The sequence below is a fragment of the Peromyscus leucopus genome, chromosome 11, assembly GCF_004664715.2.
Source record: "Peromyscus leucopus breed LL Stock chromosome 11, UCI_PerLeu_2.1, whole genome shotgun sequence".
Lineage (NCBI taxonomy): Eukaryota > Metazoa > Chordata > Mammalia > Rodentia > Cricetidae > Peromyscus > Peromyscus leucopus.
Genome location: NC_051072.1, coordinates 51168291 through 51240379, shown reverse-complemented (window position 1 = coordinate 51240379; position 72089 = coordinate 51168291).

The following is a 72089-nucleotide window of genomic DNA, read 5'->3' as shown; positions in this document are numbered from 1 at the left end:
CTGAGCAAGGCAGTAAGCAGCACCCCTCTGTGGCCTCTGCATCAGCTGCCTCCAGGTTCCCGCCCTGTTTGACTTCCTGTTCTGAGTTCCCTCAGCAATGGACTGTAACCTGGAAGTATAAGACAAATAAACCTTTTGCTTCCCAAGTTGCTTTTGGTCATGGTGTTTCATCACAGCAATAGACCCTAACTAAGACACTTCCCAGTAGCATTCTCCCCCCCCCCCCCGCCCCCGCCCCCCCGCGCGCGCGCGCCTGTGTGTGTGTGTGTGTGTGTGTGTGTGTGTGTCTGTGTATCTGTGTGTTTGTATATTGGCCCACCCTTTGGGGACCCACCCTGCGTCCTGACATAAAGTCTCCTTTAAAAAAGAAAACTCCCCCTCCCCCTTTCTCTTTCTCTCCATTCCCAGGAGATGTGCACCCTCGCCCCTCCCCCCTCCCCCTTCCCTCTCTCTTCCCTCCACCAAATTAAACTCTTTACCGAGTGCTGCCTACATGGCGTCTCCGCCTCTCGCCCACCGTGGGGCACCTTGGCTCCAAACCCGCCAAGGTTCCCACTCTCACCGCTGTAGCGTTACTTTGGGCCACGTGACTCAGCTGTCGCCTGGCAGCCCTCTCCTACCCACCAGCAGCTGGAGAAACACCGGGACTCTGTACTGTCTAACACCATCACTTTTCCAACTCCCAACTGGAGGATCGCTGGGACTTTTCACCCTGTTGGTAAGATTCCCCCTTCCCTTCTGGCCATTTTCCACAATGAAGATTCGTTTTCTCGACTGTGGTGTCTCGCCTCTTGACCTGGTTCAAGTCCGGTACTAGGCACCACGCATCTCCGGCTTTCAGCCCTCTGGCCCCTGTTCCCATGTGATGGCATATGACGACAGCTTGTGCCCACTCACTCCAGGGCCCCATAGCCTTTGGATGATGGTCCCCTGGCTATTTTGAGTTGTCTCTGGTCCTTTCTGACCCTCTGGGACGCTAGAAGGTTAAGTTAAAAGGGAACCCCCTGTCATGGGGACCAAATGGCTGCTTGGTGCCCATTGATACACCAGGAAACTGGACCCAATATTGTCAATTGATAGATTTATTAGCCAAAATAATTCTGCAATAGGATAAGACACTTGACCTTCTTTATGTAGAACCAAAGAGCTATTATACGATCTATTTCTCTATTTCTCTATAAATCATTCAGGATTATAACCTGGCTATACTCAAAGATCAGAACTACAGGGCCTTAAAAATGGTAATAGATGCAGATCACTGCCAATGGCTTAAAAAGTATCTCTCCTTACTCAAGGTCTAGTCAGGCTTAGAAATGTAAGCCTCCTTGTCCTTGCTGAATTTATCTGTTCAGATTAGCAAGAGCTAACTTAGAGTTTTACACCTGTAGAGAACTTAAATAAATGATGGCATATGTTTGTTAAATAAGATGTTTGATAAACAAGATATATAACCGATGATGGAGTTTCTGGTCTCCCAAGAGGGTCCTTTTTTCAGGACCACACCCTGACTCACAAGCCCCTTTTCTCCTGTTTCCATTTGGCCCTGGGATCTTTCCCCTCTCACTCTTCTTTGCCTTCTCAGCCTTATGGAAGCTGCTAAGATATTGGAGACTTAGGGAATACTAGCTGATAGTCAGCCATTCCTACCTAATAGACAGGCAGTCCTCAAATGCTCAGAAATCTGCAAAAATATGACATTTAAAATGTTGATCAAAAAGCTTATTATATCAGATAGAGACTCCCAGATCCTACCAGTGACCTAAGGTCTCTGAAGAAGAATATGAGGCACCACAATGTCTCCACTTGGACGATGGCAACACTCACCTCTGGACAAGATGCTCCAATGTGATACCTGCCACCAGTACCCAGCCAGACTGTGGACAAACAGCAGGACATCAGAGAATTGACTGCACCCCTTTTGCCTAGACAAAGTAAGATCTGTCTGCCATATGTTCCTCTTCCACGGGAAAAAACTCCCATCTATGGGCCTGGTGGCCAAAGATTGATACTTCCTCCACCGATGTGGAGACCTGGGTATGGACTGTTCCCTGTCATTTTTTAACAGATTCAAAAGCTGCTTGGTCTGCACTCAGATATGATTTATCCTTCTCAGATCTCAGATTCCACTTGAGGGCCAGGCTTTGCTTCAGCTGCCTTCTCAGTTCTCCATGTAACATTCACAGGCCTCCCTCTCCTAGGGCTACTTCTAGGTCTAGACACAATTTACCTTGTTACCAGATCAGATAAACCCACAGAACAGATTTCAATGTAACTTTTTACTATTGACTGCTCTCAGTATCTCCTGGAGAATTAGATAAAAAGAAACAGCTTTAAGGTTTGTTTATATGAAGATAGGAAAGCTGTCTCACATCTGTTCACTTACATATCCTTCTTAGATCTGGCGGTGCTTGATGATTAGGGTACCAGTTTGACAGCCCCAATCCCAAGACTACAAGCACCTTGATAGCTCATTAGTAAGTTTCCTATTAAAAATACAGACAGGTACGCCTCATTCACAGACTTCATGGTACTGGACAGACTGGTTTCAGACATAACTTCGGAGGTTCAAAGTTTTAGCACTGATAAATGTAGTTTTGATAAACTGATATAGCATTGATTACAAGCAGTTCTTAGGAGTCCTTAAATTTCTATGGATTTTTAACCCTTTTGCTATGACACCAAGATATAAATCTGTTCCCGCTGTCTGACAGATACCTGCAGGCTCCTGGAAAAAGTTCTGCTGCTGTATCAAGAAATCTGGTCTGATGAAAACTAACAGTCTCCAGAGCCCATTTGGACCCCAACTATTTTCCAGCACATTCTGCAGTTTCACTCTTCCTGCCTGGGCCAAGGCCAACCCACAGGGGGTCCTCCAGATGTGCCAACCCCTGCACCAGCTCAGGGGATGCCAACTACCAGCCAAGGATGCCAACTGGGATGGATGCATCCCCACCTCCAAGAAACAACAGCTGTGATGGCTCATGTACTCCTGAAAAACACATCATCCCTCAATTCACTGCTGGTACCACCTCTCCAGGCTCAAGCAGGCACCCACCCAGCAACCAGAACCTGGTTTTCCAAGATGTCCCACTAAAGCACATATCCCCTCTTGTGTCTCACTCATTCACCTGCCTCTTCTGTACAACCAGGGCACTCTTCTGTTCCATTCTCTCTGGCAGTTAACACTCTTCCCATGGCTAGCCTTGCTCTTGAAGCCAATGATAACAATCTATTTTTTTTTTCTTCCTAGCAGCCTGCCTTCTCAGCTCCCTCAAGGAACGGATGCCTGAGATCTCCACGCCTGAGATGTCCACAATGACAGCCAACTAAGTGCTTCTTCACACCTTCTGCTGTGTGTGACTCTGACTCGCAGCTCCCCCCTCCCACTCTGCCCCCAAATCGGCGGGAAACAGTCTCAAGAATTCAGTGCCCTTGTCCCTCCACTTGCTGTCCACCACTCACCTTTTTATGATAATCAAAACGGAGGAATGTTGGCATTCTGGCCCGCCTCTTGGGGACCTGCCCTGCATCCTGACATAAAGTCATTTTTAAAAAAAGAAAACTCCCCCTCCTCCTTTCTCTTTCTCTCCATTCCCATGAGTGTGCACCCTCGCCCCTCCCCCTTTTCATCCCTTCCCTCTCTCTTCCTCCCACCAAATAAAACTCTTCACTCAGCACTGCTTGCATGGTGTCTCTGTCTCTCACCTGCTGTGGGGCACCTTGGCTCCAAATCCACCAAGGCCCTCTCCTGCCGCTGTATCATTACAGTGTGTGTGTGTGTGTGTGTGTGTGTGTGTGTGTGTGTGTGTGTGTGTGATCTACAAAGTCTACAAGTTGCTGACTAATTGTGAATTGTTTCAGGGAAACTTCCTCTGAACTCTGGACAGGGAAGGTAGTAGAGAGAAGATACAGAATTTGATTTTAGAATCCTCACCCCCTTAGATCAGAGACCCTAGATCTAGCATCATCTGTATTTGTAAACAAAGTTTTATTGGCACCCAGCTGTGATCATTTGCTTACCTCTTATCTAAGTCTATTTGTCCCTCAATGGCAGTTTGAATACTTACAGCAGGGTTCTAGGACATAAAGCCTGAACTATTTGCTGCCTGACTTTTACAGGAAGAGATTGTGGGTCCTTGCCTTGCAGAGTCTCCCAAGAACTAAGATCTTTGAGCAAAAAACAACCATAGGAATCATCTTGTCTCTTTTTACAGACAAGGGAAGAAACAGATTCTTCTATTGCCACAGCCAGTTTAATATGGTATTTTTAAAAGAAGATGGGAAACCTGAATGTAATTTGAAGAAAATCAACAGTTATTGCATGCCCTTAAGGAAAGCCAGTCTTTAAGATAGAGATTGGAAAGCTAACATTGTGACTGGGCTCTAGGCTATAAAAAAGTCGGCAGACTCTTAGCGTTTTCTATCTCCATAGAGGAAAGGTTGTTTTGTTTTTTGTTGTTTTTCCCCCAATTTGAACGGTTCGTATATTGGAATCAGGTTTCCAATGGTGATTAGGGCCTGGAGATCTTTAAAACAGCTTAGGAACAGCTGTTCCAAACGACACACGCTAAGAATGGCCGCGGTTGCCAGGCAGCACACCAATCAGTCACTGTTCCCCACCAAGCAGTTGGAAGCCAGGTAGAGGTATTGTAGGGGTACATGAAGACCCACACTCAGTACACACAGAGTATGGTCTCTTATGTAGGTTGGCTACACTCGGAATCTTCTGGAGGCTTGTGAGCTGCCTGCCAAACGTGGTAGAAGTATCTAGCAGATGAGATGGAGGGCCTCTTGGCACTTGGTGGTTCTGAAAGCAGTGATGGAGTTATTACTTTAGGCTTTAAGGAACATCTTCAGCAATAATTTCTAGCACTTGTAGATTCAAGGGAAAAATGTGCAAAATATCGATTTGTCACAGTACATGTCATGGCCTAATGCAGTCACTACTAATGGAAGTCAGCTTCAAAACTGTTGAACATTTCTTGGTAGAAGGTTTTTCTTGGTCTCAGATAATACAGGCATTGCTGTGTGCTGCATGTAGACTAAAGCATCTTATATACTGTATGTAGACTGAAGATCTTGTGCACCGCATGTATGTAGACTGAAGCATCCTGTGCACTGCATGTATGTAGACTGAAGCATCCTGTGCACCGCTTGTATATAGACTAAAGCATCCTGTGCACTGCATGTATGTGTACTGAAGCATCCTGTGCACTGCATGTATGTAGACTAAAACATCCTGTGCACTGCATGCATGTGTACTGAAGCATCCTGTGCACTGCATGTATGTAGACTGAAGTATCCTGTGCACCGCTTGTATGTAGACTGAAGCATCCTGTGCACTGCATGTAAGTAGACTAAAGCATCCTGTGCACTGTATGTATGTAGACTGAAGCATCCTGTGCACTGCATGTAGGCTGAAGCATCCTGTGCACTGTATGTATGTAGACTGAAGCATCCTGTGCACTGCATGTAGGCTGAAGCATCCTGTGCACTGCATGTAGGCTAAAGCATCTTGTGCATTGCATGTATGTAGACTAATGCATCCTGTGCACTGCATGTAGACTGAAGCATCCTGTGCACTGCATGTAGGCTGAAGCATCCTGTGCACTGTATGTAGACTAAAGCATCCCGTGCACTGCATGTATGTAGACTAAAGCATCCTGTGCACTGTATGTAGACTAAAGCATCCTGTGCACTGCATATATGTAGACTAAAGCATCCTGTGCACTGCATGTATGTAGACTGAAGCGTCCTGTGCACTGCATGTATGTAGACTGAAGCATCCTGTGCACTGCATGTAGGCTGAATCATCCTGCACATTGCAGGCTCTCCTGCCCTTCCCACAGCCCTGGCAAGGTCATTCCAGTTTGGATCTGCCGACAAGGAACAACCATGCTCAAGCTGCATACTTCTGCAAGTCCATATCATGTCTGGACAATAATGCTTGGAATTTCAATTGAGCCTTTCATCTTTGAAGTTCAATGTCCTAACTCTAATCTTTATGACTTCTTGGTGAGGTAGGAACTAGGGCACTGTTTTGATTTCAATTTTACAGGTAGAGGTGTGAGCATGTGACTGACATTCGGGTTCAAGGGTCTGTTCAGGGGCCCTGCTGAGTCAAGGCTGAGGTGAGAACAGAGATGGACATTTTGTAACTCTACGTTACAGTTTTCTTTATTCGCTCCTTTTCAACTCAAAGGCAATGTGTTGTTGTCCACACCCCCTTTTACCCCACAGGAAAGAGAATTGTGCAACGATTTTAGCTCATTCCAAATACATTTAAAGACAGAGATGGAAATCAAGTTACAAAGTCTAAATTTTCTAAAATCTTTTCTAAAGTACTTCTAATGTCTGGTCCAACTGCTGGGTTTAATTTGAAAAATATATAGAGAATATAATGATTTCTCCCTTGGCCTGGCTGGTCTTAAGGTAGCCAGTTCCTTAAGGTAACTAGTCAGCTGTCCCTGTCAGAATCCACAGGCTCATTTTGCCCTGATGATTGCCAGCCACATGGAGGCTTTAGGCAGGTCACCTCTTCTGATCCTAACCCAGCAACACTTTCAACTCAAGACTTTATATTTAAAGCATGGTGATTATTTGCAGGAGAGTGCAGTGTTGTAATGCACTTTAAAAACAAGTCTCTATAAATAATAATAAAACCCAGGCGCATGAAAGAATACATGTTAGATGAACCAGTAATATCTGCTTCCTTGAAGTATCTCATTAGCATCTATCAAGTAGTTAATGGTCTCAAAGCACTTGACAGTTAATCCATAGAACATCCTTTGTAGATAATTAAATATTCTGAGCTGAATTTCCAGGAGCGGACATACCAAGCAGCCATGAGCCTTGACCGGAAGGATGAGACAGGAAGCCGGGGTTGAAGTAAGTGATCAATAACAGCCTGTTCCTCAGAGAGATGCCTGTTCACCCAGCTCTTCAGTGTGCCCTTTCAGAGTCACGACGAAAACCCAGTCAAGAAGGAAACTTTTTCACTTTAACAAACTCATATCTGGTTCAATAAAACTGCAGTTCATTTACATAAAAATTCTTCCTTGGTTGCTGCCAGGCTTATTTGGGGAGACTGAGAAGGAAGCTACCCACTCACTGGGTAGCTTGGAGGTACAGGAACTTGGGCCCCCTCACCTCGTGCATTCTGGGGAGTCGTAGGACATTTAAGTGTGTTTGCTGGGGGTCTGACTGTTACAGAAGGACTCCTTGTTCCAGTTTCTACAGCTACAGTGCCATTTTGGAAACTCTCTGTCCTGTGGTGCAGAAGGGAAGTATTGCAAGCATCATGTTTTGAGACTTTTTTTTTAGGGTGAAATGAATGATTTCTTCTTTTTGTAAACTCATTTAACACCATTCTTTCCACTCCCTCCCAAATCTTATTTAGTATTACTTCATATTGATAATGCAGGGAGATCCGGGAGAGATTTGAACAAAGCATGTACTGAGATAAGACATAATCAATGTATGAAGAAGGCTTTAGATTAGTAACAGCAAGTGAGTATCTTCAACTTTGGAGAAAAGGTAAAAACTTACACTTTTTCTTATGTCTAGTTTTACTTGAAGTTTTTTTTTTTGTTTTTTGTTTTTTGTTTTTTGGGGGCAGGGTTTCTCTGTGTAGCCCTGGCTGTCCTAGAATTCACTCTGTGGACCAGGCTAACCTCGAACTCAGAGATCTGCCTGCCTCTGCCTCTTAAATGCTGGGATTAAAGGCGTGCGTCACCACAGCATGGTGAAAACAATACTAAATGCACGTAAATACACACACTGCTGGTGCAGGCGGGACTCAGAGGCTGGGCACGCAACGCGCATGCGTTTCACGGCTGAGCCACCTTCCCCGCCCCCTTCTCAAGGCAGGCTCTCACTGTGTAGTTTAAACTGGCCTCAAACTACAAGGCTTCCGGTCTCCACCCGCCAAGTGCTGGGATTACAGGTGAACCCCATCATGCCTGTCTCTACTTTATTGTTTTTTCTTTCAGTATGGCTAAAATGTGGCAGGAAAACAACCTTAGAGACAAAATTTTATAAAAAGATGTTAACCTGGAGACGTAAAGGTTTTCTTTAACTGTTATTTTCCGAGGGGCCAGTTTTGTTTTTTTTCCAAATTTTTATTTTTATGTCAAAGAAAGTATGTTCAGTGAGTAATTTCTGGACAAAGCCATGTCCGTGGTGATGTTAGCAAGTCCCTGTGTGTCAGCCACGGTTCCAACAGCTTTACATCACTAGACTATCCACCAAGCTCACTAATGCCATCTTCTCTTTGTAGAGGAGGAACGCGAGGCTCAGGGTAACACACAGAAGGTCAGACACTAATTTGTGGGGAAGTCAGGATCTGAACCAGGGCAACTGGGCTCCAGGCCGTTCACTAGTATTTATACCAGTCGCCCAACAACCCCTTTGATCCCAGGGTGAAGCCAATGTTGAAGGCAGGTCCCAGGATAATAGGCTATTTTCAGGATGGCATTCTCAGTGATGAAAACCAGCAGACTTGGCTTCTATTATAAACTATTTCCAACGTGAATAGTGACTTCCAGTCAGCGATGACGCTTTCACCCTGGGTCACTAAAAGGTGTGAATGACAGGGCTTAGGGTCTTTCCTTCCGGCTGACTTTGGTAACAGAAAAGGGGAAGACAGGAGAACGGCGGAGGATGATGAAGGCAGAGGAAGCAGGAACTATGGTTTCCGATGGCTTTAAGTCCTTCCTGGGCCAGATGCTTTGAAATCATCCAACTAAGTTCCTGTACTGCCTTAACATACAGGTCTACATGTAACATTTGTGGGAAAGAGGATTTCAAAGTACCGCGTGCTGCGCGTCCCTCGGATGATAACGATCGCAGCATTCGGAATGAGGGCTGACCACTGAGGGCCTCTCTGAGCTGACCTCTTAAACAGCAGACAGGTTCTTCAAAGGGAAAGAAGCACTGTGAAGCAGAGGCTGGCAAGATCTGAAGCTGAGCCCAGATGGCCTTGCTGTTAGGGCTTATCTCCCGGAGCCAGGGAGGAAGGGTGAACGGGCGGCCAGACAACATCTTCCCGTTTATTTCTGCCCTTCTGTCCTCTCTGACCCTTTGCCCCCAGAGCTGCCCGATTGCACTTCTTTTCCATCTCCTTCCTGCTCTCTCTCAGAGAGTCTGAGGCAGCCTGCTCACCAGCAGGCCACACTGACAGAAACACAGAAATATTGTAGACCCCAGCGAGGACCACTCGAGACAGACAGGGTCCTGGAGCATAACACACTAGCCATGCGCCAGTGCTAGGATTCCGTGCTAGGAGAAGCAGGGCTCTGCAGAGTCAGGCAGGGCTGAGTCTCCAACCTGGAAGAGCAGTGCATGCTTTGCAGAGGGAAGGCTACTAGGGGCGTGGCTAACTTCATTTCCGGGACCTGTTTACTTATTTATTTTATTACTTAAAAATCAACTCTAGTATTTTATCCCTTTCCTGAGATACTTATTAGTGTTATTTATAGTAGATCTTATTATTGGAGTCATCTCTTAAGACTAGCTTTTCACTTCCTCCCTCTCTTCCTGTCTCCCTCCCTCCTTCCCTCCTCTTTCCTTCTGTTCCTCTTCTATTTTGGCTAGTGGCTCTAGGCTTTTGTATACAATAAATTACTAAAGAAAAAGAAAGTAAGAATTGGAGGAAAGGTAACCGCATGCATGCATATATATTGGAAGGCAACAGATCACTTCTGGGCTGCCAGATTCTACTTTTGATGAATAAAACTGTTGGGACAAACAATTATCATTTCCTCTCATTGTTTCACATTTGAAGGGATGATGTAACTACAGAGAGTGGGAGGCGGCAGCATCCCTCCTCAGAAACGATGCCTCCAAGTGTTAAGCTAACACACCCATTTACGATGACGTATTTAAAATTTATGGATGTAAGAAAATGATCAAGTACAGTTTTAGTTCATCTCACACCCTTCAGACACTTGTTTTTGTTGGAGAGATTATCAGGAGACTTAATCTACAGCGTGAAGGGGAGCCCAGATGTCCTGCTCCTGGGAACGATTTAAAAATCATGTTCCATGCCCCAGATCTCTGCTCCCATAACATGCAAATGGGAAGTCACTGCTGGTTTGATACCATCCAATGTGGAATATGCTAGGGAGGGTGATACTTGGTGGCCAAGGCTACAAAATAATTTGGAACTATTCTCTCACTGATGGTACCTAGGCTGTACCTTGAGAATCTGGGTGGGTGTTGGTCATGGAGCAGAGGAAAAGCATGGAAGTGTGGTGGTGGCAGATCTCGGCCTGGCTTAGGCCCATCTGAACAATTAAATGCTGCCTCTGACCTTGGAAACCCTGCTTCACAGACCCCAGGTCCTTTCGTTGGTGAATTCTCTTCTATGTGGACAAACGGGAGACAGCTGTTGTTATTTGGAAATGATCTCTGGAGTCTACATCATTCCACACAACCTGGTAAATACAGTTTTCTTTATATTCCTTCCTCTTCAATGATTCTAAGTGCTCCTGTACTATCCTCACCCGGCACCGGGGAATAATGTCCGGCCTCACGGGGTGCCATTTGGTGTGAGCCTGAAGTCAAGAAATAACAGCATTCCCCATACCAGCCTGGCTGCTCCCTCACCCTGGATGGAAGGAGAGCAGCCAAGGACAGTGTCTGGCTAGTGGGAGGGAGGCAGGAAGTTTGCACAGGAGCCAGGTGTCAGAGGATGGTCCGCATCAGGGTAGACAGACTCCATCTACAGAGGCCAACCAGAGACAGATGTTACCACTGCTGCCTGCTCCAGCTGTGAGCCAGGATGTGAGGATTACTACTTAGATGTTGCTGTGCCCCTTCCAGGTCATAGCTGACATCCTGAACGCCAGTCCCTCGGAACGCAGGTGCAGATATAATTAGTTGAGATGAGCTCACACCCTTGATGCTGGTTTCTAGCTGCGCACAGCCATGCTCTTCATTCCCTTTTCTTCTAGATGCTTTGCTGATATGGCTGTAACCTGCCTCCAGACCAGAAGGATGCTCTAGGAATTAGTATGAAAGCGCACACCTCTCTTTCTGCTGTCCATTTAGAAGCGCCCCCTTGCTCACGCAGCTGTGGCGACAAGCACTTTTGACTGGGCGAGGGTTACTCAGGCCACAGGGAGAGCATTAGAAAGAGATGATGTTCCCTTGATAGTAGGTCATGGGAGAATATTCTAGGCCACGGCGTGATTAACTAGAATGAAATTCTCGTGAGTCTAGTAGAGACTCAAATGGATGGGAAGAAAGGGCCACGCCTCGAGTTGCGCTAATTGGACTTCGCCCAGATGCAAAAGCTTGTAAACTTCAAACAGCAAGGCAAACATGTGTTGACTTCCTGAACAAGCTGATGGGAAGAATCTTTGCCACCCGTGTTCTCCAGAGTGGCACCCGAGGCAGTAAGGTGGGCATTTTACAGCTGCAGTGCCCCACCGGCCAAAGTCAAGTTTCCTCAGCAAGTTTTCTTCCCCTCCTGAGCTCAGTGCCTGAGACAGGGGCATAGCTGAGAGCCGAGGTGGGGGAGGGGAGGCAGGGGAGGAGAAGGATGGGCTGGAACGTGCCTTGGTAAAACAAGAGGCAGGCTTTTTATATGTCCAGGGGTTCCTGCGAGGATGTTGTTCCCTCCTTCTCTGAGGTTAGTGTGTTTAATTATTAAACACAGAGGCTTCATCCACATTTGGGCTCCTTGGAGACAACCAGCAATTATCTCAGATTCTGTTCCCACTACCATCCCTCCCCAACTTCAAAGGGAACTCATTACCAGGCCCCAAATTCTTCAAATTACTTTCCCATCATCTCAAATGATGTTTATAAGTCGTTCATAATGAGAGTCTAATCTACCGTCAGATTACTAAAGAAGCTCTCAGAAGATGGACTGCGATAAAATTATCCCAACTTGGGCTGATTATCTTTGGATCATTCCTCCCAACAAGATCTTACTCAGTGGTTTGTTAAAATTTTAGGGGATATTTTATGTACATATATTTACAAGAATAATTTATACAGACTTCTCCCTGGCTCTTATTTGCGAATTACCATCCAAATGAGGCTTCTCAAAATGAGCTATTTTATGTCTTGCAGATGAATAATTAAAAATGTATATTAAACTGGAGTGAATGTGATGAGCCTGTCTTTGAGGTTGCCAGTAAAATATAGTCGCCTTTGTTTTATGGAAGATTGTATTTCATATAAGGAAGATCAAGACATCCCAGAGCCCTCGAGGCTTTATTAATAGCTTAGTTCATTAATGTGAGCAAGCCAAGGTTTGTCCTTGACATCAACAACAACAACCAAAAAAAAAAGAAAAAAAAGAAAGAAAGAAAGAAAGGAAAAAGGAGAGACATAGTTACACATTTTATGTTTGTTACTTAAGATTTTTTCCATCACTATTTACATGATTACTTGATAAAAATGTAAGTAGTAAACCAGGTAGAGTTGGTGGCAAGAATTTCCTGGAAATCATCTTTATAAAGATTTAAAAACTCTCATGCACACGTCAGGCTGCGCCTTTATTGTCTACTGTTTCCCCTCAGCTGCCTGCCCTTGCAAGCAGGCTCTCCTCTTTGGGCGGGCGGGCGGGCGAGGTGGGCTGTCTGCCCCTCGCTGTGTCCTTATAGATTGCAGAGGGAGAAGAGAGGATGCGGTGTAGGGGTGTGTGCCTGAGAGCGTCTACCTTTAAGCATTTGCAGGGGCAGACAGCTACTGAGCTCCAACAGCAATCCCAATGCAAAGAGATCGTGAGCAGGAGGACAGGCCAACTTTGCACCAGCAGCATGAACAGGGGGACTCCACCACAACCTGATCAAGCAGCATCTGCCACACGTGTCAAAGAACGAGGCAGGTAAAGTTGACAGAGAGATGGAACACGGGATAGGAAGGATAGCTCTGCTGTTTGCAGATTCCGTAACAAGGGACCTTCGGATTATGACCTGGTCCTTGCTGCCCCTGCTTTATTTTCCTTTTCCCATTTTTGTTCTAAGTCTGTGCAAAGTCACTTAGGGACACGAATCAGGAGAGGTCATATGTCACTCAGCTGCGGGAGAAGCGAGCTTTTTCAGAAAGGTGTGAAGGATGTTGCGACATCTGTCATGTTCTTGTTCACGTCTGCCTATCTTTCCTTCCCTGCCTGGGATCGGATGCCATAAAAACGGAAACTTTGACATGTGATCACATTAGTTTTTATCTCTGAACTCTTGGCACCAGAGACCAAATCACTGAATAGAGATAAGGCTTAATCGTCTATTCCCCAGGAGGAAGTAAAGAGACTTGTAACAGGAGAGAGGGCGATACAGGTAAGAGGGAGGGAAACGGGGAGGGCTCTTCTCATTCCTTCCTGTTCTTGGGGTTTTCAGGTTAGAGGAAGTCTGCAGTGTCCTGGCCACTTATTAAAACAAAGGGCACTGTACACAAATAAGTGAGGGTCAGACAGACAGAATGGACTAGGAAGTTGTGGGGAGCAGATGAAGACCTGTGTGATGTATTATTGACATGAGCCCGGCCACGTCAGGGACCCCAATGCCCCAGACCCATGGGAATGGCCAGGCCTTCTCTGGGTCAGGTTCAGGGATGAAAAAGCCTTCCCCTTAGTGGAGGAGTACATTATTAATGTCATCTCTCTGATTAGCCCTGATGATTGAAAGACTCTGGACCAAACCCCAAAAGGACCAAAACAGTGGAGCAAATAGGGTTGTGTACTGCTTTAGTTCCCAAGAGCAGGTCTGTAGGGAGCTGGAACGGTCGTTTCACCAGAAGTCACTAGTGGATGCCTATATGCAGAAATTTGGAAGAAGAATTTGGTGCGTGGTCAAATTCAATACAGATACCAAGAATTTGATTGCTATGAGCGTGCTGGTCCAAGGACTGAGTAAAATTGCTAAGTAGTTGTCTATTGTTGATTCCTTGGTGAAATTTGAGTGCGCCTACTGTAATCTTCGAGATTCTTCTATCATTTATAGTAAGCCCCTTTGAGACTCTTCAGGGTCTGCCACCTTACTCATTGTCTTACCGTGGAACGTAGGACCACAACCTATTTACCTTTTCCCAGAAGCCCATCCCTGGTGTTTGTTTTACCCGTCGCCACAGGGTTTGGGGAGTGGGTCTTGGCCTTATCTGTTTCCTTTGTTCCTTGAGAGACAAACGTCCATCCTTTGTCATTGACTGGCTTTGAAACAGATGGCCACAGAGTTTGTAATTGTGGGAAAATGAAAACACTCTGAAGTATAAAGTCGCTGGATTACCACTCCCAAAATGTGCTGTCTCCTAAGTTCTCATACGTTCTTTGTGTCTTCTTTTCTCCATACAGTAATTCTGTGGGCCTCCAGGGTAAGGTTCCCATCGTGTCTCCGAGCATCCCGTTCCCCGTGATCTCGGCTTGGTCCTTTAACTAGCTCTTCTGCATCCTCCTGCAGGGCGCTGGCACACAGGTACATCAGGCACAGCAGTTACCTATGACTGCCAAAGCTGATAGGATGATTGTGTTAGCATATGTTGAGTGTGCGATACAGCTCCAGGGAGCAGGAGCACTTACTGAAACACCGAGTGCAGGAGCTGGACAGGTAGCTCAGTGGTTAAGAGCACATATTATCCTGGCAGGGGACCTGGGTTCTATGTCTGGCATCCACACCAGGCAGCTCACAGCTGCTTGTAGCCCCAGTTCCTGGAGGTCTGATATCCCTCTGACCTCTTCATACATAGACATATACATGTACCCACAAGCAAACAAAAACAAAGAAATGCCTATTTTGCTATGGTGTTGTGTTTCCCAGGGACGTGAACACAGAGCCACATGGACTGAGATGGAAGGGCTGCCACGTTTCTGGGTGTCGAACCTCTCAGCCGTCTTGGAATGCCTATGCTTTGTTACTCAGTACATTCAATGTGCTTTCCTCTCTTCTAATGAGCTCCTTCCTAGAGGCTCCTCAGTCGTCTGATGAGAATGACCAGACTCCACAGCCTCCAACGGTGGGTAAAACGTGGGATTGTTCCCAGGAGGATGTTTGACCCTCAAGAGACTTGCATCAAGCTCAAGCTGCCAGTTCAGCTTCAGAGAAAGCTGATCCCTAAAAGGGATGGAGGAAAGTCAGGCTAAGCCGAGGTCCCAGCTCAGCCACCCATGCTGGTTCCCGGGTTTGAACCAGTTATTATCTACTTATTGGCCCTTTGCTTTGCAATTGATTTCTGAGCGTAAGGCTCCCCAGGAGAAATTGCATAACTGAGGTTTTGTGTCTTGATTGTCTGCAAGGGCCTCTAGTATGAACCACGTGTTTCTGATGCCAGGGACCCTTGGATGGTTGCTGACTGCTGCCTTTGGTCTCTGCCACGTCACAGACACGACTCTCCAAAGGCATTGCCCCCATACTTTAACAGTAATTTATCAATTTCTAGGTACTTTTATGTACATTCAGAATTTGGTGGGATCTAAATGAGTGAGATTTCCTGACTTTTGACTTTTACATTGAGTTGGTATATGGTAAATCTTAATGAGCCGTTTTTGTTTTGTTTTTGTAATTATAAAAGTATAATGTAAGCTATTAGTATCTTGAAAAAAAATTTCCTCTGCAATGAAACCAAACTGCAGATGATGTATGTCATGAATGTGTTAGTCAAAGATAAGAACCAATTTGAAGAAAGTGAAACATTTACTCTGTCAGCTGTTAACTAGGTGTTTGAGTTTGAAAGCCCAGTTATCAGTGATGCGCAGGGCCAGGTGCCATGAGTCTCTTCGTTACTATATTTTCTCCTAGCTCCTTTTCTACCCGGTTCACCCACTGCCTTTCATTACCCATCCTGTCTTGATTACAGGTCTCCAAGTCTTCAGACAGCTCAGCGATCCAGTGACGTCATTTCCGGGGGTGGCAGGAGGTGTTCATAGCTGGTTCCTTTGCAGTTAACTGTGGAGTCCGGCCTGGAGCGAGTTGATTGATGAGTCAGTGCTTGGAAAGTACTCAGAGATCCTCACGTGAAACGTAAGATCTGAGTGCATGGGCTATTGCTACCCTTTATTTGTCTTTTGTCAAGCTTCTGGTGCCATGACAATGTTCGCTAAGTAAATAATAAGCGGAATGAAGTACACTTCCTTCTCCATTTTAATAATGTACTATTCATACTTTTTTTTTTCTGGAACAAAGAATCATTGTAGGAAGTTGCTCTGCCAATATTAGTCTGATATCTTATTGCAGGCAGAAAAAAGAGATAAAATGGCACAGCACAGGAAAACTGATAAAAAAAAAAAGTCTCCTTTCAAAACAAAAGCCAATAAAGCACCAGCACGAACTATGAAAAGCCAAGATCCAGTTTAATGCCATTAAAGGAACGTGAATGTATGTACTCAGCTCTCCCAGTACTCTCCTTGGTTATAACATACTGAGAGGCCCAGAGGAAAATCATAATTACAGTTTCCTGAGCAATTCTCTGTTGTTTTTGGAAGTCCATTGTTCTCTGGTGCGATCCGGGCCTGAGGAGAGGCTGACAGAGATATTTAGCAGAGAGAAGGACCGTTGCCAACCATTTCCAGTGGGAATTGAGCTACCAAATATTTTTCTCAAATTATAGAAAATTGCCATTTGTAGAGTCCACACTGTATTTAACGTCTTAATTTAGGATTAGACATCTGTAACTTATTGTTAGGACATCCGGAGGGTTTGCAAAACTCTGCAAGATGAATATATCTCTCAGTTTTGTCCCATAGCATCTCTGAAGAAAATTGCTTTGGTCCCATGCATGAAGAGTCGCTGATGGCCAAAAGAACCACTCTGTAATTTTACAGTTGAGAGGCTGAGGTCCTCCCCAGTGCAGTGTTGACATCTTTTCACCCAAATCCGCCACCACTTGACCAAGGACCCTGACAGTGGTTACCCTGCAGGCTGCTGCCCATAATTCCAACTGGCTGGCTCCAGTAGACCCGAGAACAACCTCCTCTCTCACTCCTCAGCTTGGCTGAAGACTAGAGCCGTCTAGGAACACAAGCTTTAGAAGCCACGATCGATTCCTGCTGTTCCTCTCTCCCCCGCTATTAACACACAGGTGCATGGATGAATTGATCTTACAGTATGGATATAAGGATCATGACTAATACAGTCAAAAGGCTTAGGGTTTTTCAAAGGCTCGAGGGGAGTATGAAGAAATGAGGATCTTTCTTTCCTTTTGTAATCTGTGTAGGTGCGTTTCAGCTCTCTTTCTTTTTGCGTAGGCCAAAGATGGCTTCCAAGAAAAGACTACATTGATGCTGAACCTTGAAGAATGGTAAAGATGATCCAGGACTAAGATCCAAGAGGCTAAGAGAACGGTGTGGGCAAAACAGGGCAGTGAGAGTTGATGGCCTTGCATTCCCCAGAAGTCCAGGGGAGCTAGAAAAAAAAGTCTAGAAAAACCACTTGACAAGGTGTTGGCGTTGGTGACACTCTTTCTGCGAAGCCTTTTCTGATGTGCACCGTGGACACAATGCTGTCTCTCTATACCTTCTGGAATGCTCTGCCTCTATCCCAGGGTAGCTCCTCGTGCAGGACGTGGAATCACGTTCTTCTTGATGCCTTTTCTCTGTCATTGTTTTTCAAGTCCTTAAACTTCGTTGCGTATTTTTTACTTCGGAATGGTTTTATGTGAGACGTCATAGCGGACTAGGCATCAGTCTCTTCTGAGGGTTATAGTTTTGCTACAGTGGGAAAGTTGGGTTTCTGGAGAAAATACAGTCTTGCAATATTCCTTTATCTGTCTCCATTCTTTTTCTTTCTTTCTTTTATTTTATTTTTTAAATGTGCATTGGTGTAAATGTAACCAACCATCTTATTAAATAAGAAACCAATGCAAAGAAGAAAGCCAAGAGGTCAGAGCTAAGAGCTAAAAACCTTACCCTTCCTCTCGCGGTGGTCCTACCTCTCTGAAAGAGACCTACTTCCTGTGTGTCTGTCTCTATAAAGACTTTCTGTTCTGCCTTCTCATTGGTTGTAAACCCAACCACATGACCGCCTCATCACTGACTATCTATACAGACCTCCAGGTCTTCTATGGTTGTATTGAGATTAAAGGCATGTGTCTCCATGCTGGATGTATCCTTGAACACACAGAGATCTACCTAGCTCTGCCTGCCAAGTGCTGGGATTAAAGGCATGCACTACTACCTCCCAGCTTTCCTATGGCTTGCTAATAGCTCTGACCCCCAGGCAACTTTATTTATTAACATACAAATAAAATTACATTTCAGTACAAATAAAATATCACCATACATTGGTGTTTTGCCTCATGTATATCTGTGTGAGGTTGTCAGATCCCCTGGAACTGGAGTTACAGGCAGTTGTGAGCTGCCATGTGGGTACTGGGAATTGAACCTGGGTCCTCTGCAGGAGCAGCCAGTGCTCCTAACCACTGAGCCATCTGTCCAGCCCCAGTTGTCTCCATTCTTAAGTTGCAGATTATGAACCTAAATTTTTTAACATAATTTTTTTATTGATTCATTGAGAATTTCACATCACGTACCCAATCTCACTCATTTCCCAGGCCCTCCATATCTGCCCTTCACCCTTATAGTATCCCCCCACAAAGGAAAACTAAAAAAGAAATGAGATAAAAATAAAGAGTAGGGCTGGAGAGATGGCTCAGAGGTTAAGAGCACTGACTGCTCTTCTTGGGGTCCTGAGTTCAATTCCCAGCAACCACATGGTGACTCACAACCACCTGTAATGAGATCTGGTGCCCTCTTCTGGTACGTAGGCTATATGCAGGCAGAACACTATATACATAATAAAATAAATAAATCTTTTTTAAAAAAAGTAAAAAAAATGAAAAATTCAAATAAGAATATTAATTTTAAAAAAGCAAACAAAAATGAACCAAGCAACCAAACTAACAAAAATAAATAAAATAATAAAATAAAATAAAACACCCACTCCACTCCTCCATCTTTCCTGCCTCTCCATGGCCTCTTCATTTGTCTTGTAGTGTTGGGAGCTGCTGTGTATCATGCATTATACCCTTTTGTCCAAGCATCTTTACTTGCAAATGTTCGTTGTGTAGTGTGTCGTTGGTTAGGTTCAAGGCCTCCGGCTCCTGGTATACCATCTATACTGGACCCTCACTGCAACACCTTGGATGTCTTGCTGTTGCCCGGAGTCATGACAATCATGTGGCTATGGGTCCACAGGACCCGTCCCTTCACGCCCTCTAACAGGTCATAGATGGGGTAGATGTTAGGGAGTGCCCACTCAAAGTCCTGGTTGTGGGTTTGGGTGGTAGCTGGGTTGTTCTGATCCAGTTGTTGGGACCACTCCCTTCAGGTGAGGGGTGGAGCCAGATGTCTCCTGCCCATGGTGAGGAGTGGGGCCAGCTTCTCCAAATGTGTGTGTGCATGTGTACGTGTGCACGTGTGTGTGTGTGTGTGTGTGTGTGTGTGTGTGTGTGTGTGTGTGTGAGCTCTCCTATTAGGATTGGAATCATCCAGGTCTGTTAGCTGTGGGCCAGTGAGCTCAGCATGGCCCTTGTGTTTCAACACATAGTTCAGCAGCACATGGTTCACGTGGTCCCCTGTGGTAACACATGCAATGGACATCAACACAGACCCTAGCTGCGGCAGGACCACAAACCCAGACACGGCCATCGACAGCAGCTTGGGCCTGGCTGTTACCATGGCCCTGGGTAGCAGTGCAGGCCTCTCAGATTGGCATGGGCCCAGCAGCAGCATGGTCCCCAGACTCCAACACGGCCCCAGGTGGCAGCCCAGATCCTGGACAGTCCCATAGCCTTTGATGGTAACAGGAGCCACAGACCTCAACATAGACTCTGCCATAGGGCCACAGACACAGATTCGGCCCTCGGCTGCAGCTTGGGCCCAGATGTCAACATGGCCCTCGGCTGCAGCGCAGGCCACTGTGATCTGTATGGTCCTGGTGGCAGCATGACTCTCGGGCACCAACATGTCCTCGGGGAACATCTGCACAGCCGTTGATGGTAACAGGAGCCACTGACATTGATGCAGACCTTGGCTGCGGTAGGGTAATGGACCTAGACATGGTCCTCAGCAGCAGCTTGGGCCTGGTTGATACCGTAGTCACCAGTGGTAGTGCAGGCCACTCAGATCGGCATGGCATGGGCTGTGGCACTTCTCTTGGTCCCCAACAAGGTTACAGAGTCTGGGTGTCCTTGTGGCTTTTGGTGGTGACATGGGCCATAGACATCAACACAAACCCCGGCTGTGGTAGACCCATGGACCCAGACATGGTCCTCGGCAGCAGTCTGGGGCCCAGATGTCACTGTGAACCCAGGAGGCAGCATAATCCACTCAGATTGGCATTGCTCTGGCTCCACGGCAGCCTTTGGACACCAACATGGGCCCCAGAACCTTAACACAGACCTTAACACAGACCCTGACTGCGATGCAGCCATGACCCGAACCCAGACACGACACTCAAAAAACCTTTTTCTTAAATGATGACTTCAAATATTTTGATTATCTTCAAAGACCTCAGAATAGCCCAGATGACTGTTCTAAAGGCACCAAGCAAACGAATAAGAAATGTAGGTGCATTTTATAATTGTACTATAAAAATAAGGCATGCACTTGGTATTATAGAAGGAACAGAATAAAGTACCAAGTGAGGTGGTACTTTTTGGATTCACCTGAAAGAAGATAGCTGCTGAATTGCTAAAAGAACTTCTTTGTAAAAGAGCAGTGTCTGTTAGGTGACTTGCCAATGTAAGGCATGATGGAGCAAACAGCACAAGCATAAGCAGAATCCTTATATTTGGCTTACACAAAGATTATATTGGAAGGAACCCTGAATTTGGAGCCAGAGAAAAATGGTGCCTCACTCTAGAAATTGTTACACATCTCCAGGAAAGTCTTAGATCTTCAGGTTCTTATCTGCACCCTCAAAACCATCCTGCTCGTTTGGTTTGCCTTGCAGAGCTGTGAGGATTGGTAGGGTACTGTAGATGTGAGGTAGTAACTGCAGAGTCCTCCCTCCTCCTCCTCCTCCTCCTCCTCCTCCTCCTCCTCCTCCTTCTTCCTCCTCTTCTCCCTCTTCTTCCTTCTCCTCTTCCTCCTCCTCTTCTTCCTCTTCCTCCTCTTCCTCCTTCTTATTAGAAGGGTGCAAGAAGCCAGTTGTTCTTGTGAATGCTCCACAGTATTTTTTGCTCTTCAGTTGAGTGACAGGTGGCAGACCCTAGGACCCTTGGTTTGATGCTCAATCCATCGATTGTACTCTACTGCTGCTTTCTAATCTGACAAGGAAAACAGTTCAGACCAGGGTAGAGGAATGTAAGGTTGTAAAAGTCTGTCCTTGGCAGAATGTGTGATACCCTCTGGAGTTTAAAACCCCATGGCATAGAGTTGGTCTCAGGTTGTTCTGTTGTACTGCTTCCTGACAGTGCCTGGAAGTATCCAAGGACTGATTGTGGCCTTTGAGTGCAGACAGGACAGGGCAGTATTGTTCCCAGCACATTCTCTGCTCTCTGCATATGTTGAAAGACCCACCCGGTCCCTTCTCTGTGAGAGGGGGAAGGGAATGTTCACCAACCCTATTCCCACCCTCGGCATTTCTATGAAATGCTAACTTGATAGAAAATTTGTCACTCCTTGGTGGCCCTTTGTCTTCGTTCATGACAGCTTTATTATCTTTGATCTTCAAAGCCCAGAGAGTAGAGGGTGGTGTTTGATTTCATACACCAGGTACAATCCACTTTGATTATCGTCTTGGAATTGGCCCTACATTCAAGGATGAGGGACCGTTGTCCCAGATCACCTTGTATCTTGGACAGACCAAGTGTGTCTGTAACCTAGTTATTCAGTGTTTGTCAGGAAGGTGCCGTGTTTTGCTGAGCTGTGATTTTCTGATACACTCCATTTAAAATTAGTTGTGTGTGTGTGTGTGTGTGTGGTAGATTTATACTTCTGACAGGGACATAGCTATAAAATGTAAGATGTATCATCAGCCAGGGCTGGAACACATGCTCTATCATTTGCTCTGCTGAAATTGGTCCTATATAAATCCCCCTCTTTGCATAATGATCTGAAAATGGGAGAACTGGAAGAACAATGTCAAGTGGGAGTCAGCCGCAGCATTGAAAAGTCTCGAGAGTCAACATGTTTTTCTAGATTTCAAATCTGCTTCCCTAAAATTTGGCTGTGTTGCTGGGGTCCTGTCTAGCGCATCATTCAGTTTATAAAATAGTCAGGCCATTGTGGAATTAAAACTTGACAAAACAAACAGGCAGAGAAGCGCCGAACAATGTAGCCACACATTTGTTCAAGTGCACAAGAGTGCACGCACACACCCCTCTATCCATTTTATTTGGTACTTGAAAGGCAGTGGGGGACGTAGGAGAGCTGGGCCTTAGCGGCCTTTTACAGTACACCAATACTTTCAGGTTTATCTTGTGCTCCTCTGAGGATCCGTAAAGACTAGGCCTGTCTCCCTGAAAACAATGAGTGCTATCCAACTGTGAGGGGCTCATGAATTACCCATGGATTTAGGATTAAGAATCAATATGTGGGAGACATAGATAAGAGAATGTATAGTTATGTTGGAATAGTGTGCTCTCTCTCTCTCTCAGAGACACGGAGAGCTGTGGGTCCCCAGAAGAGGTGATGCCTCACTTTTCACTCAGGAGAGGACCCTACATTCTCACCAAGAGTCTAACAAGGTGCCTTGACAGCTGATCCTCAAAAATGGCAACATGTTTGCTGTCTGGTCCATGTTTTTATGGTGGGAATAGGTAAGGCAGAAAAGGAATGTTCTAGCCAGCAAGAAGAATGCTGGATTTGAGATTAGGAATTTAGGGTTTTGTAGTTCCTGGCTCATCGATTTTAGTTGTGTAAAGTGTACATTTGTTAACCTTTCCAGGCTCCTTGACTGAATCTATAAAGTCAAAATGGTGATACCTAAGCTCTGGACTGTAGCTCAGTGGAGATGGGGTGTGAGCCAGACCCTGGGTTCTGTACCCAACACCAAAGAAGAGGGAAAATGCCATATCTGGTACTTCAACCTCATGGCCAGGGAGGGGACCTCATGCTGGGAGGGAATGGGGGTAATGTTACAAAACAATACAGCTTTTCACAAGTCATCTTGTTCTAGAAACACAACACATTGTTATTACTGTATCTACCTGCTACACTGCCATTTTAGAAACTGACTAATGTGATTAAAAGTAGGCCACCGGTTTTGTCTAGAGCATCACGTGGTTCCTGGGAGGTGAGGGGACAATTATGGCCAGAACAAAACAACCCCATGGCACCAATCTGTGACCTCAGTTTTGGAGACGAATCCAGTATAGTACACCTCCTCCAAAATCTTCAATGGATTGGCCAGAGCCAAATTTATAAATTCAGAGATGGTGATAAGGAAGAAACTATAAACCGGCAGTTTGATTATTGACATGGATTTATTGGCTTTACTCAGATATAGGTTAAAAAACAACCCAGGAGGTTCCTTTGTGGACACATTCCCAGTACCTAAACCACACATTTCCTCTCTCTTGGCTTCTTGCACTCCAGTTGAGAAGCAGATGAGGCTTAGTTGACAGCCAGGCAGGGAGCAAGGTGGTGGGTGTGGGAATAAGGGCACTGGTGTCGGGAGCGAAAGTACTGGGTTTCAGTCTTGAATCCTTGCTTCACCTAAGCGGCTCTGGGACAGTGAACTGTCTACTCAACCAGTGCCTCCGCTTCTTCATTAGGTAGACAGGACAGTTCTAAGAGCTCCTGGCAAACTCAAAGGACCCAGCCATAGTAGATCCTGTTTTCAATCACCTTTTCCTAAAGGTACCTGTTTGCTAGTGAAGGAGCAAAGAGGAGGAAAGACACCATATTGCATTTCTACAGACTGTCTGCCTCGCTTGTGTCCTCGTTCAGCACATGTCAGAGTGCTTGGCTGCCTGGGGATGACTGGGAAGGGTATGCCTAGAAGTAACTCATCAAAACAGATCCAAGAGTTCTGCAGAAGGAAAGGCAATCTTCAGTGGTGATTTTTTTTCCCCACCTTATACTTAGCAAAAGGAATTTTGCTAAAACTATGCTAGGTTTCTCCAGAAGCATTCATACATATCCCATCTTCTGCAAGGATGAATACCCATCTCTCTCTCTCTCTCTCTCTCTCCATTTTTTCTTGCCCCGCCCCCAGGCTTCTTCCTGCCCAATATTCGCTGCTGCATTTTCTGTTCCGATATGGCAGCTGCCCACGCAGATGGATCCCAGTGGGTCAAAAGAGGCATTGTATCCATAGGAACCAGAAAAGAGCCAGGCAGTCTTGGCTTCCTAAGCCTTGTGTTCGCCATGGGGCCAGACTGGCTAATGAAGGCATTTTGTCCCAGTTATGACACTTAGGAACAGACAAGGCAGAAGCTGTCAGCTTTCATTCAGACACTGGCATGTAGAAGGATGCCCAGCAGGAGCCGTTAGGGTCCCTCACCCTCTTCTAACCAGCTCCCAGAATCCTGCCTCGTGCTCCAGTCCACAGGCAGGCTGGATACATTAAGCAAACTAGAAACTGAATCCTTGAGAATGCGCTTTGTTTTTCATTCAATGAACATGTACTAAATACCAGGTACTCCGCTAAGTCCTAAAGGAACGCCAGACAAAGAAGACACGGCTTCTACTTTTAGCAAGTGAATAGTGTAGTAGAAAAGACAGAGATAGATAAAAATGATAATAACATGTGATACTATTTGAAGTAGAGAGTTCTCCCTAAGTTCAGCAAAGTGTAAAAGGAATCTTGATCTGAGTTGCACAAGATGCCTCAGATTCTCCTACCTGGAGAAGACAAGATGGGCATTTCAGGCAGAGGTACGGGCAAGAGGCAAGCTGGGGAAGCACGAGGGAGTCAAGAGCATGTGGGTGTCAGTTGAAAAGTAGGGGTGAATGGTTGGGATGGCCGGACTGTAGAGAGGCCAGAGAATAATACAAGGGGGCTAGAGGCACAAAGGAATCAAGGTAGAGTTTAAAGCAGCTTACAGCGGGAAACCACAAACCTGCAGGACGTCCACCTCATGAGGCTCTGCCCGTGATTTATAATGTCATATTTGTGGTTGGGATGGGTGCTCTGGGGCATAGGGAAAGTAGGCTGATGAGTGAGGACGGGGAAACGAAGGGATGCAGGGGGTTCCTGTCAGACGGCAGGTGAGAAGCTGCAAGCCAGAAGCCCTTGAGTAGACAAAGTGGGTGGAGACAGCCAGACTAAAACGCAGCTTGGTGAAGCACGGAGCTGATAGCAGTCCATATTCGGGATGGGCAGATGGTGGGTGGGATGGACAAGGGGACTCACCTGATGGACAAGCAGAGATCGGGAGCGGGTGTTATGACTCGGGTCTGGACTGTTCCCAAAGGTTCGTGGGTTGGAGGCTTGGTCCCAAGGGCGACACTCCAGAAGCGGTGAAACCTTTTCAGAGATGGCATTGAGTAGGAGATCTTCAGGTCTTTGGGAATGCATCCTTGAAAGGGAATGTGAGATTCTAATCCTTTCCTTGTTGTTTTTTGTTTCTTGGCAATGAGTGGCTTTGATCTGCCTTGTGTCGCTGCTGTAATGTACTGGCTGCCTTGCCACAGTCCAAACAATGGGACCAACTTACCATGGCCTCAGGCCCTCAAAACAGTGATGAAAAGGCCAATCTTCGCCTCCCTTTTTTTCTTTTTGTATGTTCTCTCTCTCTCTCTCTCTCTCTCTCTCTCTCTCTCTCTCTCTCTCTGCATGTATGTGTGTGTGCATGCATACCTGTGTGTATGGAGGCTAGAGGTCAATGTTGAGTATCTTTTCCGATTGTTCTCTAGTTTATTTTTTGAGACAGGGTCTCTCACTGAAACTAGAGCTTGCTGATTGGGCTGGACTGGCGGTCAAACATGGCCCAGGAATCCCCTTGTCTATATCCCCTAGTGTTGGGATTACAGGTGTGGGGGCATAACCAGCTTTTTACAGTGGGTTCAGGGATCCAAGTCAAGTCCTCACTTGACCAACTAAGCTGTCGTCCCACGTCCTCCTCTCTTGATAAGTTGATTGTCTCCAGTGTTTCGCTACAGTGACAGAAAGCTGACGAACCCTGTGGGTAGCCAACCCATCTGGGGACCTAGAAGAAGGGAGGTTGTGAGGGATATGACCCTCCACCCCATCCCTCAGCACAGTGGTTCTTAGCTGGTGTTGGATCCAATGGCTTTGACTCGGGAAGGATAAAGAGGCTGAGTTGAGCAGGCCTGACTAACGTTTAAGGTATTCGAAGATACCTCTGGAGTCCTCCCATAGCCTCCCCATCCCTAGACTAAAACCATTTCAACTTCTTTAATCTTCCTTCAAGAGCTTTTAACAATGTGCTCTCTGCGTTCTCTCCCGTTTCTCTCCCACACCCTCTTAAAATGCAAAGCCCCGGGCTAAAAACAAATCATGAATCTTTCTCAAGTAATACTTGTAATTATATATTTTATGCATGCTGGGCACACTTTATTAAAGATTACTTTAATTCCCACATTTGACTCTTTATAGTTATTAAATACCTGCCTTTTCCTGAGAAACATTGTAAAATTTGAAACTCATGAATTTTCATCCGCCCGCTCAGTATTTCCTCGCCACGATGTATTTACCAGCCCGTCGTCAGTGATCAAAATCTTCCCTCAGCAGTCCCTGGAGTGAGAGTCCTCCTTGTGTGACTCTTGGTGCAGCGCCGTTGTTAGGGGAAAGTTCCAGACCCCGATTACATTAAGGAAGTAATTGCTTTGGCGAAATATCATGTCACGTTTTGACAACCACAGCTTGTCAGGAGCATACAGGAGGGACTTTGAGGAGATCCAAACAGACTTTGCCTCAGAGGAAGGGCAGTTCTGGAGTCTTAGAGAATCTCTGTCAACCCAGGGGGTTAACGGGGCCTGGGAAACTGTAGGCACTGGAGGACTTTGCAGTCGGCAGGCACAGTCTCAGAATTTACCTCAGATTTCTGACTATGTGGCCCGTCGAGTACGTGGAAAAGGCATGGAGACCTTAGCAAGCCCTGGGGTTGCACTCAAAGGCATTCATGGAGGCATCACCGACCCATAGAACCCTCAGTAACTAACTGGTCTTGCAGGTTAGAGATTGAAGAGTCTCTCTCTCTCTCTCTGGCCAACTTCAGTCCTTCAAGAAAAGCAAGAAAAGCGCTGCCGTGTCTCAGAGCCTTCCAGGATCAGAGAAAGGGCCACACCTGGCTGCAGCGATCTCCTTCTCTGAGTCTTGCTATCTCCCAGGCTGTGTCTGCTGAGCAGGGCCGGGCTCCCGTGCATCAAGTCCTGGAATTCTCAGGCTCCCTGACACCTCTCTCTTCCTTGTTGTGAATCCTTCAAAGTCTGCCACTCTTGTTCCCCTCTCCTGTTTCTTAAGTGGGGTCTCCCAACTAATTGGTGGCCCTGAGATAATTGCTGAACATTGTCCTGAGGGTGATAAATAAGTAGTATCACTGAAGACTTGTGGAGAGGCACTCCCTCACCAGCTACAGCGGGTCTCTTAGCTCCAATTCTGCTGGGGAGATGGAATTGCAGTCAGGACTCTGAAATATCTTTGCAGTCAAGGGGTGGAGAAACTCCAGTCCCCTTAGTTCACTTCTGTCATTAAGGGTTTGGGCCCCAAATACCCTAACTATGTTGGGAATCTGCTTGGATCTACCAAGTACTTCGGTTTTCGGAAACTTTAGCTGGAAGTCACTCTCAATAATGAGTGCCCGACACAATGCACTCAGGACTGTATGTGGGTGGACTATTTTAAAATAGGAAGGTACTAAAGAGAAAGTCAGAATTGGCCATTCATCTGCCATCTTTACAAGAGGGTTATTTTAAGCTATTTAAAAGTCTAGTAAATGAGACAAGGAGTGGTGGCTAGGTCTATTACTTCAAGAGATGCACTAGTAAAGTAAATAATGCTAGTTGTGGAAACAGGTAAGCCTTGGATCTCAGTGACTGGACAGAACAAACATTAATTTCTTGCCACATTACAAGGCAGCGAGGATGGGTGGGGCGGGCGGGGAGTTGGGCAGTGTTCATGGCGGTGGGAGAAGCGTGTCTCTGTTCCATGTCGTCATTCAGGGACCAACGCTCCCTTATGTTGGGTTTGTTCCCTCCCTGTCTCCAGAGTCCTTTCCATTTAACTGACAGATAAAGTAAGGGTCTCATGTGGGAAATCTTTATGGATCAGGTCTGGAAGAGACAGGCAACACCTGGAACATATTCTGTGGGTTAGAAGCACTTCAGGTAATTATAAGGAAGGCTGGCAAATGCGGTCCAGCTGCATGTCCTGGAAGAAGACAAGAACACGGGTGTCGGTGGTGAGCAGAGTTTGGATGTTTGGGTCATGCATTTGGTTCCAAACGTAGCACTAATTACTCATGAGATTTAGCAGGCGACCTCATGAAGTAATAAGCTGCTTGTCACTGGAATGTCGGTTGGAGAACAAATTCCTGCCATTTCTGCTTTGCAGTTCTATAATTACAGTTCCCCAAAAAGTGTAGCTGTTCTGCTTCCACTTTCCCTGTGGTACAAAATGCTTGGTTCATATTACTGTTACCCCTTCTGGGAATGGTCTTATTTCTCTCTCTCTCTCTCTCTCTCTCTCTCTCTCTCTCTCTCTCTCTCTCTCTCTCTCTCTGTCTGCCTCTGCCTCTGTCTGTCTGTCTGTCTCTCAGTGATAGCAAGCTGGAGTACAGATGCTGAGGTGTCCTAAGTGGCCCACAGGCAGAGTCTGAGGAGGCTGCTCTCTGGAGTTTTGGGTTGGGAGGATGAGCATGGCCTTTTGCTGGTGCGCATGACTCTGAGGACAAGGTGTTCTCATGGAGTCATTTGCATGAGTTCAGCAACAGTAAGAAGGAGCAGAATTACTGTCACCCGTAATATTCTAGGACCCTAATCTTGTAACATCCCAGGGGCCATCAGAGCTATGGCGCCAGACTCTTTGGTTCTGTATATGAAGAGGAGCAGACAAGTCACACAAAGGCTTTGTTCTTTACATAACCCAGCCAGTAATGGCATCTTATCAGACAAACCTGGATCCTTGCTCCAGGCTACTCTGGCCACTAACCACACATGCCAGAACTTCTGTCTTGCTTCTGTTCTTCAAATGGCCCTGTCTACATCCATGGACAAGATGCCTTGTTGGAATCTTCCAGATGAGGGCCAGTGAGAGGCAGGAGGCAGCGGATCAGGTTCTGCTCTTGGCTCTGTGTGGTTTGGGGTCTGTAGATGGGCCTTCGGTTTCTCCCATGGGAGTTGAGGAATTTAGATTAGACAAGTAGTTTTCACGGTCCTGAGAGGGAGGCCCAGCCCCTTCTGGAGGCCCTTTAGGAAGGGTACTGGAAAACAAGAGTGCTCAGCTTTGTTATTCATGGATTCCTGGAACGTGTGTGTGTGTGTGTGTGTGTGTGTGTGTGTGCCCCTGTCCATCCATGTCTGTGCGTGTGAGAGACAGAGGCTGACCCTGGGTGTCTTTCCCAATCACTTTTCCCCTTCCTTTTCCCCATTGTTCTATTCTCTGTCAGTTTCACATCTGTACTTACAATGTATGTAATGAATTTAAGTAGCTTTGACCCTCAGCACCCCTCCCTCACTCTTCTCATCCCCCAAATACCTTCTGCCCAACAAGTTCCTCCCTACTTTCTTAAAAAGCTGTGAACCTGGAGACTGCTTACCTGGCTAGACTGGCTGGTAAGTGAGTCACAGGGATCCTCCTGTCTCTGCCTCCCCTGTACTAGAATTTTTTTTTCTAATGTGGGTTCCGGGTATTGGACTCGGGCCATCCTGTTTGTACAGTCTAGCTCTCCTTAGCTCCCTTGCTGACTTTTCTAGAGGGTTCTTTGTCTTAAAATGGCTTTAAAACCATCAGAGGGAATAATCTCCAGTCTCTGAGCCTCTTTCCTTTAAATGTTCATGTGCTTTTAAAATGTGTGTTGTGTGATATTTTGATTGCATTCTGATGCTCCCAAGACTGATAATAAAGTTTGTTTTGAATCAGAGGGTGGAGCTAGCTACTAGCTGACCAAAATTAACTACAGAGGTTTTGGAGGACTGAAGACAGACAGACACAGGAAGTAGTAGGGCGGGGCTGAAAGAGGGTCTTGGCCCTTTTGGATGGAGGAACAGAGAGAGGAAGTCACTGGTCCTTCCTCTGCGGCTTCTCCGATCACTCAGGTTCTTACCCCAATATCTGACTCCCGAGTTTTTATTGGTAAAGAATAATTAGATAAATGCATCAAATGTGCTTTATGGATTTCATTCTTCAGGTACTTCATATCGGGGCCCAATGAAAGAAGACACGAAGCTGTGAACACCACACTGCCATGAAGGGTCACCATGACCTGGTGGTGGAGCCCAGTGTTGGTAAAGTCAAGTCACTGTGGAAAAGCGGGAGGGTGTTTGATAGGGCCGCCCGCGTGAGTCAAGGTTTTCACGGCTGAGAGAACCACTTCAAAGGAGGAAGCTGTGTTTTGGATCCGTGGTGACTCAGAGCTTCATGGGGAAGGGTGTGGCCGAGCACAGCCGCTAACCTCCCAAGAGAAGATGAGGCTCTGATCGCAGGCATTCCCCTCCTTCACTCAGCTGTCTCTGGAAACACCTGCAAACCCAATCAGAGTGTGCTTTGTGCCTTTCCTAGATGACTCCCGGTCTCATCAAGTGGACAGCAAGACTAGTCGTCACAGGGACATCGCAGGTGCCAACCCGCAGTGTGTCAGAGGGGGACAATGGTTGGAGGCCAGGGCCATAAGGACGGAGGCTCCCAATCCAACACAACGTATTCTCATGAGAAGAGGCGGGACGAATGCAGATGTGCGTGGTGTGATTCCGCCGGGAGATCCAGTGAGAGGGTGGTCGTCTATGAGCAAAGGAGAGACCCTCCGAAGGAACCCACAGTATCTCAGCCTTGGACTTTCAGCCTCAGAGCCATGAGCAGAGGGCTTTCTGTTGTTCGAGCCACTCAGCCTGTCATGTTTTGCTATCTCAGTCTTAGGAAATGACTTCAGAAAGTTGTGTGTACATCTGCGAAATCGCCGGGGTTGGTAGGGAGTGTGGCACGGTGGAGTAAGCAGAGTTTGACTTAAAAAGGGAGGGCTCTCCCGCCAGCTGCTGGTTGCCACGCGGGACTCCTGGCTCGGGGCTGCCAGATGTTCTGAATTTTAAAGCGAAGCCAGGTCTTTTTGCTTTTACAATGTGAAATCTCCCTTCTTGTGATTCAACATGGACAACCAAAATGGAGGGCAGAGTTTGGCCTGCAGATCACAGGCCTGTGACCCCCATGATGGAGGGAACGGTTCAGCACTAGCCTCAAGAAGAAAGATAAAACTAGAGAGGGAATACTGAGAGACAGAAATGAAGTCAGCAGCCAGGACACCCGGCCAGCTTTCAGGGTCTATCTTACTGCTCAGTGTAAAGCCACAACTCCATTACCACCATACCAGGGGTTGAACTAGTGTCTTCCAATGCGGGAGACTGGAGATTTCAAGTTGGAGTACCATCTCCCAGGATGCTAGAGATTACAGCTACTTTCTACCTGGCCATTCCCTGCCACTGGTAACTGTGTGTTCTTTTCTGAAGCTGTAAAGAAAGAAATAGAATGTAACTAATGATTTCAGTACAAAGAAGCGGGTAGAATACTCCCATGTCTTAGAAAAGCTGTTCAAACTGGAAAGAAAAGAAACAGGAGACACAGATCCAAATGAATGTCATTAAAAATATTGGCAGCAAAGGGGAGAAGCTTTCCTTTTCCATTAGCAGGTCTTCCTATGTGAAGCCATGTTCCTTTGTTCTTTCCTGGGGGATGTTGGCTGCTGGGTTTCTTGGCTCCTTTGTCAGAACGTCAAGGACACTGTGGAACTCCATGATAGATATGAACTAATAGTAATAATTACTGAGCATTTACCATATACCAGGTGATTCACACACGCGGCCATTTCTGCTATAACAGAGAATAACACTTTCCAGGAAATTTCACAGTCTGCAAAACTCAGTATAAAATATATACATGTAACAGGACTTAGGGGGGAAACGGGACCAAGGTAGACGATTTAAAGCCCATGCAATTCTGATTAACCAAAACAATCATGGCTACCTGGGGGATTGCTTGGACCAGCTTGGCAGCAGCCGAGTTGCTAAGAATTTGCCATGGGGGTATTAAAATACGCAAAAGCAGCAGAGATGAAAAGCTGGTAACTCCTTAATTAGGCCCTGGCAGGGGCTCCATAGGGCCATGGGACTGGAGCCATAAGTGGGCAGGCTGTTGTTAAGGTGAGCAGAGGGAGCTGGCTAGCCCGACTCCCCCTCCCCAGCTGCAAAGCCATGTGTCTGGGAGTGCACCTACCTGACGAGGCTGCCTTGGCTGCAGGTGCTCACAGCACAACTATAAAGTTCTTGCTGCTGCTGTAGGAAGACACCCTGAGCCCTTTCCCTGCTCTGGAAGTTTATGGTTCTACTCCCCCTATTTCAGAAGTCTGCCCCCCACACCCCCACCAGTGTGCCTGGAAGATGAGTAAGCTCCCCAGACCCAGGTAAGAAAGCAGGTGTGGTTCTGCCTGCTCGTCATCCCAGACAAACCGACCCTGTGTTTGTTTGTTGTTTGTTTTTTGAGATGGATGGTGTCCTGAGGAAGAACATCTGGTGTTAACTTCTGGCCTCCACATGTGTATACACATATTCACATACACACACACACACACACAGAGAGAGAGAGAGAGAGAGAGAGAGAGAGAGAGAGAGAGAGAGAGAGAGAGAACCCACCTGTCTTGCGGAAACCAGTGAAATGTCCACATTCTTTTCCATCATTTCTCCTTGACCCATCACTGATAGGCTAAGTGGCTGAGTGGCAGTCCACATACTCATAAAGTGTCACCTTGCATCATTTCATTGAATTTTCTTAGCTCTAGGAGGCACGAGAGCGGTGGCTTTCCCATCACCATGCATCAAAATTCCCGGGAGGACTTGTTAAAACAGATCTTGAGTTTTTGAATCAGTAGGCTTGCGGTGGAACCCAGGGATTTACAGGGCCAAGATGTTCTCACATTCTTCTCATGTTTGGGAGAGGGACACATTTTGAGGACTCTTGTACAAGAAAGTGAGGACTGGCAAGATTTCATGACTTACTCAAGATTGCTGCAGGACTGGACCCAAGCTTCAGCTTGTGCCTAATGAAGCCTATGCATGAGAAAGCCCTTGATGACCTGTCACACCCAGGAATGTGCTAGGGTTGGTTTTGATAGCTGTCTGTACATAGTTAGTTGGTAGGTATGGTGGTTCAGACAATGTTTGCAGCAACTGTACCTTCTCCTGATGCTGAGAGTCCTGGGATTCCATACCTGTATTTAGGGTAGCTCTGTGCCCTCCTCTTTTATAAGACATCTCCCTTGATGGGTTGGTTTCATTTGCTATTTAGGAACCTAAGCCTGTTGTAGGTTAGAGTTGTACACCTAGTTTATACTTTTCTTACTACAATAGCTGGCAGGCACACACCCCAGCTTTCCAGTCACTTAGTACTCATGGCCTCCTCTACCATGGTCTGAGGATCTGTGTCTCCTACAGGACCATAAAATTCATATATTGAGAGCTTACTCTCTAAGGTGATGCTCTGGACTTGGTGACTTCAGAATGTGATTAAGTCATGAGGATGGAGTCCTTATGAATGGGATTATGACCCTTATAGATAGGACCAAGGGAGCTTTTTCCATCATGTGAGGACATGGGTAAGTGCCATTTCTGAGGCAGGGAGTGGCCCTCACCTTGCACCTAAATCTGCTGGTGCCTTGGTCTTACATTTCCTAGTCTGTAGACCCGAGAAACTAATGTGTGTTGTTTATAAACCGCCCAGTTCTTGACATTTTTGTTATGGCAGCTTGAATGGACTAAGATGTCTCCACAAGTGGCCACAGCATCCTCAAAGACTCTGTGAGAGGCACCAAGATGGGAGTCCACCCGGGACCTGCTTATCCTCCTGCTTTATGTGGCTTGCTTCAGGGGGACATGAGAGGAAGGTTCCAGGAACAGTGATCTTGGGGCACTGCTATGCTGGCCAGCATCGAGTTCTTCTCAGGGGACGTATCATACTAATCATCTTTCTGTCAACCTCCAGCTTCATCCACACCACCCAGGAGTATTAAAGTTGTAGCTGAATAGAGTGACAGGTTGGGTCCTGCTCCTGTACAGATATCGGACACCCCAGTAATTACGTTCAGACCTTAGTGTGGTACAGTGGAGGTGTGGTACAATAATAGAACAGAACATTGTCCATTCTCATCATGAAAACAAAAACTGAGAGCTGTTTAATTGCATTAGGGTTGTGAGGCTGTAAATAAAATCAAGCATGGAAGAAACTTGTAATGCTTCCAAATAATTCTAGTATTTCCCCATTCTGACACTGAGCTTGGGAGCCAGGCAAAGCCTGGGTCGTATCCTGGCTCTGTCATTGGTTGTGTGATGCTGGGGAGGTTGTTTCCACCTGAGCCTCTATTTTGTCTTCCATAAAACGGGGTCACAGTACCTCCCCAGGTTCTTGGGAGAACATGGACACCAATAACGCCGAAGTGTTCCAGACACTCATGTGCCCCCACAGCATAGACTGGTTGGGTCTGGTTTCCCTGGGTATCCTGATGGCCTTCAGAGGCTCCTACGGAATGTGTTCTTCTCAGTCTTGCCTTTGTTTCAAAAGATCCAGAAGCCAGACAGACGTCTCCTCTGAGAAAGACAGAGGGGAGGCCTGTGGTGTCGCAGGAGCCTGGGTCACAGTAGCCTGTAGTTTCCCTCACTTCTTACTGACATGCGTAGGAGACATTAAAGAACAGGACAGCTCTGACAAATGACTCCCAAACTCCAGAATTGTGAAGGAACCGACAGCAATTCTGAGACAGATGGAGAGAACTAAGAATAACCAGAGTAGTTTGGGGCTTACATCACACTCTCACTTTCCATTTTTTTTTTTTTTTTTTTTTTTAAGACAGGTCTCTCTATGAAGTCATGGTTGTCCTTGAGCTTGCTCTGTAAAACCAGGCTGGTCTCAAACTCACAGAGATCCAACTGCCTTTGCCTCTGGGTGCTGGGATGAAAGGCCACACCCGGCTTTCTTCTCTGATTCTGGGAGCCTGTGCCCGTGTCAAACAGAGAACTTCTGAAGGCCATGGCGGGAAGCAGGCTGCCTGTTTCTCCCCCAGTACTTGACCTTCTGCCTAAGTCTCCACTCAGGCTGCTATCCTGTTATTTAAGCCAAGACCCCAGATCTCAAAGAAATAACCGGAAAACCGGTGGGTGCTAGTAATGATGCAAGACCTGTGGATGTCTGAGTTATTCTCTGTAGGTGGGCCTTGTGACTGGTCTCTAGCCAAGAATATGGTGACAGTGACAGCCACTTTATGATTATGTCACATTACCCAAGACTCTCTCTCCTAGGGGACTGCAATGGGAGGTTCTCTGTGGTCTTGAAGTAAGCTGTGTGGTGAGTGGACCTGAGGCTCTATCCAAAGAACCCACTGGATATTGAGAACCTCACTTCTCCAGCTCCAAGGGGCTGAATGCTGCCATGCTACATGGGAGTCCTGCTGATGTCTACCTGCAGCCTACGATATACTGAGCAGAGGGACAAGCTCAGCTGTCCTCAGACTTCTGAGTCATGGAAGTGTGTCTCTGTGAGCGGTTACATTCCAGGTGATTTTTCTAGGCAATAAAACAAAGTGAATGCTGTGGGTTCGAGTCCCTGTGCCGGGGAATAAATAAGAACCTAGCAAAACATCCTGGGACTCAGAGCGAGGAGGTTGGTTCTCTGAAGACAGAAACCAGATAGTGGAGGTCAGAGAGAGGTGCAGCTCCAGGAAGACAGGGGTGAAGTCTGTGGGGAGTGGAACTGTCTGTCCCTGAAGAGATATGGGAACCCTGAGGTGACTGTAAATCTGCCAGAGAGTCAACATCTACATGTGACCAAATGGTGTGAGGGGAGAGGGCCAGAGGGAGGCTGACATTTCCCAGGAAACACCCTCCCACAAACAACTAACAAAACAAACCTTCATCATCTTAACAAGAGACTGGGAAGAAAGAAGCCTTCTTGCCAGGCGGTGGCGGCGCACGCCTTTAATCCCAGCACTAGGGAGGCAGAGGCAGGAGGATCTCTGTAAGTTCGAGGCCAGCCTGGTCTACAGAGTGAGATCCAGGAAAGGCCCAAAGCTACACAGAGAAACCCTGTCTCGAAAAAACCAAAAAAAAAAAAAAAAAAAAAAAAAAAAAAAAAAAAAAAGCCTTCTTAGTGAAAACTCTGAGCTCGGTGTCTATAGAGTAATGTGTGAACAATGGGATTCCATTAAAAATCTGAGTATAGATTTGTCTGGAATTTGACCACATCTGAGCAACTGAGAAGAACCCATGTAAGAGAAGCCAGGATACTTGTGAAGAGAACAGCAATGAAGGGGACTTTGCCTTATCATCAGATATAACACATCAGGAACGGGTGGGCAGACAGGCTGACACCCCAAGAGAAGTCCAGAGCGACACCCAAAACTCTGGATATGTGTATCCTTGTGCGTTTATTTTGGAATATGAGAAGAATTTTCATCCAACTGGAGAGAAAAAGCAGGATAGTCTAAAATTACACTGGGCAAAATGATCAGCCACTGGGGGAAACCCCTAACCTGCCACAGAAAACACACACAGTATTCTGACCAATTTAGTGTTAATTATAAAAGATGAAATATATGGGTTATATAGAGTGCAGAGGAGTAATTTTGGTGTCTGTGAGTAGAATGGCATGTAGACAGGCTAGCCTTGGACTCAGAGATCTGCCTGCCTCTGCCTCCCAAGTGCTGGGACGAAAGGTGTGCGCCACCACGCCCAGCCTTTTAAAGAAGTGTTTCTAACGCACTAGTCAGCTTTCCATCGTTATGACAAAACGTCTGAGAAAATCAGCCTTTAGAAGGAAGGATTTATTTTTGACACACAGTTTCTGAGAGATCAATCCATGATCTCTTGGTTCCATTGCTTTGGGCTGTGGTGAGACACACATCATAGCAGACAGAGTGTGTCGGAGCAGAGCAGCTCACTTCACAGTGGCCAGGGAGGAAGAGAGTGGGGAGGAAGGGATGAAGTTCCAGCATCCCTTCCAAGGGTGTGCGCCCCTTCCCGGACCTCCTTCCTTCTAGTGGGCTCCATCTCCTAAAGATCGTACCGCCTTCTGACAATGCCACAGGCTGGTGACCAGCCGGTCAGCACACAGTCATTGGGAGGAAGCTTTATGATGCACACCATGACACCAAGTAAGAGACCAAAGCCAAGATTCACAAAGTATGCAGGGTTGTTAGAGTTGGTCACCCAAGCAGCAGGGATCTTCTGTGAAGAAAAAAACAAAATCACAAACAGCTTGAAAAACGAATGGAGAAAAAAAAAATGTGCCATGTGAAAGAAATACCAGGAATTGTTAGCCTGGGGTGTTTACAAATCAATTAGAAAAAAATATATAATAGACTAAAAAAAATGAAGCAATTGAAGAGACAGGCAGCCACAAAATGCACCACCCCATGTTTTCCTTCGCTCTGTGTACTTTTTGTACTTTTTGATTCCAGAAATTGCGATTTCTCAGGCTTCCAGGAACAGTGATCTTGGGACACTGCAATGCTGGCCAGCATCGAGTTCTTCTCAGGGTTCGTATCATACTAATCATCTTTCTGTCAACCTCCAGCTTCATCCACACCACCCAGGAATTTCCAGGAAAAATGATCAGATCTCTTTATATTAGACAGTATCACTAAATGGAGATTTTTGCACCTCTCCGCCCGCTCACTCTAAAGAATGCGTCGATTACTAAAGCCTGCTTCATTAAAAGAATTATACATCCGGATGGCCGTGGCTTTCTCTTTTTGTGATTAGGAAGGCAATTGGTTCTTCTTAGAAAAACATTCACAGTGTTTGAAAAGATATGTAAAAACTACAGCAAAAATACCCTGATCTGCCCTTCAAAGATCACCTGTATTTATTTCCTTTGTGTGAGAATGGGCACAAATTAACACACACACACTCCTGGGAGCTCGTGTATTAATTTATATCGCTACAAAAATGAGTTCATATACTTTTCCCAGTGTAACAATACATCATGAATATCTTTCCACGTTAATACATGCAGGTCTGCGTCATCATTTAAACGGTTACATATTTTCTCAAAGTGAATGTATTATAATTAATTTAACCAGTCTTCTACTGATCAAAACTTAGAATTTTTCTTTTACCATTATAAAGTGCTCTGTAATTGATTCCTTATGCATAGTTCTGGCCATGCATCTGGTTCTTTCCTAAGAATAAGTTCCTAGAACTGAGATGATTAGTCAGTTGTCCTAAGGGAAGAAAGAGCCAGGCAAGATGAGCTGATGCAATAGCAGCTGCAGTACTCAGAGACAAGATACTGAGTTATCAGTCACCATCACCCAAGCCCCGCTCCAGAGAAGGTTTAAATAGCATGGCTTCCAGACCCCACAGCAGTGGAGTTGCAGAGGAGAGAGAGCGCTGTCCCCCATGCTCTAAGCCAAACCAGGCGGGATGGTGACAATCCAGAGCAGCTGTAGCCCTAGTATGTATGGACTTGTTTGTGGGTCCCTGTGAGAATTCCACGGGGAATCCCAGGAGCAAGGAGCAGGGAGATTTTCAGGTGGCTGTAGAGACGTGTTAGGATCGCTTGAGTCATGGCTCTCCATGATTCTATCGACAGCCAGTGGCAGGTGAGGCCTGGAGAAATTCAGGTGATAATTGCATATGGGGATAAACAAAATCCGTACGCCTAATGCCTAAAAAAAAAATCCTAATTATACACTATGCTTTAAAGCACATACAGCAGCCTTGCCCTTCTACGGTTTCATATTCAAAGGACTGCATCTTGGGGCTGTTTTATAGTCTAGGGATAGTGTTTTCCTTCTCAACTGCTGTACCCACATAGCCAGGGCAATGCTCTTGAATTCTCTGGATAGCCATTGTTAGCTCAGCCATATATGATGTAGATTTAAAATTCTTCCACCTCTTTACTTAAAGTTGGCTGCATTGTTGGTTTTCTCAAACACTGCCTTAAAGTGATTGATGATTATATAGAGACTATGTCTGTTATCTTTATTCCCACTTCTTACATAGTTAAAATAAACCAGAGAATGAACAAGAAAAAATGATTTAAAAAAAAAAAAAAACAAAACAGGAATGGGATGGGTACCGTACCCACCTCTGTTCTGTGGAAACAAGTCCAATCTACTCAGGAGTTATGCAGAGGCCCCTTGTTTCCAGCCCTCCGCCTAGTTTGAATATGAGCTGTGCTTTGGCAGAACCAGCCAGGAGAATTTTGTAAGCCTATTTTTGGTTGGTTGGGGGCTAGGGTTGGGGGTGGGGGATGGGATGGGACCCTGTTCTGGCTAGGCATATGAAGAGGCAGTCTATGGGGGCTGGAGAGATGGCTCAGAGGTTAAGAGCACTGACTGCTCTTCCAGAGGACCTGAGTTCAATTCCCAGCAACCACATGGTGGCTCACAATCATCTGTAATGAGATCTGGCACCCTCTTCTGTATACATAATAAATAAATAATCTTAAAAAAAAAAAAAAAGATGTCTTAGTTTAAAAAAAAAAGAGGCGGTCTAGTGAGGAGAGCTTAGATTTTCCCATAGAAATGACCACTTCCATAGAAATGACCACTTCCTCTGAGAAGTCACGTCTCTCCTGTCTTCCTCCACCCTGGAGTGGGGAGGAGAGATCTGAAAACACAGGACCATGCAGGGATGCTAAAGTGACCATCTAGCAAACAAGGCAAGCCTCAGTCTGAGTGCATTGGGGGAAATGTTAATGCTTATCTCCATAATTACTGCTAAATGAAGAAGAAGAAAGAAAAAATTCTTACTTTTTTAAAAAAGCCACACTCAGTGTGTTTTTTGTTTGTTTGTTTGTTTCTGTTACTTCTAACCAAAAGCATTCCTACATGATAAAGCAAGGAGAATATGATCTCCTGGGAGCACAACCCTGGAGGCCGTTTGCCTGGGCTTAAATCTAAACTTTTCTACTAGCTATTTTTGTAACTGATGGAGTGAGCTTCTCATGCCTCTGTTTCTCTATCTATAAAATGGAAGCGGAAGTAGCATCTACTTCCTGGTTTTCTCAAAATGATATCACTCCTTTCCCGCAGGGTCAGTGTACAGGTGGACAGACTTGGAAGTCATGCCTAGATAATTCTTGATAGGCAAATCTGAAAGAGTCTGCAAATATTTGAGCCAATTTTGATTGAAAATGGTTTTCAGACCTTTTCTAGACTCTCTCTCATTATGGCCAAATGTGAAATTGTTTGTCTCCAAGATAGCCTAGTTTAAGTGTTCATGATTTTCCACTCACATGAAGTAAAAGAGTAGACTTCACTCATGCCATAGGTTTATTTGGCTCCAAGGAGCAGACGGCTCTGCTTTATACTTAACGTTCTGAGCAAGATGGCCTTTCTTTACGTGACCATCTTTTTTTCTCCACATGTCATGCCTCCCTGAGGCATGTTCTTTCTCCTCTTGTCCGTATTTCTCTTGGTGTTCTCACCTTCCCATCTCCAAACAGAAGGGCCCATTATGTTCTGCTTGCCCCATTCAAAGGCTTTTCTAGCCCAAACTTCGGAACCATGATTCAACATAGATTCTCCTTCCATATGTTACCTTGATCTGATGTTTTGTTGCAGCAAAAGACAATCAATTAATGCATTCCACCCCCATCCCTCTGAAAAAGTTTGCAACTGATGGAATTTGCATTTCGGCCTCTTTTCTCTTCTCGGTTTACCTTTGGAAGTAAGTTGATCAGCCAACAATTAGTTAATTCTCATGAGTGTCGGGAGAAACACATTCCTGCCATTGCTCTCCTGGTCTCTGTAGGCTTCACACCAGGGTGTGAGGTCACCCAGCGCTCTGTACCCTACAGGGCGGCTTACGGTGCAGGAGGCAACAGTCTGGGTCAGAGTTGAGCTGAAAACTCAGAGGACTTCAGACAGTGCTGATGGGTTCCCTAGAACCAATGCAACCTGACTTCAAGGATGCCGTGTTTATTGTCAAGCAGCCCCCACGACAGTGGGAGTGTCACAAAAAGGGGTCATTTCAGTATTCTAGCCAAGCCTCTGTCTTGACTCAGAGGAGCAGGCAGGTGAGAACACGGAAGTATGCCGAGGCCAGCTCCTCCAGGCTGCTGATCACAATTTGGATGTCATTTGCCTTAGGGAGTAACAGGGATTTATTAAGCCCCCCCCCCACAGGGAGCATGACACTGGATTAAGAACTCAGATTATGTCTAGGCTCCAACTGTGGAATTTAACATTATGCTTTTGCTCGAGGTAACGAAACATTCGTGGTAACATCATTCTATTTAGATCCATGACCCCTTTCTACTTTCTAATTCCCTGAAGCTCTGATGAGGATTAAGGAAAAATCATTCTGGTAAGCTAATAGCAGACATTTTATCCTCCAGCAAGATGAATTATAGAAGAATAATTTAAATATAGAGAAATACATCAGTATGAAATTCAGAAATATGAAACCAGACAGATATAGACAGACCCTCAGAATGTGAGAATCAGAAGTTAATTCAGTGGTAACTTTTGACCAGTGACTTCCCAACTAGAACATGGGCTGACATCTTGACTAGAGGGCTTGCCTGCCAAAACCTAGACCCCTGTATTCAGAATAATAATTCAGTAGGTCTGGGCCCCACCCCAGAACTAAGAACCGAATTGGATTGGGACCAAGAATTTGCACTGCCAACGTGTTCCCATGTGATGCTAATGATATTGGTGTGGGTACCACATCCGGAAAACCACTGACTTGAAGGACTCTGGTACTTTATAGGTAAGGAAAGCAGAGTGGAAAAACTGGAGGACTGTCTAAGGCAGCAGTGAGAAAATGGAAGCCCTGTGGTTGAATTTGGTTCCTTTGAAGTCAGGATCAGTCTTCTTTCCATTCCGCCACTCATGACAAAAAGTGAGTGCACTCACGACAATTCGGTTGCTTTGGAGCAAAAAGACACCCAAACCCCCCAAATCTCTGGCTTCTTACTCTGAGGCTATTGACATTGAGAAGTCATGTAACTTCTCTCGCTTTAGTTTCTGTGAAATGATAATAATAATGATGATGATGATAATAATCATAATAACCTAATCCTACATCATAGAATAGTTGTATTTTCATATAAGTATTATAGATGTATGGGTATATATCATTCATATATATGTAAAGCTTTTAAATTGTGCTTTATAACATGCTATTATTAAATATTATTTCAAACTATTTCATTGACATTTTATATTAATAAAATTTCATCCTGTTTGTCAGACTGGTTGACACAAGGATAATCTCAGTGACCAAGAGAGAAACATTTCAGAGTGTGACTAATCCTACAGTGAGAGAAGCAAGCATCTTTAAGAGAAGGTGGACTTCTCTAAATTACCTCTTCCGACGTCCTAGGCAAAGGGATGGAGAAGCCATAGAGGGATTAGACTGGGTGTCCACGCTGTAGTGGCTGACTAGCCACGACACCAGTTCTAGCACTCAGTTGAATTCCATGCTTCTTTACCATTCCCAATACTTTTAAACCTTTCTTCCTCATGATGCTATGGACTGGATTGTGGCTTGTGCATGCTGGGTAAGTGCTCTTCTGCTGTAGTATCCGAATGCTCTTAGTTTATGCCCAGTTCCTAATCGCTAGGAATTTAGCTAACTATGTAGGTGACAGAATACCACTGCCTTGGTATCTTTTCCATCTCTTCTGATGCTGTTCGCTGCTGTCGTGTCTTCATGGGGCAAGGGGAAAGACCTCATTAAGTTTCACAGATACTCAGAGTATGTGAATGTACCCCTGCCTGCCATCTACAGCTTCTCCCCCAAAATATTCCCTGTCACGTGATGAGTCAAAGCCACTGGAAGCAAATTATTGTTCACCTTGGAAATCGGGACTCCTTCAAAGGATCTGCATTCCAATTTGGACAGCAAAAGGTTAATGGTGCATAGAAAATCTATGCCACAAATCTAAGCATAATTATGTATGAACATGAGGCTTTTATTGCTGTCAAAATTAATCACTTTTCAACTTCCAGCTGTTAAAACCCTTCTGGCATCTCTCCAAGCAATTCCCCTACAGTTACTTTTTCTCCAATTAAACTCTGGACAGTTCACAGGCTCCTGTTACATAAGCAGCAATTTAAAAATGGACTTCTTGGGTCGTCCGTTTCCCTCCCACTTTCCCCTCCTCCCTTCTCTGTCTTTCCCGTCTTTGCTTAAAACCGTAAGGTGACAAAAATATGAAGTTTGCTTTTCACTCCTTTGGCTCAGCTCTTGATCTTAAAAGCAGATCTAGAAAGCAGGCTGTGTGAGATTAAAGTATCCGCGTTTATTCCAGAGCACTCTAGGTGCGTGAAGTGACCAGCGGTCAGTTTTGTTAGTCATTTCCCTAGGCTGTCCTCTGAGGTGTGTAATTGGTATGTGGCTACTCTCTCTAACCCTGCCTGCTCTTCTCCCCCTAACCCCATAAACTTCACAGGAAATGCAGTTTACAAATCTTCCCCACTGGGCTTAGTCTGCATGTGCAACACCATTTAGCTCTGGAATGATTGTTAAACACACACACACACACACACACACACACACACACACACACGCACACGCACACGCACACGCACGCACGCACGCGCGCACACACACCCCGGACTGGATCTTACTATATTGCTTAGGCTGTGCTTGAACTTGTACGACCCAAGGGATCCTTCCCTAGTTCTTTAGCTAGATACACGGTTTGTCAGGTGAGGATGCTCTCAGAAGGAGGAACCTTCTAATGTGTCTGAAGCCTCCCAGTTGCCAAGAAGATCGTGTGGTTTCTCTCTTCCGTTCTAGAAAAGGGGATGAGAAATGAGTTGCGTCTTGAAGCCCAGATGCCCAGGGGGCATGTTGTTCTGAGTATGAATCCTCGATGAGATTCACAAATTGCTGCAGCATGTTATGTATTTGGGCTTATGAATGGAAATCAGCCCACATCTTTGCACTTGCTTGGCATGGACTGAGTGCCTGCATGTGTATAGCATGTTGGGTGTACTGACTTATTTTGTGGGAAGAACAGTCGTTATATCCTCTCTCAGTGCTCTATGGAGACAGATGAGGAATTATTATCCTTATTTATTTATTTAGTTAAAATTTTTTGGGTTTTTGAGACAGGGTTTCTCTCTTCCTATCCTGGAACTCACTACATAGACCCGGCTGGCCTCGAACTCACAGAGATCTGCCTGCCTCTGTCTCCTGAGTGCTGGGATGAAAGGCGTGCGCCGCCACACCTGGTTGGGGGTGTGGCATTTGAATCCTTCCCTTCCTCTGCTATGACACGGGAGCACAGGTGCCTCCACCCCTGAGTCGGCGAGGTCAGCTCCATTTCCCTGAGCTGTCACTCTAGTGTGGCCTGCTCTCCTGAGTCTGGTATGCGAAGCATCTTCCCTGGCCACGCCTGTGACTTTTGCAGCCTCAGCCTCATCACCTCCGCTGCACGTTGCCGCTTAAGTACGTGTGCAAGTGCTCTAGTGAGCAGACGCCGGTAGTTTGCAGTCTCTGCAACGTCCGCTATCATTCCCTACTTCTCACGCACAATTCATGTTCTTCCAGACGCACATTCCTTCCTGAGCCCCTCTGCCTGTCAGTGGCTTATGGCAGAAGATCTGAACCTGGGCACGGGGGAATGAAGATATCTTTGAGGAAGAGAGAAGGGATATTACCTATGAAAAACAGGATATCCAACAATCACCTGTATTCTGTGTTGTCCTAAATAGGCAGTTTTTGTGCCACTGTGTGTTTATGTGGTTGGGAGGAGAGTCAGCCTTCACAGGGAATCTGTGTTCCATGTCATCATTCAGACTCTAACTGGTTTGTCATTGAAGCCCTAAACCAGAGATAACTTGGGATACTAAACAAGATTCCTTGTGTCTCTGGTCAGAAGACGGGCTAAGTCCTGTGAATTGAATACAGTGTAGTCCCCATGACTGGTTTCCAGGCTACCTTGCCACCAACAGCCTGCCGATCTCATCCCATTCATCCTGAAGAAATGGCCCAAGGCCTTAGGACACAGAACGGGCAGGTTCACGAGTCTCCCTCAGATTCCCTGGCAGCGGCTTGCTTTACAGTGAGAAGATGTCTACCAGTCTCCCTCTCCTTTGTCCTAAACTGGCTTCTTAGTTTCTCGTGTGACTGAGCTGGTTTTCTCAGTCAGCGTAATCTGGACAAATCTTCCCCAGTCCGAAACTGATGGCTTAGAGCGGACAGAGTCAAGATTAAAAATGGTTCTGACTTTGACAACCAAAGGTCAAGAACCTTCCAGCGGGAAGCTGAAAACAAGATTGAGAGACAGACCCAAGGTCACGTTCGGGTCAAAGCCAGGAAGGACTGAGGTTAAAGGCTCTTACCTTTCTAGCAGGCACTTAATACGCCTCCTAATTGCAGGACATTCCTTGAACATCGCCCCACACATAATTCCTGTTAATTGCCTTATGTAACATATGCATGAATATTACTTTTCAATGTAAGTAACCCTGTGTATTTCCTGTATTTGTTTTCCTTAGTTCCGTACTCTGTGGGTGGTTTGGCTCGATTTGGTGTTCCCTAGACCTTTCAATTCTGATTTTTAACTCCAAACATCTCACCAAATTCTACACAGTGTAAATTAAAAACAAATAGATATGCAATCAACAAGTTGGAGAGAAAGAAGTTTTGTTTGGAGCTAGAATCACTTTGCAGTTGGCAAAATACAGTTACACTGATTTATATCGCTCCTGTTCCATCTGCTCTCTGGTTTAAAATGTCCTGGATTGCCTCAGACTTTGTATATGCAACATTTTCCATTTACAAAAATGTCCTGCATCATCCTTTTTTTTTTTTTTTTTTTTTTTTTTTTTTAAGAGCTTTTGAAAACTGACACTGGTTAGTCTGGCATTTCCAAAGCCCAGTTTTATGTGATATGATTCTTGATCTTAAAGGTGCAAGGTAAAGCCTAACCAGACCATCGAGGGGAGACTTCAAGGACCAAAACGTCTGTGCTGTGCACTCAGTGCAAGTTCTACCGACAAACAAGAGAACTTGGAGCAGCTGGCCTTTGCAGCAGAGCTCACACATTATCCAGAAAATTCCTTCTGAGCCTACGTCTTTCTACCACCGCCTCCTGGTTATGCTTTAATGCAAGCTGCCTACATGCCTTCATGGAACTGCTAATTACTTTGGAGCCATGGAAGCCTGGATGTTTATAAACGTTTTTTTCTTTCTTCGTTACTTTGTTACAAAAGGGGGGGCGTAGGAACGAGGGAAAATGGATGGTTACAGGAAAATAGCGAGCAGGCAACAGAGGTCTCTGGGATTCCCTGAGGCAGGGGGCGGTTGTGGCCGGATTGGAGGTGAGACGTTGGGAACTCTGTGGAGGACCTGGCACTTCTGCCTGTTTGTTCGCCAGCTGTTGGCCTTGTCCCCTTTTGTTGACAGTATTGCAAGGGCAGGGAGTCGGAGAGGGGGCTCATCAATTCCAGCTCGGCTGCCGCATTTTCGAGGGATGAATAGGATTGTTTGGAAGGCCAATTTGCAGGCCCTTTTCATGGTAATAAGCATTGTTTAGAAGACAACTGAAAGTTCTTGGTCTCCGGACGTGAGTAGGAATTTCTGTCTCGCCCCTTCTTCTGAGCACAGCACTATTATTTAGTTTACATTTTATCCTGCAAAACTGTCTTCTGTTGAATATGATAATGCCTTATATTTGAATGCTATTTTCTAGTCATTCCCCACCCACCCACCCTGCCACATTTCGTGGAAGTTATTTCACTCAAAACTCTGGTGAGCAGACACTAGTGGAATGCATCATTATGTTATCGATGCAGGTGTGGAAATTAAGAGAAGGGCAATTTATACGGGACACAACTCAAGGGGATGGAAATGAAGGCCCAGAGCCAGAGTCTCCTGACTCTGAGTGCTGTATTTAATGACACTTACTACCTACTGATGTCCTTCACAAAGAAAGGATTGTCTGCGATCCAGGCAGAAGGCATGTGGCTGTAAATAGCACCTGTCAGTTTAAGATGCTCCTGTGTTCTGGCCTGGTAGATTTTCTGGGCAAGCCTCCTAGAAAGGAGCCTGCCCGTGTCTTGTTGGAGAAGTCTCAGCCATCTGCCATCAGCTCTTGTCCCAGAAGGACTCCACTGTTTCCAAGCTGCTTGAAGCCATGCTTAAGATGTCTGCAAGTGCATGGCTACCTTCTAGCCATACACACACCCTGGCTGGGTATAGAAAGACCATCCAGTTATTACTATTGTCTCCTTGTCGGCCTAGCCCTCAATGAGGAGTTCAGAGGTGGCTATTACTCCCAGATAGCAGCCCAGCTCTGTTTTAGGGGCTTTCGGTATTTCTGGATTACTGGCTGACTTTGTGAACGATTCAGAGACAGAGGTTTGATTGGCCAGGGTGGGGGGATGTGAAGAACCTGAGTTTTGCTGTCTGTATAGGGATTATACTTTCTCTGCTTTTGACTACAGTGTCGAGTTCAATATCAGCTGCTACAGCCTCGAAGGAATGCAAGCGTTCTTGATAGTGCAGAGTCAAAGCTATCAGCATTTGATTTTGAGATGTTCCTAACTTTGTTTTTTCCCTCCTGGTCAATTGCCAAAATTTAATAAGAATGCCCTAGAACATACACTCTTTCTTTTCAATTGTGACTGGTTGATACTGATTTTCTACTTTTCAGCTAGAATAACTTAGGAGACAAACCTCTGGGCATATCTGTGAGAGCTTTTTCTAGATGGGACTAATTAATGTGGAAACACCTACTTTTATGTGGGCAGCACCATCCATGGGGAAGAGAGCGGAGGATTAGCATTCACCTCTCTCTGTTTCCTGACTCCGGATGCCGTGTGACTCACGTTGCCAGCAGGGTGGAGTAGGATGGTGTGAAATTTTGTGATGCTCCTCAAAATGATACACATTTGAAAACTTAAGAATTACTTAGAGAACTTTTCATTTAGAATTTTCAAAGCACAGTTGGTCTCAGGTAACTTAACCTGTTGAAACTGAAATCAGATGAAAAAGGAAACAACCATAGTATAAAGGGTTGAGGCAATGGGAAGCGACAGGTCCTGAGGACTCTACCCTCATGAATGGAATTAATGTCTTTATTTGGATAACCAACTGATTTCTGTCCTATTTCTAGAAGGAAAGGTACATTTCCGCAGGGAAGTTTTAGGTTTATAAGTCTTTCACCTAGAGTCCTTTTGATAAGAAAGGAAATAATCAGGAAGAGGCAAGGACCCTTAATGTCACACCATGTCATCATATCAAGTCAGTGTCTCTAAAAACTCAGCTCTTGTCCTTTCCTCATCGTTTACCGACTGGTGGTCCTGTGACCCTCCAAGGTCAGGAAAGCCACACAGGACAGCCAGGCCTGGCCTTGCTGTTGCTGGGGATATTCTGTGGGTGTTGATGACGCTCACTCTGAATTGCTTACATTGAGCCCAAGGCACAGTAGAAATGATGTATACAACTTTGAGGCCAGGGCTTCTGCCAGGCAGAGGCAGTATGCAGTAAGATACACAAAGGCTGGAAGCCTCTGCTTCTGTACCACTCCAGCTGGAAAGGGAATCAGCCACACATTCCAGCTCCGCTTGGGTAGCACCAAAACATGCGAGCTGTAATCATCTAGGTATGCTCTCTACAATTGAAATAATGCCGGGGTGCTGGTGCCACATGCCTCATGGGCTTCCAATGAGCATTTTTCCCAAGGACCAATTATTGGAAAATTCGATCTCTCTCCTCTTCTCATTTCTCACCCATCCAAGGAAAGGTTGTCGCATGCCAGGATGTCTGACTGTTACAATAAGTCCGTAAGCCATTCAAACACAGGTGTTGGAAGAGGTCAGCCCTTGAACCCTGGATTAAATACTTAAAGTTTTATGGATGTTGTTTTTCATGTTAATGCCTGTTTTAGTTAGGGTTTCTAGTACTGCGACAAAACACCATGACCAAGAAGCAAGTCGGGGAGGAAAAGGTTTATTCGGTTTACACTTCCACATTGCTGTTCATCACTGAGGAAGTCAGGACAGGAACTCAAACAGGACAGGATTCCAGTGGCAGGAGCTGGTACAGAGGCCATGAACGGGTGATGCTTACTGGCTTGCTCAGCCTGCTTTCTTATAGAACCCAGGACCAGCAGCCCAGGGATGGCACCACCCACCATTGATCACTAATTGAGAAAATGCCTTACATCTGGATCTCATGGAGGCGTTTCTTCAGCGGAGGCTCCTTCCTCTCTGATGACTCTAGCTTGTGTCAAGTTGACACACAAAACCAGCCAGTACAGTGCCTAAGAGTTTGATGGGACCCTAGAGCAAGAGGAACACATATCCCAGTTTACTCAAGATGTTTTCTTGCAAAAGTGCTCGGATTGGGCCAAAAGTCACATAAGCCCTTTGCCTTAAAGGTTATCCAGTCGGTCTTTCACTTTGGTTCATATTTAATGTACAAACCCAGCGTTCTGCTTTTGTCTCCCTCTGGACAAGTGGCCTCTGGTTTGCTGTTTAACGTCCACAGCTATTGGAAGCTCACTGCTTTTCAAGGAATTGCTCATGAGCTCACGGTTCTGCAGTGAAGGCTTCCTTCCTTCTCCAGCTTACTCTTCCATTCTAGTTCCTTCTACTGGGATAATAAAAGAGCATCTTTCCTGTCTCTTTTGACGCATCTGTGAACTCATTTCTGCTACTTTAATCCAGTGGTTCTCAACCTGTGGGTTGCAACCCCTTTGAGGGCCGCATATCAGACATCCTGCGTATCAGATATTTATTACATTACAATTCATAACAGTAGCAAAATTGCCATTATGAAGTAGCCACATAATAATAATTTTATGGTGTGTGTGTGGGGGTGGTCACCACAACATGAGGAACTGTATTAAAGGGTCACAGCACTAGGGAGGTTGAGAACCACTGCTTTAATTCATTCTTTTAACATCTGAAATTTCCAGACACTTGATCTGATTTTGGACTAAAGTACTTTAAAGACAAGAGGAGGAATTGTGCTGAGCTTTCTCACAGACCTCCTAGAGTAGAGCTGTGCCCATGTATTTGGAGATAAGGCCAGCATCCTGTGATGAGGCTGTCTTTAGATCTCTGATTGTTTCATCAGTGCAGGTGAATGACTTAAGAAAGAACATCTTTATGGGCAGGAAATGAGCATTTCATGAAGAAAAGAGACTCCCCTGATGGACCATTCTAAGCTAAGGGTAGAAGCAGGATCCACGGGACTTTCAAAAATGGTTGTAACAATGATAGATGTTGGCTTTTATGTTACCATGTTCGTTCAGCCTAGTATTTGGCTTCCTGCTGCTGTTGCATAGAAGACCCTCATTTTTAGCTTCTATCGAAGAGATACAATCATCTAATGATGTTTTCTCTTTATTTGGGGCTGTAAATCATCTCAGAGCTGTTTCTCTCCCCATCTTCTGTATATTGATGCATTTCTGAGCGGCGCTACCTTTCCTAAGGCCGTCCATTTGGTTGGCTGTGAACCAGTCTTTTGATTATGTTCCATCTGGATTCTTGGTTTGCCCACAGATAGATTTTGAGGCTGGGTGGTGCAGAAGGGAAACTTGCCTGTGATGCCTGGTTTTCTGACTGAATAGATGGAGCTGGGAATATTGACAACCTCAGCACACGCTGCTGGTAGACGTTTCATAATTTGTTTTGTTGCTTACGCAGCTTCAGTGTGAGAGTCATGCTCTTTAAATGCAAAGCATCATGGTTAATTCATTCTATGTCCTTCTCATGGCTTCTTGGCACCCATGCTATAGGGGAAGTGGGCAGGACGTGGTTGGTGGCCTAGGGCAGTGTGGAGACCAAGTGGCTGGTGTTTTACTTCCCCAACAGAGCCTTTGTCTTGGTTCTTGTCTGGGTGGATGGTGGGGATGGGCCAGGGCCCATCCTGCTCATTGTTGGGTGTGACCTTGTCTGCTCTGCTTCAGCGCTCCATGCTGAAGTCACCTCTGGCCATCTTGGAGTCAGTGGGCCTCCTGTCCGCATTTTGGCAATTGCAATTTTGTTTTTGTGTTGGGTTTTGAGTTTCATTCCTTAGGGTATGTCATCCTACATCTGTTTGGTGTGACAGTGGGTGCCTCTGCACAAAGATGTGCTAATCTGGAAGCTCTTCACACTGTTATTGGTTAGTTCAACAGTTCACCCTACACCCGGAACCCAGCCTGCATGTGTGCTAATGGCATGTCCAGCGTCAGAATCACTCTCCACAGCTCAACCTCTGTGTGTCAATTGCCAGATCTGTCCAACGGCATCGTGTGTGTGTGTGTGTGTGTGTGTGTGTGTGTGTGTGTGTGTATCCAGTAGGCTTGTAAGCTTCTTGAAGTCTCATCACATCTGCGTTGGGTCAGCTACTCTGTCTTGTTAGGCTTTGATTTCTTGATTTAGAAGAATGAGTCTATATGTGATGTTCACCTAGTGGTCTGCCGAGTGACTCAATGGATAACATACCAACAGCATTGAGTTTGATGCATGCTAGGGGTTTAACACTTATTGATGGCATAAATAGGCCAATACGTATAATATTATATTGCAAATGCAAGACTTTTTCTTATGCTAAACTTTACTAAATTTGCAAGACACACAGTACTAGTTGCTCTATTCTAGAGATTTTTCTGAGTGTTGCCAGAAAGTTTAGGGGCCAGGAGGGAACAATCAAATGTAATGGCCGTGAGTGAAAACCACAGACACTGAGCAGCTTAATGTGCACGGACAAGTTTAGTAGACTCTTCAGAAAGGCATCAATCACGGGACGATGGCAGCTTTGGGCGGAGTAGTGAAGAGACGCTTGACTAGGAGCCAGAGCATAAAAGAGAAAGACTTTTAGAATTAGTTTTCCACAGGTGGAGCCGGAGTGATGGTCAGCACACATAGGAAAGGTGTGCTAGGAGATTTACTTATTGCAGTATTGGAGCTTTTCTTTTCTTTTTGTGATGCGGGGGTAGTGGTGGTTTTATGGACTTAGCTTATTTGGACTGGGGTACTAACAGTGTCAGCTCCTGGGATGGTGCTGTTATTGCTTTCCATACACAATCCTGTTCTCCATCTGGGTGTAGCGTGGCTGCTTGGGGCTCCCAGAGTGAATATTGAAACCACCACTGATTATGTTCCTTCTCAGGTAACATTTTCTGCTGTAAAACATCCTTGCCGAATCACGTCTAGATACACCAAAGTGTAGCGTGGTCATCGTGATAATTCTGACATACAATACTGGCGCCTTAACTTCTGCCTTGGTTTCTGCGGTACCAGAGATTCAAAATGAGTTAGGATGACAAACGTTTATCGAAGGCAATGTAGAACCACCATACGTACGGGGTCGCAGCCTCTAGTTGTCCTCAGGAGACAGAGCATGCAGAAATGGACAGAGTGCTGGGCGGCTGTCAGGATCCAGTCCTAATGCCGCAGGAGGGGAAAGCCAACAGGCTTGGGTCCAGCATATAACCACTGTGGGCTTAATCTCTTCATTGAAGGAGCCTAGGAGCCTTCAGGCTGCAGGCTTTTCAGTTCTAGGATGTCTTCTGGCTGAAGGGAAATAAGCTGTAATTATCAGATTTCTGGATCAGCTGGCTTGACTTTGAACAATGAAGCTCCCGGTGGTTGGGTGTCTAGGCCAGTGGCTGAGCTTACCCTCTCCATGTCTCAGTGTCTAGCTATAAGATGGTCTTGGTGCTAACTGTCCTGGATCAGTTTAGATGTGCAGTGTGGATTTTGATTCAGTGGCTGAACAGACGTACCGGGAGATGCAGGCTCTTTCTGACAACGTCATCATATATATTTCCATCTTTACATTTATCATCTCATCTTAAAGGATAGCTGGGGTCCCTTCAGATAGTACGGCTCTACCTACCAATAGCCGGAGGCACAAGGGGGGAGTGGGAGGGGCCAGCAGGGTTCACAGAGGAGGAAGGGTATTAGGATCTGTGTTCCAGGTCTACTTTCTCTTCTCTGAAAATAACAATGCATTTGCAAAAGCTCCAGATGATACCCCCTTTATATCATCTACCAGAATGAGGCCACAGACCTCCCTCACCTGCACAGGAAATTGACAAACATCTTCCAGCTCTATTGATAGGGTATAAGAAGGAGTGATTTGGAGTCAACCAGCAAACAGGCTTCCTTCCTGCCCATGGCCATCAAAGAACGCGACCAAGGAAGAACATTTGTTCTGATTGAGTGCTTAACTCCTGGGTCAGAGTCAGACTTAGAGGCGGCCCTGGATAACGGTGGGCTATCGTTCCCTGAGAGGCTATTCTTGTGCCTGACTGGACTCTCCCAGAGTTTCCCCCTCTGTGGTGTGCGAGTTCAGGGCCTTTGGTGTTTGGCGTTAGAGAACTGACTTTTCACCCTTACAGTAGTGCATGGCTCCCTGGTGTGAGCTCTGCTTGTGCTAGCTTCAGTGTGGGCTTCAGGGTTACTGACACCTTAAACCGTGAGAGAAGACTGGGTAGCCTAGTATTTTAGTAGTTACTTCCCTTGCTGCTACACCAAAATACCCGGCAAAAGTGATTGAAGGAAGGAAGGGAGGAAGGAGAGAAGGAAGGAGGGACGGAAGGAGGGATGGAAGGAAGGAGTAATTTTGGCTTATTGTCCCAAGGGATTCTGCCCATCATGGCAGGGAAGTGTGGTAGGAACCCGAGGTGGCTGGTCATGTTACATCTGCAGGCGGGAAGCAGAGCGTGATGAAGGCTGACGCTCAGCATCCTCTTTCCTTTTTCTCCATCTATGACATCACCCCATGGGATGGTGCGGAGTGTGAGGAACCCAATCCAGATCATCCACTTCAGTTAACCCAGTCTAGACACTCCCTCAGAGGTATGTCCATCTCCCAGGTGATCACAGATTTCGTCGAGCTGATGATCAATCAATACTAACCATCACAATGAGTAAGGAAGGCAGAGATTGTCCTGGGCAAGGTGCTTTGCTTCCCTCAGCCCCTTAGGAACAAAACTCCAGGTACTTCCTGTTGCGTGGGTCCATCCTGTGCCCATGTCCCCCAGGCCCCTCCCCCACTCCTTCCTTTGTGGTGTCTGGGTCTGTCTTAGCACTTCGTGCCAGAGGGTGGTGTAGGACTCTGCGGAGGCTGTCATGGGATGTCTGACCTATAAGAGAACTCCAGATCTTAGTGTCCCCTTGGAAGGACAGATTCTGAAGTTGTCCAGAAGCCTGGAGGGAAAGCAATCAGATGCTGTGATTGACAGGGCTGTGGGAAGGCAGAAGCCACGAGGTAAACAAATAAGTTGTGGGAAAATCTGTAGGACCTGAGCACCGGTGGCGTGACAGCATCCTGGGGACAGCCCCTCTTGTATACCGGACAAGAAGACCAGCTCCCTGGAGCTACCTCACTCCAGTGGCTGCTGTTCTTCTCCGGTACCCTGGGCATCCTCCACCTGGAGACTGTCTACTGCCTTCCTTCCTTCTCCTGTAAGTGCCCCGTTCTGGGAGGGCATGGCATGCAAAGGTCTCTCTCGCTGGTCCTCCTAACTGTGGAGCCTCACTCAAAGAAAAGAGGAGCTTTTTAGGCATCGCAGGGAGCTGTTCTGTTCCTAATTAGAGTAAGAGAGGGAGGCTGACAAAGCGCAGCCTCCGCGGTGGCGGGCGCAGCTTCCCCACCCCCCCAGCTGTGCCTCAGGAATGGCCACCCTCACGGCCGGCAGAAGAGTACCCCCACCTCCCTCCACATGCCTTTTAGGACAAGGTGGGGTTTTGTCTTGTGCAGGCTCAGTGCCCCAGTACCTGGTGCTGGAGCTCCCTGCCCCCACTGGTCAGAGAGCCCCCAGTCTGTTCTGCCGTCAGACGCCAGCTCCCTTTACGTAATAGTCCCTTGGCGGTTGTGGGCAAAGTTGAGTTATTTGGTTGATTCCTACCTATGACACAGGAACAGTCGGCTTGGCTGTACCCTCTGGCCTGTGCTGCTCTGTCTTGTTGGGCTTTAAGGATTCACAAAGCTTTGGTGACGGTCCCCCAGATGTCATTCCTAAGTAGCACCTTGCTTACCATGTGTAGATCTCCAAAGACTTCAACGGAAGTGGAACCGGGACCTGAGGCATTGGTCACTGCCACGTTGGTGGGTTGTGATCAGGGGAGGCTGCCCTTCGGTGGCCCCCAGGCTGTAGTTTCTTACACCGTTTGTAAGCTCTTTCTCTTTGCAGCCCCCTCCCCCCCCCCCACCCCCACCAGAAGTGGCTGTGTTCGTTTGATTGGAATGATCTCTTGGCGTCTGGCAGCTGGAACAGGAGTCAACCCAGTTGAAAAGGCCCGTCTCCCCAGCGTCTTGGCACAGCTGATTTCCCGGTATGGAACGGTTAAGCCACTTTTCAACGTCATTTCCAGACACATGTCTCCTTTATTTACTAACTCGAGGGTTCTGCCGTTTCTTATGTCGCCCCCCATTCCTCCGTTCCTTACGGTTGACCGTGTCTGCCCTTTTCCTTTAGCTTGACTTTTCCATGGACAACAGACTCGACGGTCCTCGCTGTGCTAGGGAGAGAATGCGGACCCTCTGTGTGTATCCTGGAGGGGACGCCCAGCCAGTGTCTTTGCCTCCTACTCCCTCTGGCCATTTAAACATTGCAGTCTGTGGGTGGGTGGGACATGGGACATGGGGTGTGAGGGCTGGTTTATGCCCAACATCTGGAGTTAAAAACCTAAACACATTTCCTACAGAAACAGTATTATGCATGCATGAAGGGCAGAAAGTCTACTTACTATACCCTCCCAGAGTCCAACACTACAGTTGAGTTGTAGTAGAGACGTCGGACTCTAGCTGTACAGGAACCTCCCGGGGTATGCTGTTCAAGCCCCAGGAGGACCCTTTCTCAAGAAATTTCAATGGCACTAGTCTAAACAAGAGTCCTGAAAAACACGTCCCTGGGATTGTCCTTTGGACATGACAGGGTAGCCGCACACGTGAACTCACAGCGTGTGTGTCAGCTTGGGCAAGCTGTGTGAGCTCAAGCCAGACCAAATGCCGGCATGGCGGGAGGAGGTAGACGGGAAGTCCCACCCAGAGCTGAGGATCTGATGGCCACCGATGGCTGCTGGGAGGGGTGGAGTTCATTTTCTTTAAGAGTGCTGCCCCGGATAGGTCAACCGTGTCCCAGTGGAGGCTCGCACATCCGTGAATGTGTGCACAGCATGAATTGCGCTTCATGATGAACAACAACAACAACAAAAAGGACACAAAGTTGGGTGTGAATGGGAAGAGGGGTGGATCTGGGAGGAGCCGGGGAGGGATGAATACGGTCAGACTCATTGTATGGAATTCTCAAAGGACTAGTTCAAAACAAAAAGGGAAAAAAATGTTTTCTTGGCAATTTTCTGGTGCAGCCAGGGTGGGCTCTGTGACCCTGAGGAAGGCTTAGGACCAGGGAAAGGAGACCGAATGTCCAGGTGTAGGACTAAAGGATGCTCTCTGTTGGCCTCTTTGGGGGTCACAGTGCAACACAGTCAAGTTGGGGTTCGGTGTGGGGAGATGAGGTCTTAGGCGTGTTTGCGGAGACAGACTTCCAGGGCAGGACCCGTCCACACTGTGGGGATTTCCCCTCTCCTCTCTTGTTACCCATCCCTCTTTGGAGCTCCTACAAAGCTAAGCTTTTTATTCTATTCTTTTTATTTTATTCTTTCTTTCCTCATTTCTAGTACTGCTTCATTTCCTCTGATGTCTTTTCATTTTCCTTCTCTTCTGCTTCCTCTTACCTCTGCCCTGGGCCCTTCACCTCCTCTTCCTGTGTGCTCTGACTCACTCTGCCCTGGGCCCTTCACTTCCTCTTCCTGTGTGCTCTGACTCACTCTGCCCTGGGCCCTTCACTTCCTCTTCCTGTGTGCTCTGACCCACGCTGCTCACAGCTTCCCCTTCCCTGTTCCAGGCCTTCCCCCCTGCTTCCCTCTTGCCCAGTCTCCACTGTCTCTTCCCCCGTCCCTCCCTCCAGCACACCCGTCATTTATTATTCGAAGCTGCTTACGGTGTGTGAGAGAAACACGAGGTACAAGGAACCCCACTCTAAGAGTTTATAGGGGAGAGTTAAGAGGGGGTGTGGAATCGGCCTACTGGAAGCAGAAGGTGTGGGAGAAGGGGAAACAGGTGGAATCTGCTTTTATGCCCCCCACTCCCCCTTCCGCACCTGAGCATGCGCTTAAGGGTCACACTACGCATGCGCATGTGGTCACACAATGAGAAAATTAAGCGATCATGCGGCGTATGGATTATGTAGGACGTAAGGCCATGGGATGACTAAGCATCTTGCCTGGCTGCTGGACAGTGCATGTGAGGTCATGCAGCTGGGGGAGTGCCTAGGAATTCTATCATCCCCCTGCCCCAGTCAGTCAGGTGCCCCAGCTGAGGCCAGGTCTCTCAGGCTTCTTCCCACAGCAATGGGCCACGCATGGCTCTGCTCCTCCAGACAGCAGATGGATTTCCTAGGCTAGGAGGGCTGGTGGAGGTGACTCAAGAATAGGAAGGACAAACTGTGAAGGACAGGAGGATTAAATAGCCACTCTTACTCCACCCACACCCCTACTTTGGGGACTAAAGGTAAGCTTGTAAAGGTTTTCGAACCCTGAGTCATGGCGGCCCGGGGAGGCGAGACCCCACCTTCTCATCCCTTCTCTCTCAGGAGAGATTACTAGGCAATTCCTTGCTGGTTCCTGCCCCTTGAGTTTTCTGCAGGCTGAGTAGTTCAGCTTTTCCCTTCAGCCCCCTCCAGAGCTACTGGTACTTCTGTTGTTAGTGATGTATCACACACACACACACACACACACACACACACACACACACACACACACACGCTAATGGGCCCCAACCTACAGAACTGGGTCAGCTTTCTCTTTTCTTCTGCAAGAAAGATCAGAGGAAGGAGAAAAACAAAATAAACAAATACCTCACCTACAAACAGAGCCCAGAAACATCAAGTTCGAACTATTTAAATATGTTTCCTTCTGGCAAGGCTCTGTCCAGACTGGTGGGAAATATAACATCCTTAGCCTGGGAGAGCCTCCTGGGAGAGGAATGAGGTATGTCTTCCCGGCTCTGCTCCTGGATCCACAACTAGCTGCTGTCATCCAAGGGTCTTGGCCTGTCCTCATGTGCTCTCTCTCCACCTGCCTACCAGGAACATGGGTTATAGTGGAGGGAACAGGAGACGGTCGAATGTATTTGTATGTTTTCCATTGATATACCAAAATATCAGAGGCCAGGCAACTTACACAGTGAAGCGTTTATTTGGCTTATTGTTCTGGACTGTGAGCACGGTGTCTGAATTAGGGTTCTCTTGCTATGAAGAGACACCGTGACCGTGGCAACTCTTATATAAAGGAAAGCATTTAATTGGGGGTGACTTAGAGTTCTGAGATTTAGTCCATTATTGTCATGGTGGAGAATATGATGACATGCAGGCAGACATGATGCTGAGAGGTCTACATCTGGATCTTCAGGTGGCAGGAAGAGAGAGTGACTCTGGGCTTGAGCATCTGAAACCTCAAACCTCACTCCCAGTGACAGCTTCCTCCAACAAAGCCACACCTCCTGTATGAACCTTTGAAGGACAAACTACATTCAAGCCACAGTAGGAGCACAGCTTGGGTGTGCATGGGTTGAGACTGGTTTCAGGCCCCACCTCTCAGAGCTTCCTAAAGTCTTAGGTTGGCATCCACAGGAGTCATAGGGGGTGAGATTGCCCACTACAAACCCTCAACGGTGAGGGCTGGGAACGTGGAGCCAGAGAGCATTCCCTGAGCCGGTCTCCTCATGGAGGATATAAAGGAGAAAATGGAGTGAATGAACGTTGGGCTTTCAGGGAGGTGGCCAGTAAGGGGTGAGCATATTTGGACAGATGGTTGCACAGACCCTGGGAAAGAGAGTCATGTTAACAACAGTGACAGCAACAACAACAATAGCAATAACAGCAACAACAATAACAACAGAAACAATAATAATAACAACAGCAACAACAACAGCAATAGCAATAACAGTATTCGGGAGGCTTTGGCGGGTTTGAGCCAAGGTGCCCGAGGCGGTAGGTGGCCAAGGAGGGACGTCATGCAGACACAGCATCCACGTGGAAAGTTTTATTATTAAAGGGGGAGGGGAGAGGGAATAGAGGGAAGGAGAGAGGTAGGAGAGAGAAAGAGAGGGAAAGAGGGAGAGAGAGAAAGAGAGAGAGAGAGGGAAAGCAGAGGTGTGTACTACCTCATGGCAAGAAAGGGAAGAAGGAAGGAGAGGGGAGGGGTTTTTTTCTTAAAGGGGACTTTACGTAAAATGACGTGATCAGGACACTGGGTGGGTCCCCCAGAGGCCGTTCTGAATGCTAACAGTAACAACAGCAGCAGCAGCAGCAATAACAATAACAGCAGCATCAACATGTTTTGTTGTTCTATGATGCAGTCTTCAACTCATCTTCCTAGACTGTACCTTATCTGAGCCCAAGGATAAGTACTGAGAGCTTAACAAGGTACCCAGCCTCCTAACAGGAATTCAGTGGGCTAAGAAGCTTGTCTAGAGTTCTCACGTCTGGCAAATTGCAGAGCTCAGGTCCTGGATCATCCTGCGTAAATGTCACACGATACTGGGTCTGCATTACATGTCGATCTGGCTGCTGTGTGGTGAGATGCACACAGGGTTCTTTAACTGCTGCCACAGAGGTTGAAGTGAATTGCTCCATGCTCACTTAGGAGGGAGAAGAGAGCCCAGACCATCCACTGTTCAGGCTTGGAGCATCTCTGGAGCTGACAGCCATGAGGCCTGGACCCTTTAGGGAGCAGCCAGAAGAGCTCGGCGCTCATTCCAAGGGGATCTAGAGTTCAGTTTGGCCGGGAATACAGGATACAGGAGGGTTTGTGAGGGGCAAGTGTGGATGTGACAGGACACTCTCTGTGGCATTTGGCAGGTGTGGCTTAGCCCATGGTGTGTCTTTGTGGTCAATATGGCAATCATTAAGAATAACATCCAGCTGGGAGTGCCCACCATGGACTAGGGGAGAAGATCTGGAATTTCAAACATGGCAGTGAGGAACTGAGGAGAGATTAGGAAATCAAGACTCTCTCAGAAGACAGAGTCATCTCTGCCCTTGCCATGCAGATCAGATGATCATGGAGCTGTAGGGGTGATCCCGAATTGTTTACCAGTGAACCCTCCTCTTCTGGATATAGATGTAACAGTCTTATTAAATAAGAAACACAGAGCCAAATGCAGAGTTAAAAGCCTAAGAGGTCAGAGCAGTAGCTAAGAGCTGATACTAAAAACCTTTTCTTCCTTTCTTTTTTTTTCTTTCTTTCGAGACAGGGTTTCTCTGTGTAGCTTTGCACCTTTCCTAGATCTCACTCTGTAGACCAGGCTGGCCTTGAACTCACAAAGATCCACCTGCCTCTGCCTCCCGAAGGCTGGGATTAAAGGTGTGTGCCGCCGCCCGGCTAAAAACCCTTTCTTACCCTTCACTGCCGCTGCCGTCCTTTCCCTCAGAAAGAGACCTACTTCCTGTGTATCTGTCTTTTTATTGACTTTCTGTTCTGCCTTCTCATTGGTTGTAAACCCAACCACATGACCTCCTTGTCACTGCCTGTCTATACAGACCTCCAGGTCTCTATGGTTGGCATTGAGATTAAAGGCATGTGTCTCCATGCTGGCTGTATCCTTGAACACACAGAGATTTGCCTGTCATGTGATCGGGATTAAAGGCGTGTGCCACCACCACGCCCGGCTTCTGCAAAGACTTGCTATTAGCTCTGACCCCCAGGCAACTTTATTTATTAACATACAAATAAAATCACATTTCAGCACGAATACCACCCATCCTATTTCTCCAAGGTGGCTGCAGTATTCTCCCCCACCCAGCATGGTGTTTTCCCCCACTGTCTCTGTAATCGTCAGCCCAAGGAATGGTGGTAGACATGTACCTCTGTGTCTTGGCAATTTGTAACTGCCAAAATTGATAGCGATACTATGTAACTCCCAAGACTGGACCAGGTGCATTCTGCCTTGTCCACTGGAACATTAATGCTGAGCTCATCACATAAGCCTCCATCTGCCCTGAAAGCACCATGCTGGGAGAAAGCCCAAAGTAGCCCGTGGAATCACCACAGGGAGGCCCCAGACTGCAGGAAGAGAAAGTGTCTTGCCCATCCCCAGCAGCGAGTTTTCCCACCTGCTGATTCTAACTGCTAACTGTGAGAGACCATGCTATTGCTCTCACGGGACTGTGTTCCACAGGCCCACATGGCAGAGGCATGGTCCCAGCCTGGAGGTACTGGGAGGCGGTGGAAACTTTCAGAAGTGAGGCCTTGTGGTAGGCTTGAGAACATTAGGGAAGTCTCCTCAAAGGGGATTGTGGAACTCCAGTCTCTTCTCTCTTTTCTCATGTCTTGTCTGTGAGGTGAGCATCTTTGCTGTCCTCAGCTCCCACGGTGTTATTCTGCCCAGGACCAAAGCAAAGGGTCCTATTGGTCATGGACGGAAACATCTGAGATCAGAAGCCAAAATCAACCGTTCCTCTTCATAAGGTGTTTATCTTGGGTGTTTTGTTACAGTGATATAAAGCTAATGCAATCTGTAAGCCAGAACCACCCTGCTGAGTCCCTCCCCAAATTCCCGGTCTAAACAAAGCATGAAAAATGATTAACTGGTTGCTGTGCCTTAAAGGCACTACCAGCCGGGCTGGCTTGTTATGGAGACATGAACTGGAGTCATGGGGAACCAACCCGTTCTCATGCAGCAGCAAGCTGTGCTTAGATCACAGGCCCCAAGTGTGAGCAGCTGGGATGAATCTGGATGAGTGACTCAGACCCGGGGCTCATGCTCAGAGAAAGCCCCACCCGGTTTGCACAGCATGGCATCTGAAGGTCGAGTGAAGGCTGGAAGCACAGTTCTCAAGGCACAGTTAGCTGACATTCAGAAAGTCCCCCATCGGGAGAGCGGGTGTCCCAGCGGGCACTAGACTATATTAATACACAGGAATCCAAGCGCAGTCGGTCCATGTAGCAGGCTGGTATGCAGAACAGACCCTGAGTGTCATAGCGGTTCTCAGGAGAGATGGGCAGCATCGAAGGAGGAAAGCCTGAGCCCCGGGCACAGGGCCTGGTGTGTGAGCCTCGCCCATCAGATACCAGGTAGCCATTGTAAAAGTATTATAGACTTCTTCCTTAAGAGACATTATTATTACCTTGGCCACAGAGCTGTGGTTCTGGAAAGACTTGAGATTAATCCTTGATCAAAGTCTGCTGTTCATACCCAGGGTCTGAACCCCTAACACTAATAGTTCAGAGCTGAGCACTTACAACCGACGCTCCTAGACTAACTGAGGCAGGCAAATGGGTATCCTTAATATTTCCAATTTCCAAATTAAACCCAGTGTGCTGGTCAGGGAGTTCCAGAGGAACAGGACTGTTACAACAAACACAAAGACTTATTTGGTTGGCTTCCACGGTAAGGAACGGGCAGCCTGACATTGTGTGTGCCAGAGAGGCAGGGATCCCAGGAGCCGTTTAACCCATGAAGCTGGATGCCTCGGCGGTCCCAGTCTGGTTCTGAAGGCCTGGATGATTCCTGGAGAGCCACGGGTCTCTGGTTCACGGTGGAAGACTGAAGATATGAGCTTTGATGTCAGCAGGGATAACAAGGGGATCCGTGCACTTACTAGCAAAGGTGGGCAGGTAGGACTGCTTGCACTGGAGACATCTTTATATCTGAGCCAGGGCTGGAACAAGTGCCACCCTCTCTGCAGGAGAGGCTCCTAACCTCATCTGAACCTTCTGGAAATGCACTCACAGTCCCACCGAGGGGTATGTAGTCAGAAGATTTCCTGTGTTCTGGCCTGCAGGCAGTCTGGACAAATCTCTCTCACTCTCATCCCCCAAGTAAGCACACAGAGGCTTATATTAATTATAACTGCTTGGCCATTAGTTTAGGCTTAGTATTGACTAGCTCTTACACTTAAACTCAGCCCATTTCTGATAATCTATATGTCACTACATTTTCTGTGGATTTACCTGTGTGCCATTACATGCTGCTCCCTGGACGACAGGCTGGCGTCCCCTGACTCAGCCTTCCTCTTCCCAGAATTCCCCTTGTCTGCTTATCCCTCCTATACTTCCTGCCTGGTTACTGGCCAATTAGCAGTTTATTAAACCAGTGTACAAAAGCATTATCCCACAGCAGTGTGTCTCTTAGTTTACTACAGATCCAATAACGTTGACAATCAAAACTGACCCTCACACCCAGAAAACCCAGTTGACATTTAAAAACTCTCGAAATTAAGAAGTGTCCAGGCCAGAACTATAGTCTGGACTTTCAGTTCCACACTAGTTCGTAGAGGAATGAACTCATCTTCTCTAAGATGAGAGACCTCTTAGGGTACCTCAGCAAACCCCCATCCCCAGACCAGAGCAGAATTGAATCTGAGGGTGATGTCAGGCCAGGGGTCCTAAAAGTGTTGAGCAGAGGTGACAGAGTCTTAGGGAACTAACAGGTGACACTCCCTTCTCCAAAGCAGAAACCAGAGCCCTCCGTGGTGGGACCAGTCACTACAGCTAACCTGGAAGGATAGCCTCCTGGTGGTGGGGTCTTGGGGCACCACTTTACTCTTTGATTTGAAATAAATGCCACATTTATGTGCGCTGGAATGGTTTTGTTGGAGGGTTAATGTGGGCGTAGGCATGTTTTCCCAGAGGCTCGCTGCTTTCCCGGGTAGGGATTTGCCTGCACACTAGAGCCTGGTTTGAGAGCTGCCCATATGTGAAACATGCTCCATCTCCCCCCCCCCCCCTAACAGTGCTAACATGTGGGCATGTAAGACATGGTCGCTGAGCAAAAATCCCTAGTCTTGCTAGGACTACGAGTCCGTGCCACAAGCATGGTGGAGCTGGATGTCGCCAGATATTGGCTGAAGCCCTAAAGCTGAAGACAGTAGACAGTAAATGTCTTCATGTTCCAATGCACCGGTACCCATCTGGGAGATGCTAAGGAGAACCTGTGTCCTTTCCCCTCCCATGCAGATTCACGGAAAGAGGAAGTTGCAGAGTGATAATCTGAAGGTTTCAGGAAACTGCACTGTGTGTTTGCCCTCCCTTCCTGTGGCATCCAGTCACTTCTGGTGAAGGAGAGCTGAGAATCTACTCATCAGAACTGGCCTCAAGTATGGCCCTGCCTACCTTCCACACTGTGGAAAGGACCTCTCTGGAACTCTCCCAGCATGCTCTTCTCCGTGGAGCAAGGAACCTGTGGAGTTAGGGCACAATGTCCTCCTGGGGCCTTTGCCTTCCTTTTCCCTATCCTGTTGCAAGTGTCCAGGTTTCCCAGAATGCCCAGGTTTCCACCAAAGCCTGCTCAGACCTGTTCTGAAGTCAGCACACAAAGAGTGGACTGTGTCAGCACCCGAGAGTGGTCACCAGGGCAGCAGTTTGGGGTAGATGGAATGCATAGATCTTGAATGTGCAGCCTGGGCGGCTACATCATGAGCTCAGAGTTCCTTTGGTATGGGATGGAGTTGGGGATGAAAACAAGCAGAATAGCTTTATCAGCCTGGACCAGGGACCGGAAATTGGGGGACTGTCTCAGATTAGAGTTCTGAGGAGGCTAGGATTTGAAAATCATACTGACACTCTAGGCCAGTGGTTCTCAACCTTCCTAATGCTACGACCCTTTAATACAGTCCCTCATGTTGGAGTGACCACCCCCCCCAGCCATAAAATTATTTTTGTTACTACTTCATAACTGCAATTTTGCTACTGTTAGGAGTCCTAATATAAATATCTGATATGCGACCCCCGTGAAAGGGGTCACGACACACAGGTTGAGAACCATGTGGCATTCTCAGCATATTGAGGACAGGAGCAGCATCTGAGTACCTCCAACAAAGAGAAGACTCCTAGTCAGGAGATGGCTTCTCTGGCTTCAAGCAAAACCCCCAAGCACTCCTAGTCCCCTCTGTCCTCCCCTTTTCTGACCTGGGAGGAATGGATGGAGGAGGAGGAGGAGGAGCCATGGCTTGCTCCATCTGACCCATCAGAATCAGGACCAGGCACAGGAAGCAGGAAGCTTTAAGGTGGAGAGAGAATTTTGTTTAGGCTGACACTTTAAAGGTTTTTTTTCCCCAAATTTCCTTATTATTGTTATTGTGTTTGGGGTGCATGCCCCCAATGTGTGGAGGTCAAAGGGCAACTTCGTAGATCCTCTTTTCTCCTCTATTTTTACAAGGCTCTAGGAAGTAAATTCAGGCCCTAAGGCTTGTAGCAAACACCCAATCCCCACCCAACCATCTTGTCAGCCCTTGAATAATACTTTTTAATATCAGGAAGGCGCCTCTTGACTTCCAAAACGAAATGTGCACTCGCAGGAGCATCCCGGAAAGCTATGGAATACATAGGGGCTACCAGGGGCGTTCTCCCAGAGCTTGTGGGGAGAGGGTAAACTGATTTCTTTTGGTTCCCAACACATTCACTCACTGGTTACACTGTCAAAGGTGGTGCTCAAATATAAGCTAGGACCAAACTAACTCCCCGCTTCCTTGGTTTTAAATCAGCCAGAGCACCTTTTGCAAAGAAACGGTGAGTTGATTTGATGATTGGGCCAGGGGTGTGAGTCGTTCATCTGCTCATCTGTTCTCGGTAAGGGTGAGGAGCTGGGAAGATGGCGGACAGTGAAGAAGCACATGAAGACGTGTTCGTCAGACATGCCTCCCTCCCTTTCTCTCCCAGGCTATGAATCCATTAACTTGGCTCCAGAGGAGAACCATGGAAACTCTCTGGCGTACGAGTGAACCCCGCAGCACGGTCTCCTGAGCCTTGGCACCATGGTCCCCTGTTGGTGGCTCCTGCACCGTGCTCACAGCTCTTCTTTCTGATGGTGAGTCCTGCCTCTTTGGCCATCTCTCCCATGAAACTCTCTGCTCACGTTTGTCTATTGGAAAGGGCCAAGGCTTCTGGCTCAGCCTGTTCCTTCCATTCCTATGTCCAGGGATGATGACCTCACCATGTTTGGTCAATTAACATGCTGTTCCCAAATCAGCATATATGGATGATGGATGTGTTGTTTGCTCTAGCATGACGGTAGTGTGGCCAAAGATCACCTCTGGCACCAGCTTTTCTTTTGTTCTGAACATATTATTTCTCATCTCAAGTTGGAGAACAATGGGATCATTGATCCAACGAAAGAATAAGGATAAACTTTCCAGACTACGGCTCACTGAGTGCCAACCTGAAAGCCAGTGAATCTCCTCTTTGGTGTATCTCCTCTTTGGTGGTGTTGCGTCTTTGGGCACGAGCATGGTGAAGAGGGAACGTGCCTCTCGTTTCTTTGCTATTTATTGGTGTGCTTTGAAAATGCCTTTCTCAGCTCTGACTACTGAGGAAGAGCACACGGTAAGTAGGGCACCAACAAGTTTGAGCACACTGCTTTGGATTGCTTATGTCTTCTTCGGTTCTCTCTTTCTGTGTGCGGTACCCCACCCCAATACCTCCCTGCTGACTTGTTGGGTTCAGGGAAGGCAGCATCCCGCTTAGATGAGACACCAAGCTGAGCAAACAGCAGGGCTACTCAAGGAACTCACCTTTGTAAGGAAGCAACTGGCTCAGGAAGACAGTCACATTGGTATGCTCTGAGACACCCCCAAGTGGAAGACTAAGTGAGACAGTTGAAATATGGCTGCAGAATTCTTGTCTTGTGAGGGCCCTATAATAAAATCCTCCCCTGACACTTTTTTCCTTTTTTCAGATAGAGTCTCCGTTTGTAGCTCAGATAGGCCTTTAACTCACAACTCCTGCCTCAGTCTCCCAAATGCTGGGTTTATAGCTGTATACCACCATGCCACTCACATATGGCCAAATAGCTCATTCTTAATATTTTTTGTGTATATATATGTATATAAATATGCATACACACAAATATATATATATATACATATATATATATACACACATTTGTGTATGTATACATATTTGCATGTGGGCATGCATGTGTGTGTGTAGGCCAGAGGTCCAGGTTAAATATCTTCTTCTCCTACTCCCCACCTTATTTTTTGAAACAGGGCCTCTCACTGAACTTGGAGCTTGCCAATTCAGCCAGATTGGTTGGCCAGCTAGTGCCAGAGACCCTCCTATCTCTGCCCTCACCACAGCTCTTTTTTTTAAACATAGGTACTGGGGATTGAACTCAGGTCCTCGGGCTTTTGTACAGCAAGGACTTTACAAGACCGAGCGATCCCCTCACCCCTAAGTGGTCAGTCCTCAGTTGAGTTTGTTCTGTGATGTGAGGGCCACCATCAGGGCTCGGTGGCCTCCCTTCAGAATCCTTGGAACCTTAACTTTGTGACACATCTTTTCAGCAGTGCCTTCCGAAGGAAAATGATGAATCAAGTACTCATTTTGGTGCCCAGAGGACCGCAGGATGCTGGTGTGTGACATGCGATTCGTCTCCCCCTCAATTCAGGTGGGCTGAAGGAAATCCACTCCGTGTTTAATCTGTTTGCTCTCTGGGTGTATGTTGGCCTTGGCTCCATTCCGAGCCCTCTGGGAACCCAAAGCCCTGAATGATGGCATTGTTGTACACGAATGTCTCTGAGGAGGATCTGTCTGAAAGAAAAGAAGAGATAAAACTGAAAAGGTAAATGTTTCCAACAAAAGCTATTAGGGCAGAATTTCCTGACTCAGCACTTCTGGGCATTTTTTGAGGTTTTCCACAGACAACATGAAGTTACTCTTTTTGTGTATGTGGTTTTCTTTATTTAGTTTTTGCTCCCCCTAAGCTTATGGGTTTTCATTGATGAGATGGTTGAGCAATCCTGAGGCCCAGACACTGCCAGGAAAAGCTAGTAAGTTGATGGTGACTACTCACCCTCAGTGCCAGGGGAGGCAGAACCATGGCTCCTGCCTCTCAGTGGCACTCAGAGCCACACTCGGCTCATCTATCTCAGAGATGATCTCCAGGCAGCTCTGGATCTTGGGATCTGTCGCTTCTTACCCCGATGGCACTCTAGTTTATTGACTTATGTGTCCCACGGCCCTTGGCTTGTGTGATGGCTTGAGCCACATCTTCCCACAGTGGTATGTTAAAGTCCCCATCCCCAGGACGGCAGAACGTGACCAGCAGTGCTCATACGAAACAAAGAAGGTCCAGATTATTGTGAGCCATTGTTCCTGTTCAGCCTCTCCACTCCTGGGAGTCCATAATCTAATTGGAGGCAAAAGGCCTTCACAGAAAGCAGTTCACAAGTCAGGGCATCACATAAGTTCAGGACCACTGGTGCACTCAAGCAGTCCTTGACTTTGGCAGCCCCTGAGACCTCACCAGGGATTCTTTGAAAAGAAGCCATTGCCTGGGCTTTCTCCCTAGACCAGTTTCAATAGCACTTTCGAAAACCCAAGTTAGCAGATGAGTTTCTCTGTGCCTAAGTTTTCCTCTTTGCAAGATTAGATTTGCTTGTATTGACTGTCCACGCGCAGAGAGTGAATGAGCAGCAGGAGATAAATGCCGTGGTATCGAGAGGGCAGGTTGCATCCTCATTGCCCAGGGAAGATGCGGCTGGTTTATGGCAGAATCCCACAGGCTGACTAATACCTGAAACCCACCGACCAGGACGTGACATCCACCACCCAAGGATAAGCAAGGATTGCATACGGCCTCTGACATAAGGAGGTTTCTTTGACCAGAGGACCTCATCTGTCAAAGCAGGCTGGGGGAGGAACTTGTGTTTAGGCCGCTTGAGACCCGCAGGAATTTTGCCAGGTGTTAAAGAGGCAAGAGGTACGGGACCTCAGTTCTTGGTCTCACACAGTTCTCAGCTCTCCCCTGCTCCTGGGGCTTTTCTTTTCTCTCTTTCAGGGTCAGGCAATGGCTGTAAGGTCAAAGACAAAGACGGGGCTTCGGAGTCTGGCTCTGCCACGGACAAGATTCACAACTGTAGGTGAGATTTCAAGTTTGCTTGGACTTGGCCTTTTCATTTTCATAAACCAGAAGATAAAACTTGGTTGTAGATGCTTCTGGCCTCAGGTCTAAATGGAAGCTGGCATAGCATTTCTATCCTAGCAGAGAGCGATCAATAGTCAATGATGCTTGTTTAGGTGGTTTTACCCTGGTATGGACATTTGGGGCCAATGGTTGCTCTTGGTAGCTGGTCTTGGAATTCATTTCAGGTTAGGTACTGTCTGCTTTATTATAGTGTCAGGGGTAGCACTGAGCTCCGAGAAGCTGGACCTGAAGAAGAGTCTAGCTGAGGAATCTTGGCTTTCTCCAGAGTCTATGAGTTCAGGCTAGCCCAGCCTGGACTCTCATGCTTTGGCAGGTGAAGCAGTAATGGCTGATCAGGTCCGCATTACTCCTTATCTTCCACCCCTGGCCTGAGCCAGGACAGTTGATTGCTCCACGCTCTCATTTGGAAACTGGAAACTGCCAAGGATCTATGACAATTATTTTGTCCTTTCTGAGGCGAGGATGAACAGAACGACAGCCCTGTGACAAGACAAGGGACAGAGAAGTCTCCAAAATTTGGCAGAAGGGGCCTGGGTTTGGAAAACAAGTGTAACTAGAAGGAGACTTTCTTCTTTTCTTTCATCTCTGGGCTCAGATTTCCAAGATCTTTAATTTTCAGAACTTAAACAAGAAAGTGTATTAATCTTCAAGGGCTCTCATTAATCACCATGTCTGGCCCTGTGGTGTGTGTGAGAGAGAGATGAGTCACTCTTCTCCAGTTGATTTCTTGGTAATGGAGGGTCAAGGCCTGCTCTTACATTTCCTCTCTGTCGAGCTAATGGAGAAAGCTTCCACTTAGGAAGCACCCATCCTGGAGCAATTTTTCAATGGAAAATTGCAGACAGGAATTGCCACTGACATGAAACTGTTTCTCTTAGGGAAACAAGGTGAGTGGCATGGCAGAATCATTAGGAATGCAGATCCTGCCTTGGAGAGTTGTGGGATAAAATGACAGGATTGAATAAAGCGTATACGTTAGTGTGTGGTGTATTAAATAGATCTACAGCACATAACTAGTTTTTCCTCCATCCCTTCTTGGTGCCAGGCACTGTGCTGAGGACCTTCCCTATGTCATTGTATGATGACATATATAATAAGTATTTTATGTGACATGTGGCGCCATGTCCCCTGGTTTACAGATAGGGAATCTGACATGCGTGCTAAGGGACTTGCTGTATGAATTACTTTTTTCATTGCTGTATGTAACAAAATATTGGACAAGAGCGACTTAAGGCAGGCAGGCAGGTTTTGTTTTGGCCCACAGTTTGAGAGGACACAGTCTTCACGACGGTGGGAGCAGGAGTCAGCTGGTCATATTGCCTCTGAAGTGTGGAAAGAGAGAGAGATGCATGCTGGGATTCCACTCACTTTCTACTTTTTCTTCAGTCTGGGATCCCAGCCCATGGGATGGTGCTGCTGACTTTCAGGGGTGGAGATCTTTCTTCCTCAGTTACATGTCTATGGAAGCCCCTCACAGGCACACCCAGAGATGTATCTTCTCGGTGACTCCAAATCTAGTCAAGCTGACAACGAAGATCAACCGTCATGCTTGTCCAAGGCCCCACAGCTCGTAAGAGATGGAACCAGGCTTTGAACCCGTATCGTCCGATGCTGAAGTTGAAGCATATTTCCACTCACCACGAAATAGGCAACACAGGCTCACCTCTGTGCGCTACAAGCTGGGGCACTCTCCACCCGCAATGACTGTTGGGGAGCTGCGGAGGAAATCGGTACGTGGTGTTCCACGGCTTGTCCTGAAAACTCCTCCTCAGGTTTTTCTCTGGAGGCTTGGGATGTTTGTCACCAGGCAGTCCTCAAGAGGTTAAGAGATGGCTCAGAGGTTAAGAGCACTGACTGTTCTTCCAGAGGTCCTGAGTTCAATTCCCAGCAACCACATGGTGGCTCACAACCACCTGTAATGAGAGCTGGTGCCCTCTGCTGGTGTGCAGGCAGACATGCAGACAGAACACTGTATATATAATAAATAAATAAATCTAAAAAAAAAAAAAAAGAATTTTAGGGCTGGAGAGATGGCTCGGAGGTTAAGAGCACTGGCTGCTCTTCCAGAGGTCCTGAGTTCAATTCCCAGCAACCACGTGGTGGCTCACAACCACCTGTAATGGGATCTGGCGCCCTCTTCTGGCCTGCAGTCATACATGCTGTATACAAAATAAATAAATAAATAAATCTTTAAAAAAAAAAAAAAAAGAATTTAAAAAAGACGTCCCTTTTGGTCCTGGCTAGTTTCCTTGCATCCTTGAATCCATACCAGATAAGCTGCTTTGCCAGCCAGCAGGTGGCCTGTTCCCCATCACTGCCAGTTCTGAGTGCTGCTGGTAGAGCGGACAGCTGTGGAGGGCGCTACGCGGGTTCTATAGAAGGACTGGTCCAGATGTGCTGGGGTTTGGAGGAGACTTTTCCAGAGCCTAGGGTGAGAGCTGGGGGTCTGAAGTGTGAAAGCACTTGGAGCAGTTAAAAAGCAAGCTCACCGTCATTGTGGTCTTATGGGAAGGTCTGCAGAGATGTAAGCCTAGAAATTTCTATAAAATGTCTACATCTCCAAATGACAGAACCTGGGGGAGAAAAAAAAAAAAACCCACTGAGTTGGAATGGTCCCATTTGGTGACTCCCAAGCCAGGCTTTGGTCACCCTTCTAGTAACTCCCGACTTCCCGCAGTTGCATTCTCGGGGAGGCTGGAACAGACAGCATGTTCAGGAACACCTTAATGATGTCAAGATACTTTTCATTGCTCGTTTATCACTTAGCAGCTCAGATTTGTAGTGTGTTCCCCATGTTCCTTCTCCCTTCACACGGACAATGCATTCTTTCAACAGTGTGCGGCTCCACGGGAAGAGCTGTGCTGAAAGCAGAACTCCTTTCGGGGAGGAGGGGCCGGGGCCGGGGGCGGGGTGGGGGGGTGGGCAGGTGGGGACCAGATGCCCGGCCACAGCCGGGAGAGGGGGATGAGCACATGGAACGGCCACTTCTGGTTCCACTTAGTCATTTCTCTGTGCTGAAAGGTGTCATATAAATGCTAAATAGAACAGAGAGGGAGATGGGGCCTGGCTATTTGCATTTCGGCTAATGGGAGCAGATGTAGATAGTAAAGCCGCTTAGCCGAGGATGCTCACCTGCCCT